This window comes from Haemaphysalis longicornis, unplaced genomic scaffold (genome assembly GCF_048455015.1).
Source record: "Haemaphysalis longicornis isolate Haplotype H1 unplaced genomic scaffold, Haemaphysalis longicornis Haplotype H1 scaffold_10, whole genome shotgun sequence".
NCBI lineage: Eukaryota > Metazoa > Arthropoda > Arachnida > Ixodida > Ixodidae > Haemaphysalis > Haemaphysalis longicornis.
The window spans coordinates 81,593,354-81,664,928 of NW_027526204.1; the positions used below are offsets into that span (position 1 = coordinate 81,593,354).

A 71,575-nucleotide genomic window follows, 5' to 3' on the forward strand; every position below is an offset into this window, starting at 1 on the left:
ATCCCGTCCCCTCCGCTGCGCAGCAGCGACGAACGGATTGACGTCCATTTTCTCTTCAGATGTCCTCGGAGTTTCCGACTTGTCGGGCTCCTTGGACTGTGGACCCTTTCTGGGGCCCTTTTCTGGGGCCACGACCGCCAGGGGTGCCAAGGGTGGCACAGGCGGTAGGGCGGAGGTGGAAGCACCTCCCGGTCCCTCCGCGTCCATTTCCTCCGTGCCATCAGGTGAACTGGGGACCAGAGGAGTGGAACCGGAAGGAGCGGCACCGCTCCCAACCGTGTTGGTTGCCACCGCAACCGCTGAAGGTTCCCCCTGCGGCACGGTGACGGATTGAGCTGCCAACAGCAACTCAGCGGGGGGCTCGGGCCGGGCAGTCTGCGCCGCAGTACTGTGTCCCATCCGAAGCAGAACGCCGCTCCGCCCCCCGGCGAGCTGCGTCTGCGTACCTCCCCAGGGGGAAAGAGGCGAACCTCTTTCGCGCCTCCGGGAAGGAAATGTTCTCGGTTACTTTTATATGATTTTCTTTTCTACTTGGAATTTTTCGCAGGTGCGGGAGTATGCTGGGTGGGGTCCCTGGCAGTTGGCACAGGTGAAGACCTGTGTGTTGCAATTATCATTGGGGTGATCGTTCTGGGCGCATTTGGTGCAGGTTAGTCTTCCGCGACAAGCGTTAGTGCTGTGACCGAACCGCTGGCACTTGAAGCAGCGGCGCGGGTTCGGAATGTATGGACGGACTGGGCAACGGATGAATCCTGCATTTATGTGTTCTGGAAGTGTGGATCGGTGGAATGTTAGGATGATGTGCTTCGTGGCTATTTCTTTGTTGTCTCTCCGGATTGTGATCCGCCTCACTGCCGTCACACCTTGATCTTTGAGGCCCTCGAGGTGGTCGATGTCTGTCTCGTTTAGGAGATCCGTCTCAGAGATCACACCCTGCGAGCTGTTGAGGCTGCGGTGGGGTGTGATCCTGACATCTAGATCGGCCATGCGGGTTTGGTTGAGAAGACTTGTTGCCTGTTGCTGATTATTGAGTTCTACTAGGAGTTCACGAGTTCTTTGTTTTTTAGCCTTATAAGATTTGCCCACAATGTTTTCAAGGAATTTCGAGATCAGAAATACAGACTTGGAAGTGATGGGGTTTTCTTTTTCTGTTGATTCGATTATTAGGAAGGGGGGGTAGTTGTCCGGTTTAGGGGCAGCGATTGCAGGGAGTAGTGGGAAGGAAACTTCGGTGCGGCCCCTTTTCAGGGACCGATCGTGTTTGCAGGGGGGTTTTGAAGAAGCCATGAATTAATAAATTCTATTCGGCCGTGGTGCATCCACCCACCCCGGGGCCCAACAAGGGGACGCGACAGGTACTTGCAAGCAAGGCCTGCCTGCGCCAGATTTACACCACAGCTATAACCACATATGGCGTAACACAGGGTTGTTAGCCACACCAGGTTAAACCTAGCCGCCAAGAAAAGGAGAAGAACCAAGAAGAGAGAAGGTGACAGGAAAGTTGTTAGAAAGAGGATAGGAAAGTAAAAGATGTAGAGGAGGACAGGAAGAGGCGACTGCCGATTCCCTCCGGTCGGGTCAGGCCGGAGGTGCCGTCTACGTGAAGCGTGGGCCAAAGTGGTGTGTTGCCTTTGCCGAGGGGCCTTAAAGGTCCAAACACTCGGCATTGGCTCAACCACCAGGTTCCCCTTTTCCCCGGACACGGCTCTGCCACGCACGACTAGATGTGGGTGCTCGGGGTCCGTGGTGTCGCACATACACCAAACATCTGCTTGCGCAGATGCCCTAAATGAAGAGGGAATGGTAGGGGCCGTTTATGACAATTAGTGCTCTCTTAAACGCAATTTGATACAACTTGTGTTCCACCTCCTTTGTCTTTGTTTAAGGTCGCGCTGTTTTCATCCAACAATACAGTGGAATCTCGATTTAACGAAGTCACCGGGACCTACAAATTATGTCGTCAAATCGGGAACTTCGTAAAATCGAGCGAACGACAAATTGTGTTTCAGAGAACGACAGATTTATGTCCGGGAGAAAAAGCTTGTGATTTTTGCCTGCGCGCCCTTTGTGAGCAGCGTAAGCGCACACACTTTTCGCAGCTGGCCAGTGAAGTCAAAGTGTCCTCAATACCCGCGTGTGCCCCAGCAAACCGCCTCAGAAGGTCGACGGCGTCCATCACCTGACTGCGTGTGGGCAAGGGAGCTTCGACAGTATCCGGATCGTTCACATCTTAAGATTCCTCTTGCGCACCGGAAACAAGGTCCACGAATTCCTCGCCGTCGAGACCTTCTGTTGTGTCAGTGAGCGCGTCTGCGTCGGCGTTCACGAAGTCGTCAATGTTCTGATCTGCGGCCAGCTCATCACGCCGTCGATGCTCTTCCCAACAACTGGGCGATGCCTCTTCCTGCTCGTGTTGCGGGCTTGCGGAGCCCACAGAACGAGCTCACAGTACACTGAAAACCATTCTAGACGCGATGAATTGGGAAAAAACTCTTTTTCTATGCATATTTTTTCCCAGTATATTTCGTTAAATCGGGTTTGGCGGCGAAGTTTGTTTCGTTCTTTCGATTTAGTAAAACCATTAGGCCTGTGGGCAACTGCTGGGGGAAACCGAAGTTGTTTTTTAAATCGAGATATTCAAGAAATCGGGTTTCATAAAATCGAGTTGCAAATGTATGTTTTTCCACCTAGCTTAGCTTGCAACCCTTCCGCCGAGAGATCGGCGAGCAGGGAACGGAGACGGGAGCGGGACCCGTGTCACCACTTGGCGGAACGCCCGGCACAGAGCAGCGGCCCGATGTAGGGGAGAGAGAGGCGAAACGAAGACGTAAGGCGACGTCGAAGACGAAGCGAGGACGAAACGAAGACGTGCGTGGCATAGTTTCTTAGTAAGTATACTAAAGAGGAAACTGCACATGATAATCCATGTCGTCGTGGGGGTTATGGGAAGACACCCATTGTGTCTTGGGCTTGGCATGACAAGTGGATTCTTAAGCGGTTTTTGGGATTTGCTTTCTTCACTATGCCTTAACCATAGCCTCCTTTATACTTTCTGTGCCTGCGACGTCGCCGGGAGAACAATAGGAGGGCTCCGTCGCTCGAGGTGCGGAGAGCGGCCGCTCACTTTGGTGGGGGCGCCACTTACGTAGAGTGCCGGAGCCGTCGGCGCTCCGATGGCGAGCGCGCAAAAGTGCCGGCGTGCACCCGTTAACGCACCGTTATAGAGCTCTCTTGCTTGCAGGTTGCGTGCTTTCTAACAAAATCTCTACTGGTGGAAATACAGGAAGAGGTACAGCCCTTATTCAAAGAGTTCAAGTGGTGCCAAACGTAAGAGTAATATTTAATGAACACTTGCGTACACATGAACACTTAATGAACACCAGCATTATGCGTAGCAGCACGAAGCCTTCACAGACTGCGGTGGGCACTGTGCGGAGTTGGCTTACGATTACCACGATCCAAAAAAGTGCTATAAAAGAAGGAAAATAAAATGCTTAAGTGCATATAAACGTGCTGTTACAAACAGCATCGCATTTTTTTGTTGGAGAAGCCCGTGATGGATGTCGTGACGCACGTCTCTTTTTTTTCTCGAGCGTGCGGCATGCTAAGTGAAACAAATGAAACAGGCAGGAAAGCATGTTAAGTTGAAAAGGGGTGCAACCCAGTAGGCAGAAAACAAGACCAGGCAACTGATTGTAGGGTTGAACGCGCCGACGTTAACGCAGGCAATGAGACACGATGAGGCGCGCTGTAGTGGAGGGCTCCGGATTAATTTTGACCACCTGGGGATCTTTAACGAGCGCCGAAACCTCGTACACACGGGCGTTTTTTGCTTTTCGCCTCCATCAGAAAAGCGGCCGGGAATCGAACCCGCGACATCGTGCTAAGCAGCGCGAAAGACCAGGCAATTAACTCATTCAGTGTAAACCAAAAAGCACTGAAACATTTTATTCTCAAGAACAAGAGACGACAAATAAAGGCTGCTTTTTAAAGCTTTACATACTTATTTTCTGCAAAAAGGCTTTTTTGAAAATGATTTATACACGTCATTTCTCTCGGTGGCTGCACAGGTATAGTTCACAAGTAGTGGCCTGATAAATTTCAGGCAGATCAGCTGTGCCAGCTCCTTGTGGTGCAGCTGTTCACTGTGGGGGCAGCTGAGGAGGCCAGAATCAACAATGGCAAGTATAGCCGCTTCCTGAAGTGTCCTCAATGGCTTCTTCAGCTTCGGCTCCTCCTTCAGGGCAGTTTCTATGAATAGGCGAAGGACATGTCCAAGACATAGACGAGCTTATCAGACGGGTACAGCAGTCCGCCTCTGTCTTGGTTCCGTGTTAATTGCTGGAGTGGCTGATCGGACATGCAGTGGCTCCGTAGTCAGCAAACAGCAGCTGTCGCACATCACATGTGCGACAGCTGCTGTTCGCTGACAGCTGCCTAACGAACATCTAACTGGTCATTGGAACGCAGTGATCTCCGCAAAGTGCCGAACAGAGATTCTATGGGATCACTACTGGACTTCCTGGTGATGACAGGACTTCTTCCACATCCATCCGGCGTCGGAAACGAAAGAACCATGCACTAAAGGGTGCAGGTACTCAACATTGCACGTGGAGGAGAAGCAACGTGCGATTCTCCAAGAAAACAACTCGTTGCGGGAGCAGCACGCCAGCCCGCTCGGAGTGGCAATTGCGGGAACAGATATCGGCGGCGGCAGCGGGGCAGCGGCGGCGCGGCGCCAGCCCTACGTGACTAGCGCCGCCACTCGGCGGCCGGTGGCAGTCGGCGAGCGGACCGCCGACGGTCGCTGGCGGCGCACGTCGCAGGCACAGAAAGTATAAAGGAGGCTATGCCTTAACACATCTACAAGCTACGAGAAAGCCGAAATCCTCCCTGTTATGTGGTAGTCGTGTTCGGTGAAAAAGCAGGCAGTGCGTGATCGTGCCAGACTTTGGTCCTGCCGCAGCCGAAAGATGTATGACTGAGCGGCTCCTATGCCGCCGTGCAAGTTGTAGCTGACAAACAAAAGAAACAAAACTCACTTCGACGAAGACAAGATGCGACACAAACGGGCACCTGTATCTGTCGCATTTTTGTTCGTCCGCGACCTTTTAACGCCACATTTCTTTTTTTCTTCAAGTATGAACCAACTTGCTCAGCAACCAGTTTTGTTAAACTGTGGCTTACGGTCTGGGCCCCGCTTAACCACGAAGTCGACGCTTTCATATTCACGCTGGAAAAGCTTTCCAATCTTTTCAAACAAATCATCTGAAATAATGTAAAATTGTAATGTAATGTAATGTAAAATTGTAATTGTAATGTAATGTAAAGAGTCTCTAATAATTTCCCCCCCAAATATTGACATTTTTGTTAGCTACCACCTTGGCCTGCAGTGTAGTAGGCACAACAGTTCCTGCGAAAATACACTTCACTTCTTTTTTTCCTTAGCTTTAAAACAGGGTGTTTTATTTCCCACTTATATCATAACACACCATTTTTCGTATTTGTTGTGGCACTATGTTGGAATATGCGGCACTAAAGTGTTTCAATCCAAGCCAATGAAGAAACGAAGGTGAGCGCATGATATAACTCCGGTACATGGCTACACAGATGGCCTCGATGTTAGCTGCAAAGACGCTAGCGCCAGATTCCTCTCTAGTGTATATTGGGAGAAACTCAATGGTTGTTGTTGTTGTTGTAGAACTTTTATTGTGAGAAGAAAGGGGATGGGGGCGCGTGGAACCTGTGTCGCCACCTGACGGAGGAAATCAAGGAGGCCGCCACCGCAGCGATAAGCGTGCTCCACAAAGGAAGGTCAGTAGGCCACGTGCGGCGGAGAGCCGTGCTCGATGGTGGAAGGCCAACTTCCAGCTGTGGTCGCTCGTACCGCGGCGATGCCTACAAGACACCGTGAGGCTAAAAAACATGATGAATGAGATGTGTATTCATTGCAACCATATCTGCATATCATATTGCGAAACCACACGTCGGCCACACCTCGACAATGGGCCAAGCCAGGGCAGTGAAGCTTTCACTATCAACTAAGTTTAACCAAAGCTAAACCACAGCAATTTTTTTTAAGTGCGAATGCACTTCTTAAGCGAGCCTGAATCGTCCGCCGCCGTAGTCAGCATAGCAACAGCTGCGGGTGCGCGCGCTCCTCGTCTTCCCTAGCAACGGGGGGAGATGGGCGCGCGCTGCCTGGCCGCGTCCCCATGGCTCATTCTTGTTGTTGTTCCTGCTGACATGGCACATACCCACGTGGGGGATTGGCCAGGAATCGGGCGTGAGAAGGGCTAATGCACCCGCTTAAAGGAGTACTGACACGTAATTTCAAAGCTGAGATCCGCTATAGCAATCAAGTACAACGACAACACAAATAGGTGTCTGTGAATAAATGCATCTTTCTTTCTTTGTAGTTGTGTGTGTGTGTGTGATCTCTCTTTCGCGAACATTACCGAACCGTGCAAATTCAACTCGTGCATTCGCACTTTCACATTCTTTCCCTCGGGGAAATGCGGGGAATTTTTCTCACCTTCGTGATACCTGTCTTTCGGTTTGTTCGATATCAGCATTGTAAGCTATGTCCCATTCTGGTGAATTTCAATGATTTGAAATGAATATGTGGTAAATTTATAATAGTGTTTCAATAATATGCAAAGGAAATAGTTTTATTCACATGTATTACCTAAACATTGCAGACTTTCATTACTTCTATGTGTTGATAACACTGCCACACATAACATTAGTCCTCAAGCCACATTTTAAAATTTAACGCATTCAACCGGCACTCACTCGAAAAAATATTCCCAGGACGCTCACACTAACGCCTAAGACTTGAAGGTAGCAAGGCTGTACGCAACCTTCGCGACAATCCCGCCTTTTTAAGTCCACGATTGCAGCCCATTAGCTTCTTCGCGGCCGCAACAACCTTTACTCTATCATTGTTGGTATAAGTGTGAGCTTCGTCTATTTTTTTGCAAGTTGTAATCATTTAACATCACCTTGGAGGGGTGATGTTTAACTTCTTTTCTGATGACGTGTCTTTGTCGTTCCTAGCAATTGTTGCCACGATTACGGTGAACGCTGGAGTTCATTTTGTTCACCGTCTTGTCAATCTCCCTAAGTGGGCATGCTTGGCTTGACAATCGTGCCCCTAGGTCGCTGGGCGGTCCCCACGAGGCACGCACATACGACAGCTCGGCATTTTCTGTATGTTTCTAACTACCGGGCAGTCGTTGCGAGGCAGGCGCTCATGCCCGCTCGGCATTTTTTTTTGCTTTCTTTAACTGCAGACACGAAAAATACTGATTAGCGAAACAGCTTAGCTAATAACAGTACCCACTGCACGCAAAACAGCAGGAGCCGATTCACGCCGTAGACCCCAAACAGAAACGTTAGGCCCCAGGAACGCAGTCCTGGTATTTGCTGCGGTTATTCTAGAAAAGTGGTGCATAGCGCCAGATTACAACATACTGGTAGTTTTAGATATGCCACCCAAATCTCACGATGAACCACCGTCTGCGTCACACCGAGGGGAGCGATATTTATTTCTTGTTGGCTTAATAACGGATGGTGCGAGGCCAAATGACCCCTTGTAGATATACAAATTAACGCAAACATTTTCTTGACATAGTAACGCAGCGGGGAATACACGAAGTCCTAAACGTCGGCTCAACAAAGAGGCAGCACATAGCGACAATGATACGAAGAAGCCGAGAACAAAATAGGGCTCTTCTCTTTGCACGTTTTGCTACAACGTTGCTTTGCGTTACAAATTAGCAATTACTGCCACCGAAGCCTCATAGCTGGTCTCACCATAGGTTTACAAACCTTTCGGAGCGTAGTGAGCGCACTTGCTAGTGCTCCGGCCGATGACGAGGTGAAAGAAGTGTGGCAACGGCCCCGCCCGACTCAAAGAACCGGACCAGAGGAAGAGGCACCCACTAGTTCAGGAGGCGAAACATTGGTTTATTCCAGTGGGCAAGCCACCTGGCCAAGGATACCCCAAGTATTCCTTATCGGGAAAACACCCGTTGCTACAGTACGACTCCTTCTCCTTCGCAGCCATGAGAGCCAGACGCCCTACCTTCTTCCTTGTGCTAGCCGGAGCAATTGTGATCCTGGAATTCGACGGCACAGCCGCAGACAGATGCCTGCCGGAGTACAAGACCTCCGGCAACGTGGTGCACACGGCATGCAAGAAACCTAATAGCAGTTGCGTCGTTGTGAAGTCTGGTCTGAGCACGGCAGACAAGCAGATACTGCTCGACACGCACAACAAGTACCGGTCGCAGATCGCCAAGGGGCAGCTGGGACAATTAGCTAAAGCAAAAGACATGCTGCGTTTGGTAAGCTAGTATGCCATGATTTTGCAACCGTTAGTCTGGCAAGGGAGCAGGAAATATAGGCAGACTGCCGCCGTAGCGGCTTCAAAGATCAGCTCTACTGTCTTTTGCAGACACTGTGACTGGATAAATAGTCTTCGTGACGCGTTAAAACTGACTGCAATCGGAAATCCAATGCTGCGACCTAACAAGCTAAGCTAATCCGGACGTTGACCTCTCGTAGCGGGATAGCGAACTATCTCCAAAAGTAGATATATACAGGTTCCCCTAAAATTCCTTGGCAAGCCTCCTTTTTAGAGTCGGCGTGTCTAATAGAAACTTCACCGAAATTGGGAGTCCTCGATCTTTCGCGAAGCCGAAGCCGAACGAGAAGTTAGCGGTGAAAAAGATTACGTGTACCGCTTTATGAACAGCAAATTTTGAGGACAGCCACTCCGTACATATTGTTGCGTTGATTTTTCGCGGACTATTGACAGAGTGGCTGAAAACGTAACTAGATGGTAGCCTTTATGAAACCTTTGTGCGAACTGATTACCTGAAAACTAGACTACATTTTTCAGCCCAAGCTACATTTCATGTGTGCGCAAGAAACAATGATCAACACAAAGGCAGGATAATGCTCATTCCAACCGTGCGAGACCCGTGTAACAGCAGCATTGTCCAAGCGCGTATGAGAACACCGGTGGAATAAGGGACATTTAGGGGTTCAGGAAGCCGATGGTCACCTTACCAGTGTGAGGAGACCTCTGTTTGGTGCAGGTCTTGAGTGGTCGCCTAGCTCCGAGTACCACCTTCCTCCTTAGGCACCTTCAAACTGTTATCTAGCAAACGGGAAGCTATCATCAGCTTATTGATGGATCGACACATTACTTGCCCAATTGTTACAACTCTACGGTACGCATCAAAATAGTGATATTTCTGTCATACCTCACACGTCGGGTACGTGCATTCGTTACAGCACAGTCGTTGCACTTAAGTTAAAAACTTCCGTGTTTCTGTCGGTTATGTCAAGCACACATCAGGCGCTATAAAACGTACCCGTACAACAGATTGCAAGTAGCGCTGCGATGAAGTTTTGTCGCTATTGCGTGTCTATGTAGCAAGTTGTCAGGACAGCTGCTACCATAATTTGATTTCAGGGTGTAGTGTGGTAAGGAAAAGTTGAACGAGACATGAAGAGGTGTACGATCGTAGAGTGGTTGAGCTGCGTTGGAGCGTGCCGGCAGTGGTATTAAGCCCCTACACGGGGAGTGCATGTTTGCCTGCAGCGCAAGACTGATTTGTATCGACTACATCGTTCATTGTTCCTATCGAAGTGTGTAAGACTTTGTTGTATAGCGATTATGTAGTAGGTACGTTTACACAATGAACGGGAGGCTGTGTTCGTGTGGGCCTTTTCAATGGGGAGGCTTCAGAACACCTTCCCATTTACCCGCTCTGCATTATAAACGCCCTTCTCTTTCTAGTACATCGCTAGTAACCGGTTATATTGCGTAAACTGTAGCTATAAGGGCTTTTCCGATTCGAACAAAATCTTAATTCTTTATTGTTACCAAGGCAATTATTTTAACAGCGGGTTCAATCAAGAGTGTAAATTAGGAAATAATTCATTGTAGTTAATCAAATAATCGCCAAATCATTACTTCGTGTGACGTTCCAATAAATTATTGTTTAATTGGGTTTGCAATAATTTGCGCACACTTCTTGGTGCGTAGTTCAAAAACACATATCAATAAAGTAATAGTTGCAACTATTGAATAGTGTCTTCGATGTACGAAGCCATTGTACCGAACAGCCTCACCGAAGTAACTGCGCAAGCAAACGGCTGCTCGGAAATATTGCCGCGCTCCCGTTTTTATTGGGTGTTGTCCAGCGAACTTACAGCAGCGACTTCATTTATGAAAAAAAAAATATGTTGATCGATTTGTGCACCTGTTTCCGATTTCGAGCTAAAAAGAAGGCATTGCGGTCAGCCGCGGGTGTAACCATTTATTAGTAGATGTAGCTCGCTGTTCAGTTTTTTTCTAGGGCATCGAATGGTTGCATCATTGTCGCAGCCTCAGAATCATGTCTTTTCATTTCATGGTGCGTTCGTAAGAGGTGGGATGAAGAGATGGCCAACAACGCCCAAGCGCTCGCTGAACTGTGCCAGAGTAACCACGATCAGCTGCAGGAGCGATTTACGAGTAAGTATCGAATCCTTGACCGATAATTATGAATCTCCTAAAGAACTGTGATACAATAAAATCACAGCGTAGGCAAATGGTAGTGTCGCATACGTTGGGAATGTAAATTTTTCACGCGAAGTGTCTACCTAGACCATCTGCCTAGACCATCGTAACAGTCTTGGTGCTTACCATTACCTCCACAGTTTCACAGGCGGTGTAATAGCAGTGCCTCACTATAACAGGCCATTGAATTTTACTGGTGCGTGGTTCTGTAATTTGTAATAGCAGGATTTTATGCACGCACAGCAAACGGTAGATTCCAGATTTGCTTTCAGTGCTGCTCTTCAAAATCAGGTTGTCTCAGGAGGCACCCTTCGATGAGAAAACGCCAATTCATCCTGGTTGCCATTGATTCCCTTCAACGCCGTCGCCTTCCACTGTTCATCTTATTTACAGATTCAGCGCCTTGATTGCTGCACCGTCAGTCAGGGACAGAGCTGTCAATAATCATGGCGAGTGTAACCACTCTAACCACTGTCACCTGGTATTTTGGCGCTTTCCCACACGAGCATCTTTTTGCGCTCCATTTAACAAAGAACTTGCATCAATTTGAAAACTTAGATCAAGGCGGAAGACACTATCATAAATTGGGAACATGATGGAAATAATAAGGGGTTATGAAGATCAACTTAATTGGCGGCGCTTTCCTAGCGTAAAAAATGTCTGCATTATACATATTTCTACACACACAAACATGCATGTATAGATGCTTACGTAAATACATGCATGCATACGTACATACATACATACATACATACATACATACATACATACATACATACGTACGTACGTACGTATGTATGTATGTACGTACGTACGTACGTACATACATACATACATACATACATACATACATACATACATACATACATACATACATACCTACATACATAACAACGCACTAACCTCTTAGATATAAGGCCAAACGTGGTCATTTCTTTTTCATCTCAGACGACTTCGCCGCTCCGACCCCGAGAGAACAACCCCAATGAGATGGTGTCCAACTGCTGCTGACGGTTTCCTGTCCCGGAAGAAACGTTCTTGTGCTGAATTTAGTGAAATGTATTTTATTTCACTAAGACTTTGCTTTGTTTCTTGCTCGCTGGTTCTTTAAAGCAAAGTTCCCCGAAACGGGTCAGAACATCGCCTGGAGTGACGACGCCGCGGAGCGCACAGACGTCCAAGCTGCAACCTGGGTGGACAGCTGGGTGGATGAGTACAAGCAGTATGCGGGCATCGTTTCTTCCTTTGACACTGCCGGCTCCTCAGGCGTAGTCAACCACTTCGCGCAGGTACGGTGTGGTTAGGTGTGGATTTCTGACCTAACAGAGCAGTCCTTTCACTCATCAAGAACTGCCCACCATAGGGCATTCTGCAAAAAGATTCTCTTAATTTACACAAGCTTGATACAGAGTCTCAGAGATATTCTCGAGCGGTTTATGCAAGGGTCCTCAGATAATCCAGTGTTATCGTTTAACAAATGCATTGAAATCCCTGGACGGGGCTTCCTGACCAACCTATGTGGGCTTCAGAGGAAACGCTGAGGGGCATAGAGTTCTTTCACCTAAGTACCGTATTAACACAAACGTACGGGCATCTTTAGTCGCTAAAAGTAGGCCTCTTATTTGTGTGCACGCAATGGCATGCGTGAAAGCAGTGGCACGCAACAGCGTAATCTGCTTCACTGCGGCCAGCAATACCGCCATAGGCACTAACTTCTCCCGAAATCAAACTTGATTCTATCAAAAGCAATGCTCCAACATCACGTGACTAGATTTTAGTGTGCACATGGAAGCAAGAAAACCTTTATCGATTGGTATTAAAGGGACACTGAAGTGAATTTGTCAAGCTCCCGTTTTTGCTTGCACTGTGTAGACTGGCTCAGATTAGCACACTTTTCATCGTTAATCCGGTTGACAAATCGGTAATTATTTTACAAAGCTCGAAAGAAGAAAAACTACCATGCGTGGTTTGCGGCGGCCGCACAAACTAAGCTGTGACGTTGGGAGGAGGGGGCGCCGTGATTGGACGATGCCCAAGGTTAGCAATCAAACAAGTTTCGGTTTCGGTCTGTAAAACAACAAGTTTGACATTCGATGGCGTCGTTGGATGGGCATTCTCAATATCCCAGTTATCGTAGTACTGCGCTTCTGCCATGTTGTCGGCTGTAAAATGCATGAGATAAGCCTCCCAGGACGGCTTGGAATCGTAGCATTCACTATCTGAGGCCTACGCAGTGCATGAACGCCCTCCGCGTCCCCGCAGACGCTCAAATGCATGCGCTTTTCCCCCATATTTGGAGCTTGCCTCGCTCATGCCTGTATCGTAAAAAGCGTGTTCGCACCAGGCCAAGGGACTGTTGATTCTGGCCTGTACCCACTGCTCACAAGCAGTCGGTGCTTATGGCAATAGCATGCCAACGAGAACTCGCTAGCGTGGCAGTGCCAGCCTGCGCGAGTTCTGTGGACTAGTTCGTGGAGCAATGAAAGTTGCGGCGCAAAAAAAGGTGAACTCAGTATAGAAAACATCGGCGAAAAACAAAAAAATTAACTAATAAAAAAAAAGCATGTACCCCCGGCGATTCGAACTTGTGACTGGCAAAACACTAGCGATGACATACCTAGCACCCCAAACGACTAGGCCACAGGGGGCCGCTGGCGGCGACGGAAAAAATAAGGTATATAATGTATAACCAGTTTACACTTTTATTTAGTTTTGGTATTTCAAGCAGCTTAGGTGACTATTTGTTGTATTGCGCTCGTGCAGTAAGCGTCCCCCGAGTTTCCACAATAGCTCACGTCTAGCAATTGCATTTCGTAGACGGGAAAGCGTTCGCAGATGCGTACTACGTCGTGCTGCTGACCGCTCTGCTTGTTCGCCCAGCGCAAAAAAGTGCTTCCCGCACCCTAGTTTTACGCTGTACGGTAAAAATATCAGTTGATTTTATTTCCTTAGTACCTATATTGACTTCGCTCACTCTTCTCCTCCTTCAAGAGGCCTTATATTTTCCTAGTGGCGTACCAGTCAGCGAAGCGTCGCATGTGCGCTTGTGCAGCGCTTGTGTGAAGCGACCTTGACTTGGAGCTAGATGCAGTGTACAAACTAACGAAGTAAAGAAAGGCGCATTCTTCCATTCCCAAACGTGTTGTGGCTTAGTTTCAACTGATCGAGCAAATTGCGAAGAGCCGTCGGCGGCCGGCGGACTAAAAGGTGGGCCGACTGACTCGGTCGGCCCACCTTTAAATAGATGTTAAAAAATAGATGTACGATCGGCTTTACGGCGCAATAAAACCATGTTGAGTGTAAGCGAGATAACAAATACTTAAAAATTACCTTCAGGCTGTCTCAAGAAGAAGAGAGCTGATGGTGCAAGAGGCTTGCGAACGCCAGAAAATTCAATCAAATTTAGTAAACCTTAACTTCAAACGTCATGGGGAGAGAAAGAAGGGAAAAGTATAGCGTGAGGGTTGGAAGGGCAAAAGAAGAGGGCGCCCCCGGTCAGCACGGTGGAAGAGTGTCGCCTTTCGATGGCAAGGTACGCGGCATTTTTTGTCTTCTTGTGTCTGGAGCAATATTTTAGATGCGACGCATCTCTTTCTCTGAGGCATGTCCCTCCTGCGTCGGCGTCGGCGTCGGCGGCGTCCGCACGCCACCTGCGCATGTGCGCCTCTCCTCCGCTCCTCTCTCCGACAGCTGTGCACAAGACTCTCACTCCGTCTCATTATCATAAACAACAGCTGCGTGCGCGCGCATCGCTCCGCTCGCGTCTGTTCCGGCGCGCAAGTGCGCGCATGCGCGACTCTCCTCCGCTGTCTCCTCTCCTTCAGGCGCTGTGAATATAAAGCGGGTAGCGCACTGCGGCGGTTCAGTCAGCGCTCGCTCTCGTTCGACGCAGCGTGCCTTTGCTTGACGACTCCGTGCTTGACTTGAATCTTCTCATGAAGGCGTGATGGAAGCGACGGTCCCTTCAGCGAGTGTGCTGACACAATCCAATACCAGCGTCAGCGCAAACGCGCAAGGCAACGTTACGACCGATTGAACCCCCCGATGCGTCGCATCACATCAGGATTCCCTCGCGGGAAGATGGGCGTAATTTTTGTGTACGACCACTAGGAGGGTCCACAGCAAGGAATCTGTGCGCGCACCCTGAAGTCATCGCAAGTGTGAACGAAAGTTCATCGCCAGCGGCTAGCGGACAAAAACAAACGACAGCGCAGTGCGGAGGAAAGAAAAGCGGTGTGCCGTCTCTTCATATCTGGTTCGTAAGCGGTGCTTTAAGTTCCCTTCAGGAAAAAATATTTTTTTTTGTGCTGTGACTGCTTGGAACTGGAGAAGCGCAGCCAAGGTCTGATGAATGGCTCACAGCACGGGTTTTCGTGTGCAGCTTCTTTGTAAGTGCGGGCAGAACATCCGTGATCGGCAAGGTCCCCATTCAAAAAGAGCGCGCTTCTCCATTAGGACGAAATGCGAAAGGCACAAAACAATGAAGGTAAACCTACAGACGTTAAAGACATAATTATATATTTGGGAGGTTTTCACGCAGATGCACCAAACGAGCACTGCTTGCGCACCTAGAACTACTGTGTGTCTGATCGTACGATACATTCCTTGCAGTGTCCACTCCACCGAGTTTCAGACCGCAGGAACGTGGGAATACAATTCCCTCTTCTGACATATGCTCTAGAGAACGCAATGAAAATGTCTCCAAAGTGTAGCTTCACTATTCTAAACAACATTCTACATTAAGCATTGTCCTATGTTGTCGACTCGTCCGTAGGATTAAAAAATACCCCACAAGGAAACCTCCTCATGTAATCAACTAGTACAACTGCAAATTTTCTCTATAGATATCCATATACATGTTCATGTTACATTGCCACGGGAAGTATATTCAGGTCGTAGCACCCGCTTTCATGCTGGCATGCATTAGTGTGTGCTACCGTCGGTGTGTGTGCGCGTGTGTGTGCGTGTGTCTGTGTGCCTGTGTGCTTGTGTGTGTGCGCGTGCGGGCGGGCGTGCGTGTGTGTGTGCTTGCGTACATTTTGGGCGTATTCACTCCGTAATAAAAGTTGAAAGATGGATAACAATATATTCGTTCCGCCATTAATACCCTGGCCGTCTTTCTACACTGCAGGTAGCCTGGGCCAAGACAAGCACTGTTGGCTGCGGGTACGCACAGCACCAACCTCCCCAAGGCTCCCCTAAATATCAGACCATCATTGTATGCAACTACGGCGAACGGTAAGCCTCGCGCAGCGAACTTTTACTTACGGGAGAGCACTTTTTGAGTTGTTTCTTGAAGTACATGTCCTCCTACATCAAACCGAAAGGCAGCAAGAATTCGGTTTCCGTAGGCAATACCACTGGTTAAATTAAAACACATGATCGGACGCATGGTCACTTTACAACCCGACTAGGGCGAACCCCATAGCAACGCAATGATGTTGTGTACTGGAGACAAAATTCCCGTTTTTAGGTTCAGAAATTTCTATTACGGCGAAGCGCTAAAGTAGATGACCCTAATAACCTGGCGAATTACTGTCCCATAACAACTTTGTCCTGCATCAAAAATGTATTTGAGAAACTAATAGCGAGGCGTGTAATCAACTTTCTAGAAAGATTTAGCGTATTAACGGAACACCAACACGGTTTCAGGAATAAATACTCTGTACTGCTGTTAACGCAGTTACAGAAAAAGTAAATCAGGCCACTAACGGTAATAACACTCTAGTTATTATATTTCTGGATATCAGAAAGGCGTTTGACTCCATTAACCACACCATACTACTAAAAAACTAGAACGCTACGGATTTCGAGGTCGAGCTATTAACGTTTTCCGCAGTTATCTCTCTGACCGGAAACATTTGTCCAAATAGCATTCAGTAATTGTTCACTCAAAGATGTCATAATGGGCGTACCTTAATGCTCTGTATTAGGCCCCGTTTGTTTTTCTCTTTAGATTATTGACTTTGCGCGCTCGGTAAAACACTCCAATGCGGTTTTGTACGCGGACGATAGAGCCCTAATGATCTCTAGTCAATCGTAAGCAGAGGCGCTTGCTAATCAGGAGCAGAGGCGCTTGCTAATCAGGAACTCCTAAAGAGCTTAAGCTGGTTTAAAGCTAATAAGCTCGAATGAAACACTAAAAAAAACAGGTTTATAGGATTTGCATCGAATCGAAAAATACAGCTTGGCCTATGCAGCTTGAACCTCGGAGAAACAACAATAGAACAGGTTACAACCCGTAAATACTTAGGTATACCTTTGGATTCGTCTTTGCACTGGGCCCTTCATATAGAACAACTAACAAAGAAATTAGCATTTGGATGTTCGACACTGGTAAGCTCGCGCAAACATTTTTCTCCGCACGTTTTACGCCTCATTTAGCTTGCCGTGTTTCACGGTAAGCTAAATTCGGTAAGCTAAGCTAAACAGTAAGCTAAAGTCATGGGGGTTGACTTACGCGTCTTACTGCAAATCATTCTGTGTAATCTAAAAGAGAGCCATTAGAATATTGGCCGGAGCGCCGAGGAACCAGCCTTCAGCTATGCTCTTCGCCGAATTCAACATATTGCAGTTTGATAGAATCAGGGACTTTAATACTACTGTTATTATCCACAAAATACTTACCAGAAACAATCCGTACCACTTGCCAACGGTAATTACACCCAAGCGAGAAACAACGCACGCTGATCTCAAAAATCTTAAATGCCAATAGTACATAATGTATATGGTCAGCACCTCTTGTCCTTCATGGGAGCAAAAATGGAATAACATAGGAAACTCTATCAAAACAGTACCAATTATGTTGCGGTCCCAAAAAACATTACTTCAGTATTCAAGTACAAAAAAACCAGAATCGTTACTCCAGTTGCCCGCAGTTGGGCGTTCGGCGCTTGCCGCGGAGACATGGATGTCCAGCCTCACGTCACCCGCCAGAGCACGAGCCGGGCCACCAGGTCCCGTATCCACGGGGGCCAGGATCCCTTTGTAGAGTGCGAGCATGCGCCCCATGCGCGAGCGGTAGTCGCCTCTCAGTCTCTTCAGCAGCGGGCCGCCTTCGCCCCGCCCCCCACGCACGTCGCAGACGGTCAATTTGGCCAAGCGCCCACTGGTGAGCCGTCATCTGAAGGGTTCACGCCCTCCGCCTGTCCAGCGTCTTTTACGTACGGAGAGCCCTGGGGCAGGCCGAGGCCAGCGCGGACCCCCTTGCGGTGATCCCTTTCTAGCTGCCGCCAGGTTGGTTTTCTCAGGCTCACCAGCAGCAGCGTATGCATGGGGAGACCCACAGCGGAGGCACTGTACAGCCGGAGAGCCGTTTGCTGTGAGCAACCACTTTCCCGGGCCACCATCTTTTGCACTGCCGTGGGGGCCAGCTCGCCCTGTCTTGGAGATCCGTGGCTGCCTGCCAGAAGTTCAGCCGATGTTCCAGGATGAACCCTAGGTAGCGCACCCTGGTCCTCGACTGGAGCTCCTCGCCATCGATGGTCAGGCGCCGGGTCCGTGCACGGGCGGGGGCGGCGTCCGGATGCACCAGCATGGCGTCTGTCTTTGTCGCCGACAGATGTAAGCCGACGACCACCAGCTTGGCCCGGACTGCATCCATGGCCGCCTGCAGTTGCCGTACAATGGCTCGCCCCTCACCCTTGGGCCCAGCACCCACAGGACAATGTCGTCGGCGTTAACCAAAATGTACGCTCGGTGGCCCTCTCCTCTGGGCGGGCAGTCTGGCAGGGCTCCCATCACCAGGTTGAATAGGAAGGGGCTGATGATGGAGCCCTGTGGGCCGCCCACGTCTACCGGCCGGGAGGACGACAGGGCGTCCCAGGGCGTCCCCCACCTGCACCTGAGCCATGCAGCCAATCAGGAACGCCTCGACGAAGCCCCGCAGCTTGCCCACAATGCCATCCTCCTCCATAGCCAGGGAGATGGCATGACGCTGCAGGTTGTCGAAGGCACCCTTCACGTCTAGCAGCACCAGGGCCGGAACCTGCTTGGAGGCCCTGGCGTGTTCAAGGGCCACCGCGACGTCGGCGATGGAGTCCGTGGCTGCTCGGTGCCTCCGGAAGCCCGTTACCTACTCGGGGATGGCCTCTTCCTCCACGGCGATGGCCTCCGTCCTCCGCAGTGCCACCCGCTCGAGTAGCTCGCAGCCGCAGGATGTGAGGGCTACGGGCCAGTGCGCTGTGACTACCACAAGGCCCTTGCCTGGATTTGGGATAGGACGAAATATGGCTAGCGGCCACTGAGGTGGCAGCTGGCCCGTGTCCCATATTACGTTGTAGTCGGTCAGGAGCCGTCCGAACCCCACCTCATCCAGATTGCGCATTATCTGGTAGGTGAGGCCATCCCCTCCTGGCACCGACTTACGCTTGCAGTTGCGGAGGGCACTGCGGAGCTAAGCCTCCATGATGGGGGCGTTGTTGGGGAGGGGATGCACCTCCCCCGTCCCAACAACAGCAGTGGGCTCTGGTGCCGCCTGATGTGGCGGGGAGGCAGTGTGCAGCGAAGAGGTCGGTCGACTACGCAAAGCTAGCCTACTTGCGGATGGCCATGGCAGCCATAGGGGTGGCGATGTCTCTGCGGCTTCAGTATGGCGTTGAAGATGTCAGATGAGGCGGCAGCGTGGGCTGTCCTCGGATCTGATGCATAGCTCGGCCCAGCGTCGACGGCTCAGGCAGTTGGCGTGACGGCGGCAAGCCGCTACCACTCGCCGGTACGCTGTCCTGTCGGCCCGCTCTCCTGAGCGCTGGGCCTTCCTCTCTGCATGGTTGCGCACCGCCCGCAGCTGCAACAGTTTGAGGTCCCGCATGGTGGGCCCCTCGTCTACTGTGCAACTCTGAACTGTGCGTGGCTTGCCTGGCGCAGCAAACCAGGCTCTGGAACCGTTCGGCTTCTTCCTCCAGGTCCTCCTCGGCAAGGCAGTGCCGGAACCGGTTCCAGTGGGTGAGGTGGTACAGAGCCTTGGCTTGACTTGACAGCGAAGCAGTGGCTTGGCTGTTCTGTCAGGTGGTGCGATGTGCAGCGGGTAGTGGTCGGAGCCCCACGTGCTGGGATCACTCCTCGAGGGGGCCCCAACCCCGACTGACACTAGGGTGAGATAAATGGCGGTGGCTGCGCAATTGCCACGCCGGGAGGTGCTCTCACCAGTGTACAACGCAGACAGGTTAAGGCGTAACATGGTGCACCACAGATGCTCTCCGCGAGCGTCCATCCGGCCATCTCCCCATGCAGTGTGGTGTGTGCTGAAGTCACCACAGCGGAGATGGTGGGCTGCGCACACGGACACCAGCCGATCCAGGAGGTACGCGTCCCAGGCATGTCCGGGGCGTTTGTACACGCTGCACACTGTAACATGTGCACCACCCCTACTGAGCCACAACGTCACTGCCGCGCACTCCTGCACCACTGTCTTCACCGCACTGGTATCCAGCTCTGCGTGCTGCACGTCGTTCGGCAGAAACAGTGATGCACGCGAGCTTCCTGGGGTGTGGGACGTGTCGCAACACACCGTCACCGAGAAAGGGCAGTCACATGCCGTGGTGCTGTGATAGCCGGTGTAGCCCGGCAGGCGAATCCCCCCGAACTGTCTCCTCCCAGTCGCACATAGCTCTCCTGTAGAGCCACGACACGGGGCTGGTGCTGCAGAAGAAGCGCACTCCACTCCACATGAACGGCCCCAGTGAGTTGACGTTCCACTGCATCACTGTAGGCACGAGGGGCTGTGTGCGGTGGCTCCTAGCCATGGAGGGTCTCTGCGTGTGGCTGTACTTCCGATCCCGGCTGTTTGCGGAAGCTCTTCCGACCTCGCTTCGACTGCACAGGGGCTGCCTGGGTGCTGGGCTGTCGCTGTGCTGTCTGCGGCTGCTGCTGCTGCGTACCGGTGGCATCACTGATGCATTGTAGAGGGTGCGACAGGCTGCGACTGGGGCTGCGTGGCAGCTCGCAGGGCTATATGGGCAATCATGCGAGAGACAGGCGCGGGGGTTGTACCAGTTTTGCAAGCCCAGGGCGCTCCTCTTGCCAGCGCGGGCACCGGAGTTGGTGCATTAAGGCTTAGCGGTCTTGCACACTGTCTTAAGATGGGAACCCCCGCACGGCCACCACTTCCTTTCGCGATTACAGCTCGCTTCGGCGTGGTCCAGCCTGCTACACCTGCCGCACTGCAGTTGTCGCAGTCGGGAGACTCTCCGGTCGTTGCAGCTTGTGCGGCGCAACCTCCGCAGAGGGGATGGACGCCGAAAACCGCAGGTACACTGCAGTCCCCCTGCGAACAGCTGACTGCACTGCTGACATGTAATGCAGTCACTGACATAACGTTGCGCGCAACTCACCAGATGGAGAATTAAGCACATAAAAATAATCGCATACAAAGACACCAATTGCCTCAAACGGTGTATCGCAAAAGTGCACTATGAACATCATACTCACATTATTCACAGGAACAGTACGAGCAGAAAAGAGGGGCCCGAGTTGTGAATGTTAAAAATCCCCACAAAGGTGAGCAGTACTTCCAAGGAAAGCTGAAGTCACTTCTGAGGCGGCATTATTCACATATCACAGATACCAGGTCATTTGTTGTAGCACTGGGACCTTGGGCAAACATTAATTGCAGAGATGCAGTGGACGGATGACACGTAACTAGGTGTTCTCGATTTTAAAGCGGGCTGCGACAAGCGGGGTTGAACATACAACATTTAAATGCTGTGAAAACGCCCTCCACAATGCCGACAATACGTAGAACTGCAGGGTAGGGGCTTTCACGGCGTGCACTGCAGGGCTCAGATGCGAACCGATGAGGACACATAGGCACCACATCTCAAGCATAGATAGAGAAATGAAATCGACAAGCTTCACGAGGACCTTCATGGCTGATGAATTGTCAAAAAAGTGCCGAAGCTGGGGCAGCTCTAACAGTAATCTCGAATGTCGACGAAGTCTCTGAATGTCGCTGTCCGTTTCCGGGCATTCCATTAAATAGAGCGAAATCGAAGCGCCAGGCACACCACACAAGCACTGACAGTTCGGTGTGACTTATAGATGGTGAAAGCAATGAGGTAACCGGCCGTGTCCGGTTGTCAGGTGAATAAGCTACTTGGAAGGCAAAAAATAGGAAGGAAGCTCAAGGATACTGAGGGTCCATCGATATAGTTCGGCGTCGTAGTTTTTGGTACTCGAGGTTACCTGCCATACCAAGTGACAGAAGCTCATCAGCAAAGAGAGCACCCTGGTTTTTGACAACCTTCCACGAACCTCCTCGGCTTTTCTGGCAGCATTTGGGTTGGCAGTATCAGCAAGCTCATTCCCCTACACACCGGAGTGAGCTGATACGTTGTATACACACGCAGGAAATAAACTTGAAAGTAGGTAAATGTTCTGTTTTAAGGGATGAACGGCGGCGAACTGATTTAATGGGTTATATACAGCCAATGAAAGAGAAATCCTTTCTGAGTAGATACTGACAATTGAGAAAGTTTGGTCGTCCAAGATAAGCTGTACCACTTGTTTCAGAGCAATCACCTCGGCATCCAACGGCGTAGTTGGGCACACCAGACAGAACTGCCGCACATGCAGCATGGTCTGCATGTCTGCACATGAATGGTCTGCACCACTCAAGAAGACAGTTTGCTCATAATCCAATCAACGCGTGTGATTCGGCTGTAAAGAGTGCAGAATGGAAAAGTGCTTTCTGTGGGTGTCTGAATTGCTGAGACAGTCGTAATGAACACGAAGTCGCCGCGCAGGATGTGTGTCGACCTTGATTGGCAGGACCACGTAGGAAGGATTGAACGGAGGTGTGTAAACTATCAATGGTGATGAAACACCAAAAAGGTACTCATTGTGATGGCGGGATAGATGTGACTTATTTTATTTTTCATTGATTGATGGCGGGGTCTAACGCGCCGACGCTACACAGGCGATGAGGCGCGCCGTAGTGAAGGGCTCCGGATTAATTTTTACTATTTGGGGATCTTTAGCGTGCGCCGAAATTTTTTAACGGCTGTTGGCGGCTTCACGAGAAAAGGAGCCGCCGCTGCAGGGAACCGAAACCGCGTCCTTTGCTCAGCAGCCCAACGCCTTAGCCACTCAGCCACCGCGGCGGGACTATATGGATGTGAAGCGGACGCGCGTTCCAAGGGGTTTGAGTGCGGCGGTTTGCGCCGTAGTATAGGCCCCGTTGACGGCGAATAATGAGGTTCTGAGTAACGAGAGTGCCCGGGTTTTCAGAAGATGTTGTAGGTCGATACGTATAAGACTGCGGGAGGGACCACAATATGACGTAACTGACGACAATGAGGTCGACTGACTTTTGTATGCATGCGGGGAACTCGTATAAGCCCAACTGCCATCTTCTCAACTCTGAAGTTTAAGGGATATGTGCGCACAACAAATGTGAGGTGGCTGTCGAAAATCACTACGAGCAGTTTTATTTTCGTCACCTGCTTGATTTCCCCGCGATCAGCCCTGGAGACGAGGAGGCCGGAATATTTAGCGGGTTGAAATAATTTTGTAACTCTAGACCGGACTGTTGTCTTGTAGAGGGCTACGTCAGCAGTCCCCTGCAATTGCTGACACGTACCAGCGTGCATAATGAGCACGGTGTCATCGCATACGCTTGATAGTATGCTTCTTGAGGCATAGTCAGGCAAAGCATGTCATCCATATATGCGTTCAAAAAAGTGAGCTAATAGGAGATCCCTGAGGAGTCCCTTTTGAAGTGGCGTGGGTAGTTCTTCATGAAAATCTGTCAAAGCAGGTGGTGCGACCCTGCAGTAGTGATTTCAGAAGCTGGAATATGTTGCGGGGGCAATGATGAGATTGTAAAGATTGTATATAATAATCGAGGATCCCATATGATATAAATTCCGCCTGCAAGTCTAGGGATATTACGAGTCAAATTCCCCGCTGTCTTTACGTTGCTATAGGAGGTTGCGTAAAGCGAATAAAGCAGGCGTTCTGCCTTGGGCAGTAGTGACACCAAATTGCTGAGGTGGAGGTAGGCCAGGTCGTTGCAGGATAGAATATAGGCGGCCATTCAACGTTATTTTCAAAAGCTTTCTCATCATGGATGTCAAGCACACTGTCCAGTACAAAAGGTGCACTGGGGACGCGGCGTGGAAGGGGGACGTGGAAGGCAGAAGAGACGGTGACACGACAAGACCATCGACTATTCCACGCAGGACTGGGCTAGACCGGAGCTTCGGATTCCGCCGTCCTAATGGCGTCGGCAACGTGGGCATTGGCAGATGCATCCAGTGTACATGCTCCGTCAACTTGTGCTTTTATGGTCCCGTCGTGAAAGGTAGAAAAGAAGCCGATGTACCGGCCATGTCGTCATCGCGTAACACTACCTCATTGAGGAACTGTAGAATTCTTTGCCAAGATGATAACTGAGATGGTGAGAAGACGATGAAAAGAGGAGCTGCAAGCGCATAGAGAAAAGAAAATGAGCATATGACGGAAAACGAATTTACCAAATGCTCTGAGCCACAACTTGGAGCTAACCACGGCTCCCGAGCAGCTAAAAAGGCAACGTATATGCGTCTAACAATAGTGCAGGAGACTGGCAGCATGTTTATTACTTCGCTTCCATTCGAAAGAAGGATCACTCTCGTCGGAGTTAAGTGAGTATATGATACTCCGTTTTCTATACCGTACGCAAAGCTTCCTCCCGATTTTTGGTTTCGTAAAAGCTTCACATTGGAGCACGCACGAGCACACAGTTTTCACATTTAAATTGTTACCCACTAAAATAAATATCACAATGGACTTTAGAAGAACTTCCTGCAAGAGCTCCAAAAACTGCAACTTCGGCTAGCTCCTGGTAACCAGGAACAATAGAATACCAAATGAGGTCCTGTATGCATTGAATTCCCAAGAGCTCGCATCATTTCTCAAGTGAACCTGTGCGGAAACTTACCCAACTCGGTTTCATCGCGCCAGACTTTCTTAGGATTAAAAATACTTAAACATTCAGTGTGTCAGTGAAGGTTAGACCTATCGCTCTGTACAAGGAAGGGGGCACAGTGAGGCTGTTATTTGGGATCTTTGACTTTTCAGGGGAAATATGATCGGAAGCCCCATTTACGTCGAAGGCGAGACCTGTTCGCAGTGCCCATCCGGCTCTTCTTGTGACCAGGACAGTGGACTTTGTGTGAGTAAATTTAATATTCTGCATGTATATTCTATGCGACGCTTGAGGAAAGGCGCGAGTGCTTTAAAGACTAAAGAGGGATGTCATGAAGTAATGAGATGGTCAGTGAGGAGTGAGTGCAGAGTGAGAGAATGAGGAGAATAAAGAAAAGGCCTCGGGTGTTACCACCAATCAGTTTTATTGTGAGTCGAAGTGTATACTTCTACTCACATTCACTCTGCCTTATTATATGCAAGGAAGAAACCACATAAAAAAGTGGTGTTGCGGCCCAATATACACTATATCAAATAAATGGCCGATAGCTCTAAACGCAACATTCACCTAATGATTTTTACAAGAGTTGTGAGTTTTTACATTGCTTCAGGAAGTTCCCTGAGCTTATCATGAGTGTCGCCTGCACAAGATGGTATATGCCGGTTGGAAATGCTACGTCCACGCGCGCAGATTTCATCGGAGGACACTGGTGGCGTAGGCAGCGGAGGTCATCGCCGAACAGCGGACTCCGTCAGCACCATGATGACGCTGGTGACCACCGCCCTAACAACGAAGGCGCACAGCGCCTTGGCGGCAACAGTGGTCGCCTCGCTGATGATCGTGGCGGAGGCTACCCTGGTGGTGATGGCAGCCAACCAGGCAATGATCGTGGCTACCCTGACAGTTCCCCTGATCTTCAGCACACACCCAGTGGTGGTGGCCACGATGGCCACGGTGGTCTTCATGATGCACGAGAAGGCCATGATCCCTAATTCTGCAAAACAAACCACGGCTGCCGGTATTGGTTTGGACGAAAGCTTTTTGGCCCCGCTGTGGATTGTCTGTGGCACTGTCGTCGGCGCGTCTATTATCATGGCCATCTTCTGCTACCGCTCGCGACGGACTGGAAACAGAGTAGGAAGCGTCATGCACTAAGCAGTCAAGTTAACGGACCACGGCTTGTAGTCTATCTAACGCAAATACAATCGGTACGAAACTTTTTATCGCCAAAAAACAACACCGCCATTACCTGGGCGTCTGCAGTGCAACACTGCGGCAAGCCCTCCCCTGATCCTGTATAGTGTTTGATAAGAAGTCGGACATTGTAGTATTTTCTTTGTGAAGAAACAGACGTGGTAGTTTTTCTGCTCGTTGAGTTTTGTTTCGCGATTGTACTTGGAAACAAAATTTAGAATTATATGATTGAATATTTCTCCATGTGTGTTGCTCATAATCGCAATTTCATACTTGGGCAAAACAAACAGTATCGGAAGCACTTTTTTAGCAATTATTAATGCTGTAAATGCTAGGTTGGTTACATGTTGTGGTATTGGAACTCGCTTGGAACAAAAATCTCCAGCCATTTCCATTAACCTGCAACCTGGGGAAGGGCGAAAGATGCACTGTGTAAGTGTATTCGTGGCACCTTGGCGATACTTGCCCACGGCGATGAAACCATTGGGGTAGAGGTATACAGCTCTGCTGTAAATGTCTCGTGTCTTTGGTGCATGAAGTATTCGAGCGTGAATTGTTAGAACACGAGTACCCCAGTGTGTTCTTTTAGTACGCGTGTTTTACCATGGAGATGAAACATTATAGGGCGAGGCGTTGGAAAACGAGGGTCTTGGTGTTTTAGTACCGTGAATACATGAAACGACGACATGAGACGCCGTCAGGTCAAGCTTCAAAGGGACTTCTCCCCTAAAAAAGCTGTCTACAGAGTGCTGTCCGACGGTATGTAAGTACTCCACCGAAGCGGCGTCTACTGGCGTTTAGTAAAAAAAAAAGCCGCGTCTGACACTACATCGCTCTTTTTATGGTAACGTAGCGTAACGTAACCCAACATAGCTTTGCCTAGTGAACACAAATAAATCATTTAAAGCTCCAGACCATAAGCTTAGCCTTAAAAATTACAATTGAAACTGATGCGGCAAGTAAATTGGCAAAGGCCGTAGTCAAACTATCGCTCTTGGTATTACGAAAATTAGGCGGAACATATACACTACAACGGCAGACGCTCTTTACTATTAGAGGGTTGTGTATTCTTTGTAAAAAACAGGATGTTGATATCTGATCAACGATTTGTTAAGTGCAATAAATGTCTATCTCACTGGCAGGACTACAAAAAAAACACCATCTTCGGCAACAACATCAAATGGAGAGGTGGAATATTCCGAGAGAGAGAGAGAGAGAGAGATAAACTTTATTTTGAGGAAGTGTCTCGAGGAGAATCTAAGTCCGAATGGTGGTGGCAGGTAACGAGCTGAAGGCCCGCCCCGTCCTGGACGTCTTCTCCTTGGCTTAGGTTGGTGGTCCCGTGGTGGCCATAGGCTGGCGCCTCCTGGCGACCTCTTCCTCCTTCTTTCCCAGTTGGACCTGTAGGTCCGGGTCGGGGCTGCGAAGCGAGGCCTCTCACCTCTCCTCAGAGGGTATTTCGGGGAAAGGGTCCTGGGGAACGCTGAGGTTGGATAGAGGCTGGGGTGGACATGGGTCATCGTGGCCGGATAGGGAAAGACTCCCGTCTGTAGTTGGCGCCCGACGTGGCTTTGCTCTAACGTCAGGGATTTGTCCGCCCAAGGATAGATCCGGCGGGAGAGAATGTAGTAGGTGGTAATATAGTGAAAGCCGATCAGATGGTCCCGCGCGGACCGGGCTCCGTGGTAAGGATACGATTTGGGCCCTGCCGGGATAGTAAATCCTCGGGCTATGTCACGAGCCGCCTCGTTTCCCTCGAGCCCAGAATACGCGGGGGTCCAGATCAGTTGTACTAGGGATCGAACCCCGACTTTCGGATCTGACCACGGCGGAAGAAATGCACAGCCCACGGAACGCGACCAAGCCAGCACACACGCAGGAAACGCTATTCGCGACTTCCTCTGCTCCCGCTGCAGCTTCCGTACTTGGCCAGCGAATGTCACAACCGCAGTAATCAACCTTACCACAAGCAACAAAAGACCCAGCGCACGCCGTTCAATCATACAAGAACGTAGGAGCTCTCCGGAACCAGCTGCTTCAACCCGAGACCACCTAACGAACGGCATCCCATTTGTGCAGGTAAGTCCGTCAACGAGGAACGAGGCGGCCAGCTCGTGCGGCACATCCGAGCCGGAACGAACAAGATCTCCGGCACCCGCTACTCTGACAAGCACTATTTCGTACAGCACAACGCAACCGCGAAGAAGCGAACTCAGAACCGACGGGACGCTATCGAGCCTGCTTTTACGGGAGGGATACGTACCTCAGCATTTTCGAAACAACGGTGAAAAGAGCGGTGCTTGAGCGACGACACTGACACGGCGAAAACAACGAATGAAACCAATCCAGACGATTGCATCGAATGTCCTACCGATGACGATGCCAAGGAATGTGGGACCGAACGGATGAGACGAACTACGGCCGCTTCCCCACCTCAATGGCTTTACTTCCGTGTCGACCACGGTAAAAGCGAGCACAGAGCCGCAACGAGTTTGTCCGATCAGCCACGCCGCTCTAACAACGCCATGCCACCGCATGCTAAACGGAAAGACACATGGCTACAGCACCATGCGCCACGGACACCTCAATCGAAACAACGTCCTCAACGCGCCGAATTAGGCCATCCCTGCACACTGCAGGTCGCCGCCAGAAAAAACGGGCGTCTACGCTCTCGCATGCATCAAACACGCAGCAAGCTACACGAGCACAATCGCCGACGAGAGCGACACTACTGAAGCAAAGCCGTAGACGCTGTCAAGTTCAGGTCCAGGAAAATGAATTCCACAGTATCTAAAAACGTCAAGACGATTTTATATTTACCGAACCTCATCCAGACGAACGCCCTATTGACGAAGTTTCTAGTATCTACACGAAAGCATCGAGCAACTGTGAATAAGCGTACAGTGATCTGGATATGAACGGATGTCAATCTACGCGGATTCCTGATTGTGCCGGGGGGCAGGCACAATTCGGATTCAGAGCCCGGTTTGGAGAATATAAGTGCGCCGAGAAACGAAAACGGACGACAAAAGCTGCCGCCCGAAGACATGCAGAAAACCGCAATTTACGGACACGGCTGCGCCGAAAAGCCCCGAGAACCCCGAGAGCCCGCCGCGGCCCAGACTTAATTGTTTTATCCCTTGGAACAAAAGACGCCAGACGTAAGGCGAGTGCTTAAGTTCCACTTCGCTCTCTCACGTGTACGTGCCTTCGCGTAGTGAGTCGCCCTACGACAGTGCACAGCGTCAGTCGTTTTCTTCCCGTGTGCCGCTGTCCTGATCTCTATGTAACCTCAGTTTTAAATGCAGAGCACTTTATGTGTACAGTGTACAGACTGAGTACTCCTGAGTACTGTTATAGTACAACTTGAGTATGAGTACAAGTGAGTGCGGATTGAGTAAGAATTTAAGTGAGTACAGATTGAGCATGAGTACAAGCAAGTCCAGCAGAATTGAGTACTCATGAGTACAGACTCAGTACGAATACTTGTGAGGACAAATGAGTTAGAGTACAAGTGAGTACGATTACAAATGGGCTTGTGATGAGTGAGTACGAGTGATTGTCAGAAGAGACAAAATTTTTGAGTCTGAGTTTGAGTGAGTACAGCGTGAATGAAAAAAAATGGGATTGAGTCGGAGTAAATTATTTCTGATTTGCCGACCTATGGACAACGGGCGCTCGCTCCGTTTCTCTATTCGTTCCAGGTGCGATTCCTGGCAGTGCCAGTAAGTTTTATTTGCTGGCGTATGCTTTCTGTTGGCACCAACGGTCGCGACAGAACTCTTGGGGGTGTAGAAACGAAAAAGCTTCGCTCTAAAACTGCTCCTCGTGATTTGAATCAAACATAGGCCCGTCGTGCTACAAAACAGCTGTCTATCCGATTGCGCGAGAATCACATTCGGGACGCACAGCATTTTCTTTAAATTCGTAGGGTGGGCGTTGGCTTTGGACTTCGGCTAAGTTTTATGGACTTTGGTTAGGGACTTTGGAAGCTTGGATTTTCAACTTTATGAGAGTGGATTGTGAACTCTCATTTCACTCAGTATGCATGGTGAACGATTAGCCTTTTAGCTACATTTTCCTTATGAAAGTGGCATACCTAAGTAAAGTCGAAATCAAGCTACGGAAGACCAGATTCTCCGCTGTTTCCTCAGTCTTGAAATCTGAATTACAAAAGTGGCTGAATTTTTTTAAGAAGCAGCTGGGGCCGGATAAATAGGTCACTGATCGTGCGAATTTCTTTTCTGAATGGTATTGGAAGTCTCCAAGGCCAAGAGCGTAATATGCGCTAGGGGACACACCCGTTGTGCTTCCAGTACAGGCACGCCCCATAAAACGAAGTCATTTTCATCCAAGAATCCAGATGGGTGGTGACTTATTTTTGAACTCCCGTTAATTAAATGATGTGGGGCGCTTTTGCTTGGCAGCTGCGCAGACGTACATGGGCATGATTCGCAGCGCGAGGAACAAAGTAAATTAAAAACCCAAAGGTGTGCCTCAGACGGCGTAGACTGGAAATCAGGAAGTTAAAACAACCAATCAGGTCAGAATAAAAAAGAAAAGTGAGAAGACAACGCGTGCTCTTTTATGGTTTAGGAAGGAGGCCATTATTGCCTTGCTTTATTGCGAGGACCAGCTCAAAATTTCAAAACACCGGACGCACCCCCTGTTATTCTTCCATGGCGCCGCCTTACGGTTTCGGTGCACGTCGGCTGAGTATTGATCGCCGCATCCCTAACAGGTGGCGCTACAATGCCGATGCCGTGAAGAATTTTCAGCTGACTGGGGAAAAAAACTACTGAGGCGGCTGAGAACATTTTACGAATCTGCAAGCGAGAACCTTGTCACACCCTCATTTGAACTTTGCCGCCCCGCCCGTGGGAGAGATGCCGCGGAAGCACCAGTTCATGCGTGCATCTTGGTCTCGGCATTGTGAACTGGTGGCGTTTGAAGAACGAGCTAACCAGAAGGAGTACCTTCGCTGAGCAAGCTGTAAATTTCTACGTACCCATCAAACTGGACCACGTGATTACGACCTTCCCGCGTTACGTTTCTCACGACGAGAAACCTACGTTCACTGCATAAACATTCAGGTTGTGTTGTCAGTGTATACACACAAACCTAAAGCTCCGCTTTTCGTTGAGTTTCACCTACCGTATTTACCTGATTCTAACGCGCACTTTTTTTTCCGGAACAATAGGTCGAAAAATCGCATGCGCGTTAGAATCGGATACGAAACCGAAAATGCCGAAACAGCGGCAATTTCGTCCCACCCATTGCCATCACCATCTCAAGATGGCGGCAAAGCTTTATCAACAATTTTTCGTACGCAGGAATCATAGGCGCCTAGGCTTTTCTATCGGCGTTCACACAAATCGTCAAATCGTTCCACTTGCGCGCTTGGTAACAGCAATGGCAGCAGTGGCTCTCACGCGTTCAAAACGAGCGGTCGGCTGAAGCGTGCCCTTCTGGAGAAGCCCGTGGGATGGGCGTGCGACGCTTGGGCCAGGATCCCATTAACCATGGTTCAACGTTCAGAATCATGGCATCGCGAACGCGCTTGATGGCACCAAGGGCGAGATGTTGTGGTCAGCTGAGAGCGACGAAGAGTGAGATGAGTGAGATTACTTCGAGAAATATATTGCCGGTTTCTCTCGCATTCGTTTTTCTTGATAACAAAATTCCGTGACCGTTACAATCGGAGGTGCAAGTTTTTTTGTTTTTTTTTGCCAGAAAAATCGGGTGGGCTTTAGAATCAGGGGCGCGTTAGAATCGGGTAATTACGGTATGTGTTTTTTCGCCAGCATTTTGTTAAAGACGATAGTCTTTCTTGGGCTACTTGAATCCAGAAGTTTTGTCTTTCCACATGTCTGTTTGTCTGTCGGTCTATCTTTGAGTCGATTCAGCCACCCTGCCAAATTGGAAGAAAATATGCGCAATAGCTTTATGTAATCACAGCCAAATCTAAACGTCTAAGTCCGGTGTAACGTTCATACTTGTCAGTATTGTTGAACAAGAGCAGGGCATTACGCGAATATGACAGAAAATTAATGCATAAGTGATATTTACAGCATCCCTTAATCAAAACAATCATAGATGCTTGATTTTTGCGAAATGAAACATTACATCCACTACAGAAAAAACATTCACTCCGTCACCTGCTGTCGGCCGCGCCACTATAGCTTCTGGCGGCATTTTAAGAAATCAAGTGGCAACAGTTACAAGAGGTTCCACTAGATAGGTTCAACGTTCTGCTTAAAACGCACGTGTGCTAGGCCAATGCAGTTCTATAAACATTGAAGTAGGGCGTTTCAATTCACGCGCGTCTCCGCCGTACGGCAGCGCTGGCATCGAGGCACCCGGCCTGGAGGAGTGGAAGCTGGTAAATTTAAATTGATTTGAGCAAACCGTTGGCGTGTTTACCTTGGGAGGAGGGTCACGCGAGAGGGACAACATGAGAAGTAAGCGGGAAAGCGAAAGAAGCCATTTCTTGGCAAATGTCGACAAAAACGGTCGTAGTTTGTCGACATTTGCGACGAAAGGAGGAGATAAGCGGCCGATGTTCTCTTTTAGCGCCGTTCAAATTCCACGAATATCATTTTATTCGAAAAATCATCGTAACGGCATGGTTGTCCCGAACAGCTTCCATGACACGTTGCATGACTTTGGGGTCACATTTTGGAATTTTGCTTCTTTTCCTGCAGGGTAAGTGAGCACCAGTTCTGTCAATAAGAGGCGAGATGTCCTTGTATCGGTTTTAATCAGAAACACGGATGCCTAAACAGTGCATGTTTAAATGAGCAGTGTGAAATGTGGGGATAACGAATGCAAGCCGTGTCAGGCCTGCAAAGCAGTTTGTGAAAGATTTGTTGCGGTAAACTTTGCTTCAGGTAAACTTTGGCAGGGCTTCTTTTTTTCGTTAATTTTTCCTCTGGGCTGCCCGAGAAAGGAAGCAACCGAGAGTTTCAGAAAACAAAGAGAAGGTGAACAAAAATAGACCAAATCCGCCTAATGCAGTCGCGATGCGTGGATTAAATTAATCTCAGCGGTAAAGATGGGGATCGTGAACAGCAGACTCTCATCAGAAGAACTGCACCCAGAGCGGAAACAGGAGATAGCGGAATTTGCTGGGAACAGTTACACCTAGAAATGCATTTGCGCTTCGGCAGCGGTAATTTAAAACTAGGGTAGAGCAGATTGCGTGGGAATTAGGCTCTCTGCCTTGTGTGAATAGGTGTGATTGTTGAATAAACTTCATATTTAAACACTGAGACGGAAACTATAGTGTAGTAACAGTAGGTTTTGTGGTGTCAAATTATCTATTTAGTAAGGCGGTTCGGCAAACAGGCACGCGGAGGATCGCTTTTTAGTGCGTTTACTATAGATTGTATATTTCCTTCAGGTTGAGCTCCCTTCTTTTTCTTTATCTGCTCTGTGAGGGTCACGGAAAGTTTTTTGTCTTGCCTGACCATCATTTCTACCAACAACAGCAACAACAATAAATGACGGAGGCGTAAAGCGATAAAGCCCGCGTTTTCAAGATTTCGCCGCTCGTTAAAGACACCCATTAGTCAAAATTAATCCGGAGCCCTCGAATGCGGTGCGCCTCAAGGCCTATGTACTTTCGGCGCGTTAAACCCCATAATCAATCAAAATCAAACAACAACCCTCGTAAAATTGGCGGATCTGACACTGAAGTGACAGGTGACGTGAAGCAAAGCTTTGCCCTGTATGCTTGTACACTGACATGTTCACCTGCGGTTTTTACAGCAGACGCCTATGTCCTCGTTGTCGGAAACGTCGCGCACAAGGGTTGTAACCGTGGGCGCGCCATGACCGGCACGTTCACATTCGCGGTTCGCACATTGAAGACGCTTCTGCTTGGCATCGCCTCGGTTTGGATTACACCAGGTGGTGAACGTGATGCAGGCATGAACTGGTGCTTCCAGTCGTTTCCTGTACGCGAGGGTGAGATGCACGGAGGCCAGAGTCTGTGGCGTAACTCCTTCGGGCGACCGCCCCTCATTGGCTACACTGGCCTGCGGGAGCGGTAAGCTGAATACAGCGTTATTTGGTGCAAGATAAAACCCAGCGTCGTGCCCAGCCAGCAAGCAGCAAGCAGTAGCAGTCACCCGGAACACAGGGCGAAGAACAAAAAAAAACTTCGCTTTAAAAGGACTCTGCAGCTCTTCGCGTAAACGGTTTCACTCTGTTCTTCTTGTGTGGAAGCATTTGAGTAATAGCAGAATGGAGAAACGGTCATGGTATGGTACTCGGTAGACAGCCGGTGTTACTGCCCGTGCGGAGGGGTGAGAAAAGTGAATGTGCGGATGCGCAAGTGTACCGGCTACCGTACCAGGACCGGTTTTCCGCTCTTCTACAACCGTCTATTGTGCAAGCTATAGTTATAGTCAGCAAGGAGCGGCACCGGCTGATTTGCTCGTTGCAGGAGACCCGCCTTCCGTTTCTGCGTTGCTTTTGTGGCATTTGTTTTTGTGTGTGTGTGAAATGGATATTGAAAGCGCTATTGCTGGAAATGAAAGGAAGCCGGCCAATAGCTCCTGCGTTGCTTCAATGACGTAATTGGAGCGCCTGAAGAACTTCAGCAGCGGGAAAAAGAGAAAACTCTTTTGAGCAGGTTTCAAAGTTCTGTGATAAGCTTAAGGCAGTAATTTTTTCCTTAGGAACATTTTGACCCACTATTGTAAGTAGTTGATGTGTTTGGTGACTGCGTTGTAGAAGCATTTAGAATTTATATAAAAGTTATAAATATGTTACAAGGTCCCCTTAAAATCACCGCAACGGCTGATTTTGATGCGTCCAAAATAAACAAAGCGAAGGCTCCGATTTTTCCGCTTCATCTTCTTTTGTCTCCGTCTTTTCCGCAGATTTTTAGTGAGGCTATGTAGGAACTGAGCGAAGTTCCCGTTGTGCTGACATTTTCTCAGCTGGTTGTAAGGATTTCCGTACGCAAACTCTCCAAATATAACTTTTGTTTCCAAAATAAACAAGGAATCCGGAACTGTAAAATTGGCAGATTTACGCACAGTTAGAACTCAACGAAAATAAATCCAGGGCAAGTGAGTAGAGAAAAAAGATACATAAGGAGAAACAGTGAAAGTGTCATTTACCCTGCCGTACACGTCCCGTACATCAGAACGACCACCTTATCTGTGACTCCAATGCGGGAAGATGTATGTTCGAACAAAGATGTCAAGCGAAATCCCCCATCCACCACGTCCGCTAGTTTCCCGGCGGAAAGGAGTAGCGCCGCGGAGGAGGCGTGAGGATCTTGATGGAGGCAGTGCTAAGGATTGGTCGGGTGCGACACACCCAGGCGGCACAAAACTGTCACCACCGCAACTACGGATGTATGTGGTAAGCGAGAACGCACGTCGTCCTTCGCATCTTGATGTTTGGCGACGTCGGTGACAACACCACGATATGAGTCCAACCCTGCAGCATTGGTAATGAATGGGAGCCGCTCTCCAAAATTCGGGGAGAATGACATTGGCCTCGCAGGTGGAACGTCCCGCATAATGCGGATGACGGGAACAATACGAACATTTGCATACCTGGCGAAGATTCAATGCCGCCCTTACGACGAAGGCGGCTCCTGACGGTGTCTGGACATCATTGCATCGAAACGCTTACTCGTAGTTTGGAAACCACTCCACGCGCTTCTTGGACTGCCCAGACACAGGGCCCGTTGGCATGACGCCAAGTTACTTCTTAGTGCCGTAACACTTTTAAAGACGATAGCACTTCTGAGGCTTACTTGAACGCAGAAATTTTGGTCTGTCTGTCTGTCTCTCTGTCTGTTTCTCGATTCCGCCGCCTGGACGAAGTTAATGCAGAGGTAGAACGATGCGCTTATATGCCAGCTGCCATTTCTAAACGTCCGAGTACGGTGGCACTGTTCATACTTGTGAACATATTGTTGACCCGAAACAAAACGTTACGCATGCATGTCTGAAGCAAAACATCAATACATGAGTGATCTTCACAGTGTTCATTTATTAAAAATACAGGAGTGCTTGATTTATTTAAAAATACTGCAGAAAACAACAAATGCGGTCGCCCGCGTAACCCATGACGGCATTTTAAGCCCGCGAAAGGAAACTGTAACGAATGCTTTCCATAGATGGAGTGTCCAACGCGCGCGGAGTAAGCTGCCTTGATTCACGAGCGTCTCCGCCGTTCGGCGGCGCTGGCATGGAGGCTCCCAGCGTTGAGCAGTAGAACGCGGTAAATTTAAATTGACTTGACCCAACATCCGGCGTGTGTATCTTTGGGGGAGGGAGACGGGAGGAAAACAGCATGAGAGGAGAGCGGGAAAGAGGAGGGAGGCATTTACGTGGCAGGGGCACCAGGCTATTTATTTGATTGATTGTAGGGTTTAACGCGCCGACGCAACGCAGGCGATGAGGCGCGCCGTAGTGGAGGGCTCTGGATTAATTTTGACCACCTGGGGATCTTTATCGTGCGCCCAAATCTCGTACACACGGGCGTTTTTGCTTTTCGCCTCCATCAGAAAAGCGGCCGCCGTGGCCGGGAATCGAACCCGCGACCTCGTGCTCAGCAGCGCAACGCCTTAGCCACTGAGCCACCGCGGCGGGTCCAGGCTATTTATTTCCTACGGGAGACATTTGCAACTAAGTGACGAAATACCGGCCACTGTTTTATGAATGATATGGCGCATGGTATCAGCAAACAACTGAGGCAGCCACGTCCAGTGTAGCGACTGGGGTTACATTGAGAAGGCGCCCGAATTTCTCCATAATGCGCCGCATCTTCAAGGAGCCCACTTCATCTTAAAAAGACCCCGCAACGTTTTTTTTTCTACTATTGTGTAAACCTTCAATGCTTTCAGAACGTACTGAAGAAAAACTTCCAGTACTTCGAATACGCGGTTACTACCTATCTCACGAGAAAATTGCTGCTCTATTCCCATCAGATAACTTTGAAACGTGCTCAACATATTTCTTTCTTCCTCCGTTTTAGCGTCATTCGTGCCCTCGAATGACGAAATTAGAGCGCTGTAGCTCCGATTGTCCGACGTTTTTCCAGTTGCAGTGAAAAACACTTTCGGTAGCCACTTAAACAAATCGCTGTAAAAGCAAAGCAGCAACGGAAGGCGGATCGGCTGCGACTAGCAAATCACGCAGTGCCGCAAATCAAACATTGCTTCCACAATGCTTTTAGAGGCGAATGACAGGGTAAACGTTCTTGTAAGAAGTGTTTCAGAGTCGCTTTCACACATCCTTTAACTGACTTCGCCCACCACGCCTAAAGCCCGCCTTGCCTCCGATCAATGCTTCTCTCTCTCTGTCTCTCTCTCTCTCTCTCTCTCTCTCTCTCTCTCTCTCTCTCTCTCTCTCTCTCTCTCTCTCTCTCTCTCTCTCTCTCTCTCTCTCCTATTTGCCTGTCTGTCTGTTTTTTCCCTTCCTCAGTTCTGTAACACTCCTTCAATATAGGCAGATATGTTCAGAAGGGTCTGCTTATTCTTCTTTTTTTGGGATCATAGTAACCAAATTACTTCTTTATTTCGGTTGCAAACCATCCCCAACTCGGGAAGGCTTCTTCGTGTTTGTTAAACCAGAGCGGCCTCCCTTTAGCCTAAAAAAAGCAGCGTTGTCCATCTGGATAGTTCTGCCCCATTTGTTGTATCCGCTTTCTCGTTCGCAGTAACGAAGCCAATCATTGATGTCCTCAGCGGAGCACTCAGCATGAAGGGGGTCACCCGCAATAACAGAGTCATGGACTAAAGACCACGACCAGTCACATTTCTCTAAACATTTTATTTACCTTTTTTCTATATCCTCTCTCTCTCACTCACTCGCTCTCTCTCCTTCTCACTATGGGCTACTGTCGTTGCTGTTGGTCTCTTCTGGTGTTTTGTCAAGCAACATTAGTTGAAGAAAGCGACAAATAATATATTGTCTATTTAAGGGGCACTGCCGACAGTTAGTTGGGTTGGTAAAGAAGGACAGGATAAAATCAAATGAAAATGCCGGGAGGCTAACCAGGTGTGGAGCCCGGTTCGCTACCTAGCACAGCGGGGTATAAGGGATAACAGAGAGGGAAGGCGAAAAGGAGGAGAAAGGAATAGGAACGCCCGCAATAATAGTCCTTTTATTTGGCACGAAGTACGTTCGTACAATTGTGTATCGCTCGAAAAATGGTCAGAAAGCACTGTGAAAACATAATCGTGCGAGCGGAAATTAAACAAAATCGTTTAAACTTATTCAGACCCGGCGAAAAAAACTTAATGAAGTACAAATATAAGGGCCGAGAGCAAGCTCAGCCAGTTATTGTGAGAATCAGATAGTTTTCATATACAGCTCAGTATGTCATTGCAAACATCCCAGTTGCATAACCCCGTTTCGAAAGCCCACAATGGAAGTATGGTCTGCACTGTCGTAGCGTTCCCAAGAATGCGACAGTGCACCTTAAGCAGCTGATACCTGGGTCTTCAAAATCTTCTGCACAAAAATAGGTTACGGTCGGCAGACTCGTCTTCGTTAAAGTGGGTGCACAGTTCAGTTCACGCAAGTCGAGGCCTATTAATGTATCGGTTTGACTGAGGAACTCTACACCGAGTGGCGGTTAGAATAACCTCTAGGCTGCGTGAAGGGCGCGATTCAGATTTCCAGGGGACATCTCAAATGAAGCGGGAAAAACAACGACAACGGGGAGGATGGGACAATTACAACAGGACGGCGCGCTACTATCAACTAAGGTTTTTATTAAAAAAGACGAAAATATATAAACGGAAAAAAGAGATGTCTACAGGAAGGTATATGTGTCCATGGGATATTTTTACATTGGATATACGCATAAACTTTTTTTTCATTCCCGTGACCGTTGTTTATTTCGTGCTCTGTTTCACAACGCACCCTTACCGATTCGCCCAGCATTCCTTATGGTTCGGGGGAATTTCTGGAGGAAAGAAATATTCAACAGGGGATGAAATCGACTCCTGCTCTCCTTGAAGCTTTGACATCCAACAATATCTTGCCGCAGTGACATAAGATATTGAGTGAATGACCCCTACCAGGATCTGAGGAAGATCTATTTCTGATAGAGAGTCAGCGGCTTCGCTTAGCATGGCCGGAAACGCAAGCGAGGAGAACATTGCCAAAACGATGTGGCAGGAGGGATCTGAAAGTCTGTTCGAGAGGGCATTTTTGAGTATACCATGGGGTAAGCCCATTGAACGAAATATGATGACGATGATGACAGCAGTGGTGGTGGTTGTGATTATTATGATGCCCTCAATGCTTTTGGCACGTAACCAAAATGTGGCAACAGGGGGGATTGACCCGAAATAAATCACTTACAGTATTGGGTAGAATGTTAAAATACCAGTTTATTTCTAGCAAAAATGCGGCCGCCAAAATAAAAGCTCGCGGTCATTAGAACCCCAATTATCCCGCAATAATGTATTCTTTACCAGTTAAAGCGACCTACAGTCGAAAAATAAGCTTGAACACAGTTACATATATCTCTTTTTGCGCACCCAGCATTTGTTGCCCTAAACGTTGCGTGGAACCAATGGAATAAACAGCAAAGCTCAATTGGCTCCTTCAACAGCAGCTGCCGAGAACCAGCTGCAATTGAGAAAAAATACGGCTCGAGGCCGCAACGCGTTGCTACGATGAAGAGGTCCAAGCCCAGGGTGTTCAGCAGACCTCGGACGTCCTCGAAAGGCAACGACCGAGTGAAACCGGAGGGAGGCCACAGTTAGATTTCGCCTCTACATCTCCTTGGTGAATGATGACGACAAAATAATCAGGTTCTTTTAAGTGCGAATGCACTTCTTAAGCGACCCTGAACCTGCGTCCACCGGCGATGTCCGCATAGCATACCCACGTGGGGGATTGGCCAGGAATCTCCTCGTCTTCCTTGGCAACGGGGGGAGATGGGCGCGCGCTGCCTGGCCGCTGACATGGCACATACCCACGTGGGGGATTGGCCAGGAATCGGGCGTGAGAAGGGCTAATGCACCCGCTTAAAGGAGTACTGACACGAAATTTCAAAGCTGAGATCCGCTCTAGCAATCAAGTACAACGACAACACAAATAGGTGTCTGTGAATAAATGCATCTTTCTTTCTTTGTAGTTGTGTGTGTGTGTGTGATCTCTCTTTCGCGAACATTACCGAACCGCGCAAATTCAACTCGTGCATTCGCACTTTTACATTCTTCCCCTCGGGGAAATGCGGGGAATTTTTTATGCTCGAGCCGAGAGGACGATCTCGACTCCCTCCGATGACCGACGTCTGACGCTTGAAGCAGGTGAGGGATCAGGACTGCCTTTCTTGCTGGATATGAGGTTTATCTACACTATTTACATTACTTCAAGTATTTATATCAGGACAGAATGACGGTTACATTGTCACTCTGCCGGCAGTATCCTGTTCGGCCATGATCTATACTGAATTAGATCTCCTCTGGACCGACCGACCGACCGACCGACCGACCGACCGACCGACCGACCGACCGCGGACCAAACCCAACACTCCGGTTTCAATCCCGAGAACCACGTCTAAATGGGGCGTTCGAGAAAGAGCGAAAAACATTTCCAACTCGATTCATGTGGGCCACGGATTAGACTAGACCTTAGAACCAACCAATCCCAAACATGTCCCCTCCCTCGGTCACAAGTCTCAACGCTCTCTCTCTCTCTCATGCAACTCCTAGTACGTTTCTAGGTACTTTATTGCAACCGACAAGCATAGACAAGACATCTGCTACCCAAAATCACTGACCACGCTAAGTGGTCACACCATCACGTTAAGCGGGCGGCACCTGCTCAAAGTCAAAGCCGACGCTTAGAGTGGTCTTCGCTTCTTCTGCAGTGTCTTCTTCTTCTAGTGTCCTCGCCTTGCCGCCTCGCATTTGTCCGCGCGCGCTCGCCGCGTGGCTAATCCCCTCCTCAGACTAAGGGACGCCGGTGCCCGCCGCGTGAGTGACGGGAAGAGCTGCTTTAAACGTAGGCGAGCATTCTCGAGTCGAATGACCCATAAACGAACAGCACCTACGCGCCTGCTTCGCAAATCCTCAAAGGCTACGCCGCGTGCGTCTGCGAAACCAAAGCCCCGTTAACATTGACCCGACGAGGGCCTGTTGAGTCGAAATAAAGAGGGTTTTCGGACTCAACATCCTCATGTATAAGCAGACGGCCGTCGCGGCGAGTCCAGTCGACCCGGAGGCAGGGGGTGGGTTGGCTCGTTCGTCGGGCAGAGTCGGCGGGCCGCGGGGAGCCGAATACGGTATGTGCGCGGTTATAAAGCACCCACAATCGTAACGCGCGGTGAAGTTCGCGCAGAAAAAAAAAATATTGACACTGGCGGTACGACACCACGTTTCTGGTACGAGATTTTATTAGGCGTGTGCAGCTGTGGAAGCCAACAATATTTGTGCTTCATAAGATTGGTTATTTTGCTCAGCTGGAAAGAAAGTTAAAGCGGAAAACACGGAAGCTCAAGTACCTCATCTTCATATTTCTAGGTGTTACAGGCTAATTGGAGCAGCACAAAAAATGTGCAACATCTAACCAAGGTATGCGGCATGCCAATAAAGAATTAGTGCGCCGAAATTCACTGACGTGGTGTTGACGGATAGTTTTTAGGCTGTCTCGTGCCACGTGCGTGGTACGACATGCGCCCCCCTCGTGGTGGCTGCTGCCACGCAGAAATGACGTCCAGCTAAAGAAATCACGGGACTTCCTGTGCCGTGGGTGGAGCCTAACTGCCCGTCCAAAGACATCTACTCAAGATACTGCTGAAACCATTCGCTGACTGGCTGGCTTCTTGTGCAGGAGGCTCAAGCTCAAACTGGGCAAGCATGGAAAAAGTGCGGCCGATAAGATCGCCGTGTGGGCCAAGTTTGGCACTTCTAAATATTCCTTTAAAGTCTGGTGTGCATAAAGTTAACAAGTTACAGTTCAGTAATTGTTCATCTATTCTCACATTTGTTGCTTCCAGTACCATTGTGCTTTCAACTTGGAAAGTCCTAAAGAAATAATAGGCAAGACTTAAAGTGAGCTGCAAATTTTAAGCAACCTTTAAGCAGCAATTATTGAAAACCCACGACGCAAATTTGTACCGTTTTGTTTGCCTGAAAATTATACACAGATGGTACGTGGAACTGCCAGCTAGCAAGTTTGATGAAAATTTCTTATCGGCTCAAATGAATGTAAAGAAGTGGCAAGGGACGGATAGGATAGCCCTTCACCCTCACCAGTTGATTTTCTGCTAGCACCACAGGATTTCGTTCACAATTACTGCTTGGCTTTTATTTCCTTTTCCTTTGCTCTAGTGCCTTTTGCCTCCTCTAACGTAGTTAGGCCACAAAACTAACCCTTCATGTGCTTTGAGGATGTATTGATAGGCTCGTTCCTTCTTTACTCTTGTGTTTGGCTTGGCTGGAATTGAACATAACCAGCCATAATACTTTGATTCACTGTCATCATGATGGGCTAATGATGATGAGAGCTTATCTCAGAGGTTTGCAGTCTATCTACAAATTCCAAGTAAATGTGACATCTATATGCTCATCCCAAGCACTCTGCGGAATTCAACTTGACACTAATTCTTGTATTCACAACTGGTGAACCGTGCTTAAGCGTCTGCTGTCCAAGCCTTTGGCGTAGTGAACAGGAAGAGTTTCCATTTGTGAGGGGATGTTTCACATTCTCTTGCTTTTTAACTCCGCACTGTGTGAACTATTTTGGAAAATTGCTCAAGTGAATTGGCTTAGTGCTAAGGGGCATAACAAAATGTCCCACATTTCGTTCACAATGGTGCAAGTCTCGTCAGAAGCCAGCTACTAGAGAACACATTCACGGATTGTGTGTTGTGTACGCAATAGCTGTTTTTTTTCTTCCACAAAACCTGCATTCAAACAATCCTTTAAGCCAGCAGGCTTAAAAAATAGTTTCTCAAGTACAACTACGAGGAAATTATTGGGGTCGAATATGACATAGCCCGCTCTCGAGAGTACTTCTTAATACCTTGTGCAAGAAATTGAGAAAGGGCCACATGTGTGGATGTGAATGTCTGTAAGTGTTTGTGAAAGTTGCAGTACAGCTGGAAGGTGTATGGATCATGGGTGGCTTTAACAATAAAATGACTGCTGAACGTACTTTGGCTTTGGTATCACCAGAGTCCTTCAATGCTTTACTGGTCACGAAACTTCGGCGCTCGCTTCATATAGGGACCGCGCGCGCCACTACAGGCGCCACCGCCGCACGAAGGTCATCCAGCCGCCGCGCGTGCGGCGTATTGGCCAGCTCTTGGCGTGCAAACGCTCGCTGCTTTTGGTGTCTGCGCGCTGATTAAGTGTTTTTTTTTTTCGTAGTAGTTAGCGATGAATAGTCCAGTTATTGTGTTTATCACCTGCCTTCAATGGGGTTTTATTTTTCGAAGTAAGTTGCCGTAAACTTCGGCTGCGAACGGCAACGGCTTCTGTGTGCTCTGGCACAAGCGCTGCGCCGTCGTGTTTACGGATTTTAAATCTATATTGCTTCTTTTCTTAAAGCAAAGTTGTAAATACCACACACACGGTAGCTGTGTAGTCACGGAATGCTGCGGGCCTATCAATAATACAATAAAAAACTGAAAGAAACCAAGTACGCGTCGTTCAGACTACGCTTAATGAATCCGCTGATTGCTCTGGAATGCACAGAACGCTAAAAGAAATATCCCAAGAGTATTGTCGTTTCGATGAGTGGGTACATACTTGAGAACATCTAAAAACGCTGCAGAAACGCGAAGGATCAAAACACGAAGGGATATATGTTGCACCATGTGTCTTTCTGCTTCCACGCTTTGCAATCCTTGCAAAAACAGGAAGCGAAAAAAGAAAAATGAAACTGATTTTATCACACGCAACAAAAAATGTCAATGTCACGAAGGGAGACAAAAGAGCGTGGTCAAGCGTACAAAAATTTATTTTTTTGCGCTGCGATGTGCAGCACACGGAGGAAACAGAATATTGCCACGTAGCCAAGAACGACGCAAAGCTTTTCTGAACGCAGCGAGCTAGCAATCTCCTGCACTACAAAAGACTAGAATGAAACACAAACGTCGAAGAAGCAGTCCGTAGTGTGACGTGAACAGGTGAACGTCGATAAAGGTAGTTGCGCGGCGTTTGCTATGCATGCATTATTCTTGGAACGTTATTAATTTCAGATCCATGGAAATAGGATCGAGAACATTGTCGAAGAAACAAAAAATCAAGTTAGCGACAAGGTGGCACCCTTTCCATATCAAACAATATTGACCGACGGGACGTACGACAAAAAGATCAAACGGGCGCTCCGGTTGAAACGCCAGATAAGAAACCGGAATCGGCCACGCGCGGTTACAAAACAAACAAAACGAACCCAAAGGAATAATTCGCGGAAATATGAAAAGTAAAAGCACAAGGGCGTCCCAAAGCTGTTTTACACGCGAGCCTGAGCGCAAGGTAATACAAGTTTGCAAACAGGTAATGAAGCACCGCTACAACCTGACTGATATGACACAAATCCGGCTTTAAGTTAGCCTTGTACAGTTCTAGGTCCAAGATGCTCTCAAAAGGGTACATTGCTGTTTCCATTCTCACACACAGTGCATTTCCACACACTGTCGCACACTTATAATCGAAGCTGAAATCTCCCGTTGCGTGCCTTGGAATGGCGCCCCTCCATTTCTCACACAGCTGCCCGTCGCTCGGTCAACAGAACAAGGAAACATTTTCTGTGGCATCGTTTTACAAGGAACGACATCCCGGGACGCAACTCCGCATCACAAGAGCGCGATATGCACGTTACATTTTTTTCCCGCACAAAACAAACACAACTCGCCGCGGCTCAGCCGTTCGAGCCAGCGCAACGCCGCCCGAGGAGTGACCTCAGTGAGAGGGTGGCGCCACCGCGCGGCGGCCAAACGCAGCATATGAAGCTCTCCCATTGAGTTACGGAGCAGTTTCGTGACCAGGAAAGCATTGAAGGACTCTGGTATCACTGAGCAGCATGTGAGCATTGATAAGTGCATCACTGTTGACATTTTTGTTCAACAAAAACGGCCATGTTAGGGCACCCTGGCAAATATTCATGAAAAACATTGGACAAAAAGCTGCCAACACATGGAAACCATGTTTATCACGGCACCTTTCCTAGTACTTCAGTACCGTTTATGAGCGCTGTGTTTTTCCCCTGAACTCGTAAACTATCCCAGCATTGCACCTCAAAACAGAAATGAAACACTTGCTTGTCAATGACAAGTGGTCTGCCAAACTTCCGTGGCTATGCAAAAAGTGAGTAGTTCTACATTCTGTGCACTGTCTTTGGTGTGAAGCTCCATTTCCAATCCAAAATGCCAGGGTTATTCTGGAAGATGCACACCATTAAACAACAACAAAAATGGAATAGGCAAGCGATACTTTCTTGCACTACACTGCAGTCCTGCGGGAAAGTCAAACCAGCAGGTGATCTTATTGCTTTACTACAAAGTCCTGCAGAGGAGCCAAGAAAAAGATTCATTTCTGCTGACACCAAAGCTACGCTGGAAAGCCAAAACGTGGGGTTTCTGTCACTGCAGATTTGCTGCAAGACGGGCATGTGAATGTATGGCAATAAGGCATTTATGTTCACGCCAAGATTTATGAACCAGGCTGGCGGGGTAACAAAATCATTGAGTGAGGTTACAACAAATTGTGTTATGAAAAATGATAGAATACTGTTTGCTTTAAATAGCAATAAAGGTATAAAATGGTTTTGACACTAGTTAAGTGGCCTGTTGAAAATCATTCGCAAAACCTTGGGGGAACGGCGCGCAGAAAAGGAGGAGAAAGAGGTAGTTCGCGGCACGCGCAGCGTGTGCGCTCCTGGAACGAGACGAGGGACTGGGGCAGGGCGTGCCTGGGCTTCGAGGAGATCAGACGTTTGAGGACAGGTTCGGTTCTGACCTGACTAAAGGTGTTGTTTCCTGGGACTCGGTGTCTTGGGACCCGCGGCCGGTCGCTAAGACCCCGGTACCACTACCTAAACAGCAATATTTGAGACACCTGCAATAATGTAATAGCAAAGCATGGTTGGGGCCTGAGTTCCGCAGGCATGCTCCAGCTGAGAATGTATAACTGCAGAGCAAAACAATATTAAAAGCCTGTGGAAAAGGTGAGCTTAGTTGAGTCACCACCAAGGTATTTGGTAGAGAGAATAGTTACAAAAATAAAGAAGCAATATGGGAAGCTTTAGTTTCCCTGATTAAAGTTTATCAGCACTGAGATTCATGTTCCGCATGTCGTATTGAAGAATGTTACACCTGCATGCACTTGAAACACAAGATTTTACGGTATAGCGCAGTTTACTTCGAACCTAGGTAAATATTAGAATATTGCTAATCAGTTCATTTATACGTAAAAAAGAAACAGCAGGGTTTTTAAAACGAAGCTCATAAGCGTGCTGAATGAAAGTGACAAATGATAAATTTATGTTGTCACTAATAACAAACTTCAACCACCTTTTCAGAAACAAACTCCTTTAATGGAAGGACTGTGTGTAATCATAAGATGTTTTAGATAAAAGTTTGTAAATGCGCTGTACATGTATGTCAAAAAGTATTGTAACGCCCCAGCCGTGGACTGTGAGTCATCAACGCTCTTTCGTACTGTTTAAATTATCAAGGGCTGTATTACAGGATCTACCTTCTCTTTTCACTTTGGTCACCATCTTTCTTAGTCATTGCATTCATGTGCTTGCTCACGGTGCTAGCAAGCGAGGACGACAGTCGGCACCAACTCTGAGCCGAGTTCCTTCGGGCTTGGAGAATTGCTGGAGAGGCTAAACAATGTTTTTAAGATCCCTAACTGAGAGCTTTCACTTTGTTTTTGTCAATGAACACCTGATTAGCAAACTTCCGCAATAAAAAAAAACCCTTCGAGAACTGTCTGAAATATTAAAAACTACCAATGTGGCCCCTAAATAGTTAATCCACGCACAGTGAAGGTTTTGCATAAACATCTATCATTGCAAACGTGCCCTTTGAACCTGCCTAATATTTAGCAGAGACTCACTCCATTGGCTGTTTTATGGGTCTGTGTGGGTGGGCTACTGGTTTTCAGTTATGGAGCCTGTGGGCCGCGCTAGTCTCCAGTAGCGTCAAATGTTTTTGGAGACAAGCACTACCCTGCAGTGTACGAGCCATGGATTCCTTGTGTTAGCCATGGGAAATTTTAGTGAATCATTCAAGCCACCAAAGCAAGTGAGCATTTGTTTTTCGACTACTGTTTTGTGGCCACAAAAAGTTTCGTTCATTAAAAAAAACTAACAAATGGCATCTTTTTTATTGCAAACTTCAAACAAATAATTGGTATTACAGAAAATTTGTAAAACAGTCGGAGCTCCATGGCCACTTTCCAGCTATTTCTCTATGCCATCACAGAATCTTGTTTGTGCGACTAACAGATACCGTCCTATTCCACTGCAAAGAAACATAACTGGGCGATTGCAGTGGGGCCTTTAGTTCCGTTTGATAATATCACTTGAGTGTTTACGTACAGTTAACATACTGATGACTGTGTTTATAGTGCTTGTCTATATGACGTCACTCCTGCCAATATCACATCAATGTAGTTTAACTTGGGATGTTTTTAACCATTTCACAATGGGGCCTGTGAACTCGCCCCATGACAGCCTTGACGTTTGCCTGTAAATTATATTTGAAGCCTGCTCGCTGCTTATACCTGTGTACACAAACAATCCGTTAATGCTTTCACGTTTCCGAGACATCTTAAGATTTTCTTTGAAGCTGCTTATTGAGCCTGTGAAGAACCCATTGGTTTTCATATGCTGGAGTGCATGTATGTCCACTGACATGATGGTCGGCCAAGAGTACACCCTTCCTATTACCGTCTGTACAGCCTCTTCCCTGACCTCATCGTCTGGCTGTCCTGACTAACTTCCTTTGCATGAAGGGACTCAGTCAAGTCGGGCCCACATAGCGTATACCACAGAATATACAGTGAGAGGTGAAAGTTATACCAATGCAGTAGCTATGAGATGAAGCAGCGCATATCTAGTCTATCTTTTAAAGGACCGAGGTCCTAAATTGTCGAAGAATCATGTATTCTACTAGGAACTCTTTGGTTTCTACTAGGAAACCTTTTTAAGCGCTGAATATCTTGCAATTATGATGCTCTTGGCGCATGCTCAGAAGACGTTTCTACTCATAAAACGTATCCTGGGTGTAAAACAAATTTTAAGCCACAATTTCGTCTAAAATAGGAACTTCCCGATTTTCCGAAGTTTTCTTTGCTAATATTTCCGAAGACGAGATATAATGTAGTAGTACGTACGCGGTACATGTGCGGGGACAACAATGATTACCTTTCCTATTCTTGGCGCAATTGTTTGTTATTGTAATGCACACATGCGCCTAGTAAAAACAGTTGCCGCCACTACCTTTCGTCCTCAGCACTGTACATTCTTATGATCTTTTGGCGCTACTAAGTTGTCTCCATTTCGCGAACACACACGGCGATTTCAGGCCGCCCCATTTAAGCATTCCGAGCTTGCCGTGGTGTAAAGGGTTGATAGCAGACGCCGCCGCACCGACATGCGTTGGAAGGTTCACAAAATTACGCTCGGACGGTGTCTTTTCTTGTGTGGAACGTAGCTCGTTCAAACGGGGCCAGTCGGCTGTGCGATGTCTCACGTACGCTGAAAGAGTACGCAGGTACCATCGGCGTACACCAAGCATAACCAAGCGGTCACAGGAAAAGATTACTCGAGAGCGGCTATTTTGCTGCCGTCTGGAAAGGCTGGCTGGGTTCCCACGCAATGCCGAATCACAAGCAACTTTCCCACGTTTTCAAGTAGTGCTTCTAACAATATGAACACGTGTTTATCTACGTTGTCGGCCCGAGAAAATCGGAGCTTTGTCCCGCTTTCGGATACGCGACTCCATGTACGCAATACGGCAGCTGGCACCAGCAGCATCATCGCCGGCTGCTCCCGCAAGAACAAAAATTTGTTTAGAACAGTTCCAGCGAATAGTGCGTTAATTTGTACTACAAATAAAATGTGTATTTCGTACTACACAACAGAAAATAATGACAATTAATGTTGTTATGACGTCATCACGACGTCACGTGTGGCAGCAGCCACCGCAAGGGGGGCGTGTGTCTTGCCACGAGCGTTGCACGAGATGCCGCCTTGTTTTTGTTGGATTGAGTTTGATTTTGCGGAAACTTCGTGTCCGTTCTGCATAGCAATGGTGCTGCTTGGTTTAAAGCCTATGTCGGTTTTGAGCCCACTTGTAATGCTCACACAAATATTAACGCGACCTTTTAGCAAAAGAGGGTGCACGTTAGGATATTGAAATTACGGTAGCTCCTTTTCCGTTAACCCCGCCGCTCAACTCACCTCGATTCTTTGGACGGCGTTCATATAAAACACGGGAGGGGTTGAGGTAGCTGAACCTTCCAGTCGATTGGACCCTTTGTCGTCGAGTCCATGTATCCGTGGCTCAACAGACGGCATCCTTTCGCTTCCCGTCAGTTCGTCAACCTTGAATGATTGATCCACTTCCCAATGTCGGCAACCACCATTAGCGGCGTGCGTGCTGTCCGAGAGGTAACCCCGCGCCGGAACTGTTTTCACTGATGTGCACCCATCCGCCTTTATCTGAGACCACCCGGTAGAGCTGACTGCATACCAACACACCAGGGGTACTCGGGCTAAGCACCCGCGTCTTTTTCCATGCAAAAGGAAGGAATAAAAAGCATGCTCTGAGGGGCCCCCAACTTCGCGTCCCTCCGGTTGCATGAAAGGAACGCAGCTTGACAGCTACGAGCGGAGGCAACGCCGATACATGAGCCACCGGCGGCTTTCATTAAATAAATGAGGACCCCGAACTTAACACCTTCCCTAAGTAGGGTTTGCCATTTGAGCTTAGATTTTGGCAGTTGTAATTTTGGACTTTGGGATGTGCTTCGTCCACTTTGTTGTTGACTCAAGTTGGATGGTAGAAAGTCTCGCGTTTTAACCATCTTTCTATGAAGAAAGGGGCTGTGATATTTGTCAACTCATTTCGAATGAATGTATAATGCGTAGCCTGATGTAATGCACAACAGTGAAAACACGTCAGGTCTTTGAACTTACGTGGGTGAGCACACGAGAGTTCACAGTGTATTAAGGATCTAGAGCAAACCAGTCTAGGTACGTAGAAATCCTTTATGTCAATATAAATCCTCGTTGTTGAACTGTCACTTTCGCCGGCCCAGGTCTTGCAAACTAAGGTGAAAGATATCACAAGTGAAGCATTCCTTTTTTGTTTCTTGTGGCGTGAGTCTTCTTGCCGCCTCTGTTTTCTCTAAGGTAATACGGGTGCGACACCGCTGTGCCCAGCCTGCACCTCGCGTTCCTGTAGGGTAGGTACTCTTCCAGTAGGCTGGCTCTTCCAGTGGAGGTACGCCTTCCTGTACAACCTGCATAGGCGAGAATATGTCCGTTGACTTAGTTTTCAGTCATAATTCTTGGATATGCGTTGCCTTGGGTTCTCTGAACCAGTTCTCACCAAACAGGTTTGAACTGTCATGTTTGTGACGTGATAACCGAAGCTTAATTCAACCTAGTTAAACTACTCTCGTACTTCTAAGTAGGAATATTTAAAACTTCTAAGTAGGAATATTTAAAACTTTATTTGCTCGGCTTGTAGTGGTCAATATACACGGAAACAAATCTCAGGCAGTCATAGCGCCATAGGCAAAAATGTATGTAAAATAAGACATGATGACACGCAGATCGATGTGAAGAGTTACGGAGGCACGGGCAGCCACCTCCTGTTAGGTGCGCTATTAGATGATTAAAGGCATCTACCACCGAAGGGTTACCGCTGGCCCCAACTTGTACCCATATAACGTGTAATAACGGCGCTGGAAGGCATAGAATGTAAACTGTAATATAGAACGTATACTTTGTGACGATGGCTTTTCACTGGCTGTGGGAAGCAGACCCGTAGACCTCAAACCCAACCATTATAGAAGGATCTGGCATATTTCTGCATGAACACGGCTGCTCGGGCGAACTCAGCGCGACCGCTGGGTTCAATTGGTTGATTCAAATTTGGTTCAGTCAAAAGATTGTCCCGTTGAATCATACTGACACGCCTTTTAACGCAAACTTCCCTCAAATGACCTGCATAATTAGGAAAAAGGGAATGGCCATGCGACCCACTGAGCATTTTACAAAACGATTGTTTTCTCCACGAACAAAAACAAGCCAGGTTTAAATATGGCCACAAACAAACCAAAGGCAGAAAACGGCTTCCCACGGTATGGTGGCGGCATCTAGGTTCACTAAGGGAAAACAAGGCTTCCCAATTGGCTGCAGAGTGGTGGGTTCCTGTAATGTCATTGCAGACAACGAAAACGCACGATTTAGCTGGAAAATCACACTTGTATTGTAAATTCATTAACTTCTCAGTGAATAAAACACCGTTTGCATTCGGACAAGCGCTGCGGGCACTATAAATAACAAAATCTGTCGAAGAAAACAAACTTGTATGTTGTCTTCATGCCTCCCTTAAACTCCTTTCACGCTACGTAGCACGATTTACCTTCATTTTGTAGTGAAAGGTGCCTTGATTGCCAGAAGGACGTGTGCTAGTGAACTACATTGGCAGTTCTAGCTTTGAACTTTCGTGCCTTTTTTTGGTACATCTTAAGGTGAAGGAAGGGCTTGATATACATCGACCCGTTCTTCAGAGCAATCTGAAAGAAAAAAGGTGGCGGCATTTCCTCTTGCTTCATTGCAAGAGCAGAGACAGACAATACCATTTTGCCTGCCATTTCTGGAATTTCAGGAACACATCCCTAGGTCGAATAATTTTTTTCGGGAAACTTGGAAAATAGCGGTGCCGTAGGGTGCACCAGGGGGCATCTTTCGAAGGGTCGCTGGTTTGTACCAAGAAAGAGGTCTCGTTTCCCGTTGGACTTTTTGTGGCCACAGTGCTAAATGAGGACTGCTGAGATGCAGTCTGATGTAACATGATGTCCCTTAGGCCTTAGCTTTACGCAAATCCACCTTAGCCAACGACGCCTACTATGGCTACTGCCATGTCATGCTTCAACTCTTTTCCATCTTATTGCCGCTCTAACACTTCCCCTCCCCTCTTCATCCCCTCCCCACTTACCTCCTTCCCCCCAAGGGCTTCGTGCCTCCTTTAAATAAAGCACATTCATTCATTCATTCTTCCCCTCCCCTCCGGCGATTGTCCTCTATTCTGGGCCTCTTCCATCCTGCCTTCACTACCACTGTCTCAATCCTACTTTTTTGACCCCCTCGTTAAACTGCTCTCCCTTACCAACGTGCGCATTCTCCTTCCCACCCGTACTACAGTTCCGGACATCCCAAGCCGTGTACTTCTATTCCCCCGCAAAACCACGCCGTCTCTGGCCGCTACCCCTTTTAACGATAGTTTCTTACTTCTCTCTTTATTTTCCCTCCCCTCTCATTACCTTTACATCATTTCTTTCCGCTCCCCTCCCGTCCTCATTTTCGTTGCAAACTGTTACTGTTATTATTCTATTTCTGGGACCATGCACTACGCCTATACCTCTTCCCATTATTTTGCCAATCTCCGTCATTCTCTCTCACACGCCATCCGTCCCAGCCCTCCTCCTATTCGAAGCACTTTTAAGTTCCTGTTGTCCGTCTCCTCATCCCTTCTCTCACGGTTATACTCTTAAGCCTCCTCATTCCCCTTTTCGATTCACTCGTCTTACCACTCCCCTTTTATTACTATAATCAACACTACCGCCAACAAAGTGCCATCAGCATCATCATACATACCCGAATCGTGCAGACTTCCGGTCAAATTCCTCTCCCAGACAATTCTAAGCACTCCTATGTTCGGCCTTCCGAGGACATTAGATTATGAAATTTTTATGCTTAATAAAGATATAGGGTTTTATGCCACGGTATAACTTATTGGCCGTTCCTTGGTAGCCACTCCGTTTTAAGCAACGTCCACCGATTATCGGCCATTTGCATCGTAGGTGCCCGCCGAATGACACTTTTTGCGCTCAATAGGCCGAAATGTATTCAACACGACCTTCTTGCTAATCGATAACGCAATTACGCCATGTTATTATGCATACGTGTCAACCCACTGACCTTCCTTTCATTACGTCTTGGCCGATGTAAGGCTTCCTCCAAGACATCTTGTAACAACCTATATTTCCGCCCCATATATATTCAACAAAAGCGCGCATGGCGTGTATACCAATCTCCTAAGAGTCAGAGATTGCTGCTTCTGAACACTTCCCAAACGCAGTCGAGCCCACACCTATACCGGTAGTAATTTCTTATGGTCATTTTTAATAGTACTGCAAACTTGACCGACAACTTGTTCAAGAATTTTGTGGCCTACTTTAGGGGTGTATTTTTTTCACCCTTAGTGATATAAATGTATCTGTTGATTTCTAGCCCAACCGTAAAAGTTCTCCGACCAAACTCCACAAAGCAGTTTCTGCAATCCCGGGTTGCCAGATTAAAAAAGACGATGACATCCGCAGATCCTAAGTGCCTTACGAATTCCCACTTTGTTCGTACTGCTGGTTTTAACAGCGGATCTGTTTTAGGTCGCGCACTCTCGTAAGTCGCCAGCAGGTCGTGCGTTTCGCGTGGGTAAGAGCAGGTGGCCAGACCCTCAGGCAGCCTCGCAGAAAGTGGTTCCCAGGCCAATTACTTTCCGAGACGTGCAGTGTGGTCTAACAGGGCGGTTTTTTCTCGATCCTGCTGGGGAGGAAAAGGATAGACGCTTCGTAGCGTTCAACGCACCAGAGGTTGTAAGCCGCGAAAGATAACCAGGTGCCGGTCTGTAGCGTCAGCAGAACAGCGACCGGTAAATTCAGCATCCAGGAAGAGTGTGCCATGGTCTGGGTGGCCTGCATCCAGGCTAACGCGAGCACTAGAAGCAGGCTGAGCGTGAAGAGGATGCCGAATATGAACATGAGGTGGTCGTAGATATGGTTCCGGTCCTTGAGCCATTCCAGGAAGGTCTTAGTGCATGCGAATTGGTCAGATAAGAAAAGGGTCGTCTCAAATTAGAAAGCTTACAGCACGAGTGACAAAGAAAAGTTTCCAGGAGGGCGAACGCGTTGGTGTTAAAACACAGCTAGATATGAAAATTGTTTTTGCATTTTGAATCTTGGCAGGAAGGTAGATCCAGGAAGCGTCTTTTCCACTTCTAAAAAAGATGTGAGGGCACCCGGTTTACTTAGGATTATCCTAGTAAAACGAAACTGAAAATATGCAATGTCATACTTGGACAATACATTTCCGAACATTAATTTGGGCCAACTGAAGGCGGTTGATTAACATGGTTTCTGAGTTGAAAGATGCGCGAAAGATGTCCAAAATCAACACAATGCACAGATGGGGTAGTTGGTATCCGTCCATCTGAGACAGCGCTTAACAACACAAAGACGAGGAAGAGGGGACACAAGACAGCGCTGACTCTCAACTACATCTTTAATAAAAAGAAAACACACATATATGCAATCACACACCACGCGTGTGTCTAAACGCCATTACTACACAGCCTTGCGCCAACCATCTTACATTAGCCCACTTCCCCGTCTCCCCCCCCCCCCGAAAAAAAACACAACCTAAGGCATTCTATTTGACAGGAAAGCAAATTCCTTATCGTACAGTGTCACAGAAGCACGGATAATGCAATTCCCTCTACTTTTTTATATGAAACGCTTCCCCAAACTCTCTTGTGAACTCGTTATTGTGGCGCCAAAAAATACACGTGTCCTTGTACACTGGGTTGCATTTTTCTTGACTGTTTTCCTTATGGGCCTTAGAGTACCAAGTGGTATATGCAAATGAATAATTCTTGAGTGAACCACGTTGCTCCATGAGCCGCACATTGACGCACCCATCTGATTAGCCAATGTACACATTACCACATGAAAACGGCAAGGAGTCGACGATGCCCGTCGAACAAGGAACAAAAGGTGACACGTTTCACACTGCAACGGCCGTCCGGTTAAAAGAAACTGGATCGCTGTTATCCCCTACATGCATCGTATCTCACATGCTCAGAAAAATGTAGCCGGTCGTTACGGGGTACGGGTTGTTTTTTCGGCCCCGAATATACTTTTGAGAATATGTAAAATGGTGCAAAATAAGTTGCCAGGACAAAAGCTAGCAGTGTGTGCAGTGAGAAACATGTGTCACCTTTTGTTCCCTGCTAGACAGGCATCGTATACTTCTTGCCATTTTGATGTGGTAATGTGTACATTGGCTAATCAGGCAGGTGTGTCAATGTACGGCTCATGGAGCGCCGTGGTTCACTCAAGAATAATCCATTTGGACACATCACTCGGCACTGTAAGGCCCACGAGGAAAACAGTCGAGAAAAATGCAACCCAGTGTACAAGTACACGTGTATTCTTTGGAGCCACATTGACGAGTTGACAAAAGAGTTGGTGGAAGGGTTTCGTATAAAAAAATCCAAGGGAAGTGCATTCGCCATGTTTCTGTGACACTGTACGGTAAGGAATCTGCCGTCCTGTCAAAGACGATGCTCTAGGATGTGTTTTTTTGAAAGGGGGGTGGCAAGTGGGATACTTTAAGATTGTTGGCGCACCGCTGTGTGGTGATGACGTTTAGACAGACGTGTGATGGGTAATCGTATATATGCGTGTTTTCTTCCGCGTAAAGATTTAGCTCAGTGGCATCGCCGTCTTGTGCCCTCTCTTCGTCGTCGTTGTGTTGTGAAGCGCGGTTCAGGATGCCCAAAATTAAAAGTGGGTCATAGTGCATTAAAACCTTCGCTAAAAGTGCGTCCACCCTTCACCGAAAATGCGTGAAATCGATTTTCCAACCTTCCAAGACCCGCATGGCAGACGAAGAGCGAACCCAAAGGACAATTTGTCCCGCAATATGTAAACGCATCTACGAAGGATCGCAATGTATATCGATACCTGGTTTATGAACAAAGGTCTACTGATTGATTGATTGATTGTAGGGTTTATCGCGCCGACGCAATGCAGGCGATGAGGCGTGCCGTAGTGGAGGGCTCCGGATTAATTTTGACCACCTGGGGATCTTTAACGTGCGCCGAAATCTCGTACACACGGGCGTTTTTGCTTTTCGCCTCCATCAGAAAAGTAACCGCCGCGGCCGGGAATCGAACCCGCGACCTCGTGCTCAGCAGCGCAACGCCTTAGCCACTAAGCCACCGCGGCGGGTACAAAGGTCTACTACTGTACTACTTCTTTGTCATAGATGGATGTATTCTCTTATTTAGAACCGTTCCTGTTTTGAGACTTTCAAGTAACCGTTATGACATACTGGAAGACCTCGACCACGCGCCATGTGTCGAGAGATTTTGTGAGAGCTTTTCGGTCGAGATCTTAAAGCGTTTAGGTAAGAGCATTACTTTTTGACAGGACTCCATCGGCCCCACTAAAAAAGCTTTCACATTAAACATTTTCATGCTGCTACGTGTAATTATATTGCCATGAATGAGCTTTGAGGTGGGCGCGCTCCCCGTTATCTGCTGCAGCTCTAGTAATGCCAGCTGTGCCGCTATAAGCGGCTGCTGTCCAGCCAGGTAACCTGGTTTCCCTTCCCAGAAACACAATATATCTGACACAATATAGACGTTACCAGGAACACAATATAACTGAAATTATTTCGGTCTCACCAAGTATTAAGTAAAATTAAGCGCTGTCTTACCTTCTCCGTGTCCCAGCGGATGGTGAAGCTGTAATGGCAGTTGGGACAGGTGTGCCGCTTGTTCTGGCATGACTGCATAACGACGCAGTTCGCGTGGGCCCGGCTGCGGTCGTCTGCACACGAAGAGGGGGGGGTAGTGATGAAGTTTTTCTGTGTAAACAGTGACAAAGTTTTTCCAATTGCATTTCTTGTTTCACAATTTCACCCAGTGCGGCCACTCAACTGGTAGCCCATTACGTGTTTCCTGACAGTTGGGACAATAAAGCTAATCAGCAAATTTTAGTAGAACGCGGACCAAACGGCATATTTAACTACATCTCGAGTGCCATATGGTCACACGCTATCTAGCTCCACCACAAGGCGAGACCTCAATTCAACAAAAATATTACCCTAAAATGGGAACCCGCCCATAAACCACACCGGCAATACTGGAACACATGAGCAGGCCCGAGCAGCAGTCACTATAGTGGTCAACATGGATTCCCAATCACATGAGGCTCCCTCCCTCGTGTACACCCCTAGCTATTCGGACACCATTGTCATTGTCCATCACAGATATACAAGAAAATATTTTCCCCAACCACATGCCTCACTCACACAGGAGCGGGCCACCGCATCATACACCGGACTACCACTCACTCTCTAGTTACTCAGGGACTGGCGAGAATCATACGCACCAAACCTTTTGGTAATGTTTGTCCATTTCACAGAATTTCTTCTCTCTTACTTGAACGTATTCGATTGGCAGTATACATCTCTTCGGAAGGCACGCACCTACACGCCCATCAACTCCTGCATCACCTGGTACATTGTCTCGGGAGGATGCCCTCAGTGACTCATAACTGCGCCGGGCTTATCTGCAACGCCTTCCATGCAGGTATAAAACGTAAAAAAACGTACTTTGCAACTCTATGCCTCTGTCGCAGTCCTCTCGTCATATTATCGATAACATCTGATATGAAGTCCACACAAGCCATAGAGCACATTGACTACATTTGATGATTCTAGAAGTCCACACCCTGCATGCATCCTTCAAGGAGCGAGAGTTGGAACAGTCAGATGTCTTTGCTCAAGCCTAATTATTACTCTTATAGTCATGTCAACTTAGGTAGTACTTTATGAACTTCTTTCGCCAACTAGTGCATATACACGCCTTTAAGAATTTTCGTATACCTGTAGCATACTTTGGAGGGAAACTGAAGCCCTTCCTAACTTGCACTTTTACAAACGTCGGGCGGCTTACCAGGTGTATCTTGCGTAGTTTTGAAGTCGGCTTCTTGTACAGGTTTGCTTGTGTTTGATATATGAAGCCGGTAGTGTATTTGCGGTCGCTGGCGGTTATTACGCACGCAAGCCAGTAGTTCCTTTCATGACTACAGATGGCGTCGACCCATTTGGAGCCGGCTACTCTTTATAGAGCCTCTTTGCTATTAGCCAAAGCTATAAGCGGCTTTATCTGTGTATAATGGCTGTAGGAATAAAAGGGACACATATTTCTGGACTAAACAATTTATAAATTTAGAAGCAATATTTTGCTGGAATATCTGCGGAGAGCCATAAAATCAAAATTAGTCTACCGTAGAGAAAACGAAGCGCGGGAGATAGCGAGTTAGTAAGTATTTCAGTGTGGTATATTGATTTGCATTCAGATGCTATCCTAATACGACAAATCCGGAGCACGGGTAAGTGCCACGTGCACATACATGGTTAGCTGTCTATGGCCCTACTTTTGATTCCAGATCACCCGTGGTGGCTAGTTATAAAGAGAGTCACGTCAGAAAAAAAGCCGTGTATCAAACAAGCAATACCTTACGGCTTTTGACTGGCATACCAAAGAGGGCATTTTGCGTCATTGTAGTAAGAAAGCGCTTGAGTTACCCCTTGACATGTATATATAGTAAAAGTTCGATAATTCAAACTCGAAGGGTACCATAAGATTGTTCGTATTAGCATAGTTCCATTACCACGCGGGTGCTAAAATGAATGGAAATTGCGCCACAATGCTCGCCTAGAACACAAAGAAGCCACCTCTGGACTAGTTGTCGCGAATTAGGCTCTACTCCACATTTGTGGCAGTTGATATCGTAAATAATGTTTCATAAATCATAATGAAATGCGGTGGAGCCATCGCGCCGGCGGCGCGGAGCTCTCTGTATAAGCGAAATAAGCTGTTTCCAGAGCGTTGTGCTGTTGTGCGCCACGCTGTTGTTTTTCTGATTCGTTGTTTTGCATCTCTAGTAAATTTGGTTGGTTTGGATTTGAATCACACTGTAATCACTCTAGGCAGACTTCTGCGAGGAGCGATGGAAACAAGGGAATCCCATTTCGAATTAACCGTTCGGGATACCGACGCGTTCGAATTAACGGTAGTTTTCCCCAATTGAAATACAGAGGGCTGTGCCGGGACAAGGGCGTGAGTTTGAATTAACCGAATGCGCGAATTAACAGACTTCGAATTGACGAGCTTTGACTGTATTTAGTTTTAGTATTTAAAGTGACAAGGCAGACAAAGTATAAAATACAAATTTATATTATACAAAATATTTCGTGTTTTAATCTGCCTAAAGTGCTTATCCGGCAGAAAATGACGCAGTACTCTGAGAAATTATTCAATTTTGGTTAAATTTTGGATCTCCTACCAAATCTTGTGTTTTTGTGACGTCTGCCATGAAGTCACAGGGGCGGGTATTGAAAAAAATTTCCACTGCGTCATTAGGCTCTTCAGCCCTGCTTACCGCCAGTCTATCCAGATGGCGCTGCCATACTGACTGGGACCGTTGTCCACTGTCGCTTTGCATTTGATCTTATTTGCACCCAGCTTGTTTTTGTTACGGTAGAAAGTAATGGTTTCCTAAAGCATGAGGTATGCCCGACCAACAAGGGTCACGTAAGGCAACGTCGCTTACGCCAATCGGCCAGTGTTGTGTAAGACAACTGCGAAGCGGTGGGCTGATTGATTGATTAATTGATTGATTGATTGATTGATTGATTGATTGATTGACTGACTGACTGTAGGGTTTAACGCACCGACACAACACAGGCAACGAGGCCCACTATAGTAGTGGGCTCCGGATTAATTTTGAACACCTAGGAATCCTTAACGTGCGCCGAAATCTCGTACACACAGGCGTTTTTGCTTTTCGCCTCCATCAGAAAAGCGGCCGCCGTGGCCGGGAATCGAACCCGCGACCTCATGCCCAGCAGCGCAGCGCTTTAGCCACTGAGCCACCGCGGCGGGTCAAAGCGGCGGGCAGCTGTGCAGCGAAAATGCATAGTGAACCCAGTACCAACAACCGTGCGTATCGGTACTTCAATGTTCACTTGTATTTTCATAAATCTCATTGTTCACCCCACCATTCTTACAGCTGTAAAATACTTATGCATAGCCCTTAAGCGAAAATAGCTGGTTAAGCAAGCTTATAAGCCCTGCCTAATTTTTGTTTGCTTTTGCCGGCCTCAGCCTATCGAGCAGATGGGCACATATGACGTCATAGGTTCTGTTGCGGGGAATGAGCCAGTGGGTCGCATGGCCATTACCTTTTTTCTTAATTGTAGAGCTTATTTGAGCGACGTGTGCATTAAATGAGACGCCAGCATGATTATAAGGAAGCACTCTTTCGAATGAACCAAACTTGTGTTTTGTCTGCACGGGCCGTTTAAGTGGAGCTTCAGTACCGACTTCACCTAAAATACTTGCATGTGTCGCTGGTTTTTGGTGCTGTCATGAACAGGTTACATCCACGGAAAGTATGTGCTATTTTACTACGAATCATGCATGATATTTGCCCTTCTAAAAAAACTCAGTCGGAATTTGCCCCTGATTAGAAATATAAACACGGGGGTTCCTGGCATTACGTTGCATGTCAAAGGTATGGTCCCCACCTAACTTTTTTTTCCGAAGTATTTTCATACCATGGTATAGTCTTTAATGTGCGTGGCAGGTAAGATATTGGTTCCCTAAAAAACGTCCCTCCTTTTCTTCCATCCTTACTTCTACTATCCTTTTAGTAATTTTACACTGCGATAAAAAGACATTTAGAATACTATGTAAACAACACGCCGCCTGCCGAGCGCACCTTTGCAGTTGCAAGGTAAAACCATGCTCAGTTGATTGTCGCAGCCTTGGCAGAAGCGGCAGATAAACACTGTTTGCTGAGCGGGCAATTCCAGTGGTATCCGGGCTGCGTCCCTCCCCGAACGGCTTGTATCCACGTCCGCAGTTATACCGCTGGTATTCAGTGCCGCCGCTGGGACCGGGACCGCTGGGACCGGGACCGGTGGGACCGAGACCGGTGGGACCGGGACCGCTTCGACCGGGACCGCTGGGGCTACCATTGGCACTGGGGTTAAGTATACATCAACTCCGGTGGCTTCTGGCTTCGGAGTTGACTCTCCGGTTGGCAGGTGTTCGCTCATCTGCAGTTATGGGGAGACATGCAAATTAGAAGAGAAAAAGCTAGTGCCGGATTTCACGAGCCCAAAAAAGCAAAGCAAAATTACCACTAGCTAATGCAGGACCTCTGAAATGCCGGATTAACCATACCACCCTGAATAAATATTTTTATGCAGGGACCAACTGTTAATTACAGTTAAAAGTTAACAGGGTGTAAACATGCTACAATACCAAAATTACTCGAGGAATTTCCTAGGTTGCGGCTTGAGCGCTGTAGCGCTTTATATTTTTGTGCTATATTAGCCGTGACATGCGGAACTTCGAGAGGTCGCGCACCAATTGACCACCATGATGTGTATATGCTAAAGTGAAAGATATGTACACCGACCCTGTGATGCTGCGTGTAGTGGCGGTCAACGGGTCGATTTATGGCTAAGGCTACGCGAACGACCATAGGTCGCCATGCCTACTCCCGAGTGCATTGACCATTCGCCATTCATGAGTGGTGAATGGTCACTCATGGTCACCCCTTTCACCATTCATGAGTGGTGAATGGCCACTATGGCCACCCCCCTCACCATCCTTGAGTGAGGGGTCAGTGAGCCTCGCTATCGTTTTGAACGGGCCAGTGGGAGTGCAAGTGAGCGCGAGCCCCACGCGCAGTGAGCTCCGCTCACCAATCGCGAGTGCAGTCACGTTACTCGCGCCATGTCCGGGGTTTACCGCGGTGAGCGCCACTATTGCGCTTGTAATCGCTGTTGGCTATTCGTCGAGGAGTCGCTCGCTGGGGTGCATGTAAACTGCGGAATCGCTTTTAGGTTCAGAAATATGTCTTCACTGAGCTCCTACTATGGGACACCCAAGAATTCTCTCGTCATGTGTTAATTTAGGAATACGATTTCGGTGGATTTCTGACACCGTAATGCACTAATACTACTCAGTTTCATGAGTCATGGAAGATCTGCTGCGCAGACTCGCGTGCAAGGGGAGACGGCGAGTGGCGAGCGCTAGTGGGAGTGACTGCGAGTGATAACGGCCAATGTTGAGCGCGAGTGCGTGCGAGTGGTGGAGGGCGCGTAGTAAGCGTGAGTGCTAGTGAGTGTGAGTGGTGAGGTCGACTGGTGAGTGTGTGTGTGAGTGAATCCGAGAGGAAAAAAAAATTTTTCTGTGTGAGTGTGAGTCAGTGGCGCCCAGTTTTGCCTAGGTATGTGCACGACATACCTCGGCATGTCTGCGGGCAATGGCTATCCGCAGAGTCCTATGTGCTCTTGGATATTGCTTACGAAGTTAGTTTTCGCCTTCCTTAAGGTGTACAGATAACACCTTCGACATCTGTACAGAAGCTCTGGATTCAAATTCCACCTGCGCTAGATTTAAATCTTTTTCTTTTTTACAATGACGAAGTTTGTCTTCATCAATCATTAATTTTCTATATCTCTAAGGTGTAGCGGTAAGGATAAGGACGCATTTGGCCCGGGGCGCCAAGAACACTGCTCTGCATTCCGGGAAATGCCCTTTTCAAGCAATCACCCAATTTGTTACACTTATAAGCAGTATTTTTGAGAGACTGGAGTGGCTTGTCACCATTTAGAAAACGTTTGACGCAGCGTGCAGAAAAATGCTGCTTATAATATGGAAAATAACGAGGTTGCTCATGGCCATTCAAGTAAGATTACAAGACGTATATGCCTATCCGCCGTGGTGGCTCTGTGGTTAAGGAGTTCGGTTCAAGTCCCGGCCGCGGCGGCGACCGCTTTTCTGATGAAAGAGAAAAGCAAAAACGGCCGTCTGTCCCAGATTTTGCGCACGTTAAAGATCTTCAGGTGGTCAAAATTAACCCGGAGTCCTCCACTACGGCACGCCTCATCGCCTGCGTTGCGTCGGCTGGTGAAACCTTACAATCAGAATCAAAAGTCATCAGGCCACCTCGATACATTTAACATGTGGCGAAATCGCGTCAAAAGAAAATAATTTTCTGTTATGTCTCCACCACAAAAACGCGTCCTTGGGCTAGCAGCAAAACGCCTTAGCCTGTGAGCCATTGGGGCGTATTCATGTCCCATTCAGGGTCTTCAATATTGTGCTTATACTAGTACATAAAACACCGTAGCTAAAGGTCGATTTCGGCCGGCGAGCATGTTCTGAAGAGACCCAGGGGAAATTTTATGGATCGCGGGGGAATATTGGCATCACGTTTTTGAGTTTTAGGTTCAGATTTCCGGGGTTTCACATACCGAACCTCTACACAAGGGCTATGGGGCGCACCGTATGAAAGGCTCGGGGATAATTTTGACCACCTGCCGATCTTTAACGTGGGCCGAAATCTTGAAACGCGAGCTTATGTGCGTTTCGCCATTCCCTCAAAAGCGGCAGCAGCGGCCAGAATGGAACTGGCGACCTCTGGCTGAGCAGCAGAACGCATTTGCCAATGAGTCCCCGCGGCGGGTGCTTTTGAGGTTTCAGCAGCGAATAATAACGTCGTGATGTACGGCAAAATGTGTCCACGGACAGTTATTAGAATGAAAAAGAGCTTGAGCGACTATTACAAGCTTTCCTTAGACCTCTTGTATATTCGTGTTTACGTTCATTCGCTAAATAAACCTCATTTACAGTGAAACGATACCAGAGAGCAACGTACCGCGAGGTTCACCCGCTGTGGCCTTTTCTTCTTCCGTCTGCTCTTGGCGCGATGTGGAGCTGGTGTTCTGTGGTTCTAGAGAATTGCCGCCGCTGGCAGTACTAATCCGAGAAGCGTTCTTCAGAAAGTGTCCCTTAGAATTAATGGAATGCCATTGGGGCGACCCCTTAAATCTACAATGCCTTGTGGATTCTGGCCAAAATATTGCACGGCTCCGTCCCACCTCGCACTATTTTCCACTACAGACCTGTGCACGCATAAACCGGCAGCCGGTCTGCGAACCTGCTTAGAAGTGATAGACGCGGCAGAAAATGTTCCACTGAAACACGTGATATCGGCTCACGCCGGCGTTCCCAGCGGGCAGGTTTCTGTTCATATGGGAGGGATTTGCCGATGCTCCACGAGCAGGAGGTGGTAACTGTGGCGGAAGCACCTTTATTTGCACCCATTCAAGCTTCTGTTCGGGCTCTCGCTTCCTCAATTCTAGCTCTGCTTCGTCCAAACGAACGACATGCGTCAATCCCATAAAGACCCGGAAACCTGTGAAATCTCTTTTGCACGTACCAACATGTCACTGTCTGTTTCCCTTCCCCTTCGTAGGCACCTTACTGTCTGTGAACACACCAACCCAGACGGGAACCACTCGATTAAGGAGTACAGCCGACAAAGCCGACTGAGCCGTTTAGGCGCTTAAATCTCCAACCAGCACAATCAGCATTTCATCGGTAGCGGCATGAAACCTAGCTGTGCGTACATGCCCCTTCCTTCCACCCTAAAACCATGCACGCATAAACAGGCAAGTGGGGATGGCCCATACTTAGGCATTAATGACACCGGCGAAAATGTTGCTCGCAAGACCTTTGAACCCCGAAGAAGAGTTATGGGCTCACGACGCCGCTCCAACTGCGTGAGTTGCTCTTCAACCAAAATGATTCGCAGCTACTGGGCGAGTTATAATTTGAGCGGAAATGGCAGCGGCTACATGCTTATCGGCGGTGGCGGGTTTTGGTCGTTTTAGCCCTTTGCCAGCCGTTAGCTGGGTTTCTCATGGGGCGGGTAGGTCAGCCTGCAAAGGACAAAGGCTCAAAAACTACCACTGGCACTCATATTCTCCAGAGGTTACGAATCTCACCTTTGGAATCCCCAGAAGAAAAATCCACACTCCCTCACGACATCCATTCTAATTTAATTATCAAGCCTATACCCAGAAACATGCACCCACAATTCAACATCAAAAGGCGTTCGCAACGCGCACAAGCATTACACAAAAAATACAGCGACAAAGATGACGTCCATTACGTCGACGCAGCCGAATATCCGTGGCATGGCGTCTTCTCAATCGTCTCCCATTGCCCTTCCAATCAGGTACAGCGCAACTTCCTGACCATCCGCACCACCAACCCAGCCACAGCAGAAGAAGCGGCGGTAGCATTAGCGCTAACTCAAAAAGCAGACCCCCTCCACAATCATCACCGATTCTAAAACGGCAGTTCAAAATTTCGCCTCCGGCTTTATTTCGCCTCAGGCACTCAAAATTCTCTAACAAGCACCCCCGGTGTACCTCGTAGAAATCATCTGGGCTCCGGAGCATGCGGGCCTGGAGGGGAATGAAGTTGCCCACAGTATGGCTCGAGAACTCACCATACGAGCCAGGCCCAGCTCGTTCCCCTACCATGGCGCCAGATCCGCTAGAGACCGGATGATCACCTACAACAAAATTGCCACCCATTACCACCCCTCCCACCGTGTATATTTCCCGGCACACACACAATTCACCATCCAGCAGGAACCCGCGTCTTTTACAGACGAACACATTTCCCAATCCCGCTAAATTACACTTAATTCAGCCAGCCCTGTACCTTTCCCCTTACTGTACTGCCTGCCAGTCCCTCGGCACACTTCAGCACCGTATGTGGGGATGCCCGAGAGATCCCTATCCAAAAATAACCACATGTGAGCAGTGGGAGGAGGCGTTGCGCTGCCCAGACCAGGAGGCTCAAGCTTCAATGGTCGTCCGGGCAGCCGCGGTCACCGCCAAAATGGCGGCCACCATCGTCAAAAGGGTTGAGAGTTGGGCGAGTTGGTAATGGCGCATCTCGAAAAACAAACTGCGCGCAAATTAACGGGGACAAGAAGAAGACGGGAAGGCGGCACTGCGTTTGTGCCATTTTCATTTGTTCCTGTCCCCGTTAATTTGCGCGCAGTTTGTTTTTCGAGATGCACCATCGTCAGCTGACTGTGCTCCTAAATAAATGTGTTTCTTCTTCTTCTCATGGGGCGGCGTCTATGTCCGCGCAACCGAGTGAGCTAAAGCAGGAGCGACGAAAGAAAGAAAACGGAGACGAGCATCTGGCGAAGGGTGACGTGGAGGGTAGCAAGAGTGGCTATGGCATCATCTCTCTGACTGCCTCGACGTCACACTTCATGCGTCGCCACCAAGGAGCGCCGTACCCCTGATACTTTCCCCCAGTTAATCAAAACCACGTGGCATTTGCGCGGGAGGTTCATACACGATTTTGAACACCATGCTCACTGCTCTCACAAGCCTGGCTAATCCGAACCACGTGACATCTGTGCGGGAGTTTCAAACACGATTTGCAACAACACGCTGGCCGGCAGCGGCGGCGCGCTGCGCGACAACAGCTGAGTAGCGCGCGCAGGCGTGCGTTCGCTGATCACGGGATAACTCCCAGAGGCGCAGGAGATATACGCCGTGACCGAAAAGACTACTGGTCGCACTGCGCAAGAACTTCGCATTAGGGAGTACAGTGCATCAGCGCATTTTTTTACGCCCCTGCGTGCTTCTATTTATTTTTCGGAATCCTCTGATAACGGCAGTACCGCCGTTAGCAGCCGACTGCGCAACTTATCAAAGACGCACCCGTGGTGGCGAGGGGAAAAAATTAGTGCCCTTCCACTCTGTGAAGAAGGATGACCTGCGAAGCTGGATGCAGTCTACGGTGTGCACAAAACAAAACAAATTTGTTTGTAATTTACGGTTGAGCATATACTTTCTTGCCAATTATCTGAAATAAACATGCAATAACCCAAGCTCTATTGCAGCGGACAAACATGGAGCTGTCCGTTTCACTCCCGCGTCGTTAGCGTAACACACCAAGACAAAGTGCTCGACTTGTGAGAATACAGGAGCGGTCACATTGGCCCGTTTCACGTCTGCGTTCAAATTTTCCGCCAGCAAAAGATACATCTCATCAGAAGGGGCATAAAACCAATAGCTGCTTGTGGTCAGGCAAAACTAACTGGTCAGGCAAAACAAAGTCACAAGCACGACCTTAATCTAGGGTACACTACTTCCTAGTGGCAGAGCCTACGTGGCAGAGCCTACTCGTGGTAGAGCCTACGTACCGTACCGCGGGGCAGTAAGGTTCGTACGAAGTTAGTTAATACGGCCGTTATTACTCTTTTACGACCTTTTTGAATAAGGGTGTAGCAGACGACGGTTGCATTGGCGGAACAGTTCTGCACGTGTGACCCATTCGTGCTTCTTTCGCTGCTTTCTACCGTGATAAGGTACTGACCACAACCGGCTTGGCACTGACCCGCCCGCCGTTCGCCGCTTCTGCGATATCGTTAGGTGAAGGAAAATTCGACTTCCGTAGGCATATACTAACTACAGGTAAAGGATTTTTATTAGGCTTAGGCGCTACCGTGCTCGTGTTGTTCTCGCAAGCGCCGTCATGAACAGGACTAGCATGAAACAACATGAAACAACTAGCATGAAACAACACCCGCGCTTGTACTGTAAACCATGTGCGGAAACCCGACTTGGCGTCCGTTTAGAGAAATGATGTAGAACATGGCTGCGGTTAGAGTAGAGGCGGCACGGCGAAGCTACTGCTTTGCGCATCCATTTCTTTCCAGACGAGCAACATTTGCTCATTGCAGCCACTGTAATCAGGCGCAACCAGCAATTCTGCATCGGAATGAGCCGAAACAGATGGCGCAGAAAAACCGGAAGACAAGTACACATAATAGCCGTCAAGCCTCAAGTTAAGCCAAGTTCTATAACTCCACGGTGGTTGAACGATGGCACCGCCAGTGGCTCCTCCAGATTTTAGTAAGAAACTGTATGGCTGTAGCAACTAGATTACGGAACGGTGGGGTGGTAGACGGGCTTGTAGAAGCAATTGTATCTGTTTTCTTCGCCGGCAGTGTGCGTCGTGTGTTTGCTTCTGTGAAAATAAAAGCATCGCGTGAGTAAGATTGTCGGTGATTATTTTCTTGAAAATTACGCAGAAAGTGTAGAGCCATACCCCAGTTCCGACTACTTTGCTTGCTTCGCCACGCGCGCTAAAACTTCGCGGTGCTGGCAATGAACGTCTGTGCTAAATAACCACGCCCAAGGCGAGATAATCATTTCCACGGTTGAGCGCCCAGCATATTTAAAAAAATAGGCGTTGGCCACTGTCGCGGTAACGTATGTTTATGTCAAACCCGTCCCCCCAAAACACGGAAGCGTCCCCAATATCAATGGGATGTATAGCTGCCACAACGCCGTCCGCTAATCTTGGCGAACACGCCGGTGGCTATCAGCTGTCTGCGCTGCATGTATCGATGGCCACGCGTCCGCGTATTGTTAACCCGTTGATGCCCAAAGCGTTAATTTTGTTGCTGAACAACGTGTAAACATCTGCATGATTTAAATGCACTGCAGAAATCACAGAGATGAAGCCAGAAAAATTAGGTTTGCTGGGACGAACGCAATGGGTTATTACACCTGGGTGGCAAAGGACACTTGCTGCTCCATATATGAGTTCATTGTCAATAATACATTGATCAGGCCGGTTTATGGTTCACTGAAGACCGCAAAGGTAAAGTTGGTCTCGCTATGATCTGTAATAACAAGGAAATTGCATAATTTCGCTTACCGGTATCGACGCCATCGAACCACAGGACTCGATGCCTGTAAACACACCTTAACCAGTCTGGTTTGAAAGAAGGAAGTCTTTCTTGGGACACTTGAACGGAAACAATTTGGTCTGTCTCTATGTCTGTCTGTCTGTCTGTGTGTCTGTGACTCGATTTTGCCATGCGGCCAAAGGGAAACAGAAACCGCGCTTTAGTGTTATATACCCTCAGCCAAAACTAAACGTCTAAGTCCGGTGTTATTGTTCATACTTGTGAGCATTGTTCAACAAGAGCAAGATATTACCAAATATGAGGCAGAAAATAAATGCATGAGTGATATTTGCAGTGTTGCTTTATTAAAAAATTCACCGATGCTTGGTTTTTGCGGCAGCAAATAAGATACTACATCAACTGCAGAAAACCGTCACCTGCTGTTTCCCGCGCTACCTGGCGGAATTTAAAAAACTTAAACGTCAAAAGTAACAAAAGGTTCCACTATAGGCTCCACCTTCCGTTTGGGACGCTCGTGGAATAGGGCAATGTGGTTCTATCAACGTTGTTGTATGGTACCCCGATTCACGCGTGACTCCGCCGTATACGGCAGAGCTGTCATCAAGGCGTCCGTCTTGGAGCAGTGTGAAGCGGTAATTTTAAATTGACTTTAAACCTCTAGCCTGTTATCTTGAAAGGAAAGAGACGGGAGAAGAACAGCATGAGAAGTGAGCGAGAAAAAGAAGTGAGGCATTTACTTGGCAAGCGCGCCAGTCGACGATCGTCTTTCGTCGACACTTGCAACGAAAGGAGCCGATACGCGTGAATTTTTATCGGGCAAAACTACGTGCGGCTCTGTCTTCTACACTTTTCGAAGGTCCGGCTACCTTCGACTGTGAACATATGAGGCAAAATTTCCAAAACCCCACAAACCGAGAATAAAAAAATTCGTTCCAATCCACGCGGCGAAGTTGGTAGGACTGCGAAGCTTAATGACATCCACGACGAATCCATGCGCCGTCACCTGAATACACATAAATGGCACTGCAATGTGTCAACACAGGGACTACCAAAACGCAGCACCTACGGAAGAAAGAAAATGGAAAGCAGCTTCTTCGAATGGTGACGAGGAGGGCGGCGTGCGCGGCTGTGGCTCTCTCACTGCCCCACCCGCGCTCTTGTTTCGTCAGTCGCCGCCAAGCCCCTGACACTTTCGCAGGCGCTGTTGAGTCTGCATCTAATGCAAACCACGTGATCACCGTTATCATACATTAGGCGGTGTGCACTTCACACGAGGGCTATAAAAGCGTGCAGGTGGTAGACCCGCCGCTGTGTGCTCGATCGTTGAGTACGCCGTCTCCACGTCTCCTCGTGTGGGCGTAGCTTATCGCTAAGACGACAGGCTCTGGCTCCACTTCCCTACGCAGGTCCGGGTTCGATTTGTGGTTGTGCCAGCACTGTGTTTTATTTACCCTAAGACTTTTATGCTGACGCAGACACGAATATTTCCTTGGCTGATTCGAGGTCTACTGTTTCGCAGTAAAAAATGTTTTTTGGGAAAGTTGTTGCTCCCTAGCAATGCTGGGTACCAAAGCATTAACGGTTTGGACCTCCGTACATACGAGTTTCAAACTTGCATGCAGCGTAGTTTTCGTGAATGTTGCTTGGCATTGTATCGGCATTCGCACACAACAAAAAAGCGTAAGCCCAGATTTGCGCTGCCAGAACCCAATCAAGCGTGACTTTGTTCGCGCTTTTCTAGATTTGTAAGGAGATGGTGACCAATACTTACGCACTTATGAACATTTACCGCTCAGAAACGTCAATAAAACAACAATTCTTTAAGGCTCTTTATTTGAAGTGAACGCAGAAAAAATCAGTGGGACACTTCCATTTACATTTTTGTTCTGTTACAATGAAAACCTAGCCCGCGTGCCAGCAATAGCAGAACGATTGGTACTTTGGTAAAGAGCAGACCGTAAATTTACGCACTCGGCGCTACGCCAAAGCAACGATAACACAGTACCTTTGTCACGGCAGAATTAAAGTGTTACACAACTTCCACATAGTGGTGAAATAAAACAATTATTCCTAATTGCTGGCAACCATGTTACGAAAGTATAAAGGACATATCGGCTACACTTGCTAAGAACTACTTAATAGCGCAAGGCCTTCAGTAGTGTAAAAACCCAATGACGTACTTCTGAAAGTAAGATCAATTTAGAAATTCAATATAGCAATTCAACAGTGTCATGTACATGCAATGTACTGACCACAGCTCTCTAATGCTTCCCAGTTGTCAATGCGGCGATAAAAGTATGTACATGATGTTGAAACAAAAAAGACTTTTCAGAATGTTCGGCGAAAATTATCTACAAGCAGTTCTTGCGGTGATGGCGGGGCTTGACCAGACCAATAAACGTGGCCATTGAACAACCAATGCATGGCCTGTCTGCCAGCAGGGCTCCAGCAAGATGTTGAGCTTCTTCACTTGTTTCCCGGTACCAGACTGGTGGCCGCAACCAAGTCAGTGTCCGCACAAAGTTATCGCCACTGACGTAGTGCAAGTGAAGTGTCTCTAACACTGGAAGTCGAGCAGTCATGTGGTTAAAAAACAACCGCACTTCATCGATCTCGGATGGCGCCCTCACATCGAGGCTGAGGTGATTTAGGTGGTTGAGGGCGTCAAGGTTTTGCTGGTAGAACTCAAGTCCCAGGAACAGTGAGTGGTCTTTCAGAACGAGGGACTGCAAATTGTCGTTGCATCTCAGCAGATGGCCAATGCTACGTGACTCGCCTATTGTGTGCCTAGGCATGAAGAAAAGACGGATCTCAGTAGGGCGAAGATTGGCGATGAAGTCGAGGGAATGCACTTTCAGAACCCTGCAAAGGGTAAAGCGTCTGAGCGCACTGCCCTGTTGAAGAATAGCGGCATCATATTCAAGCACTATGAAAGGCTGGCTACAGGAGGCGCACTGTGAGCTAACATTGTCAGAGTTCATTCTGACGTCTAGTTCCTCGAGCTTTGATGACACCTTTGCCAAGTTTATGAAAGAATTCGATTGGTTAATGCCGCACGGCGCGAGTGACAGCGCTCGAAGCCTCATGGGGACCATAGCAACGATGTTGCAGAGGTCCACGCTACCGCTGAAGTGAAACGAGTTCAGGTTAAGCTCTGTGAGAAAGTGGAAGGAACAAATGAATGTTATAAGTGGTATCCAGAAGTTGGGGCCCGCGCAGGTAGGGGTGTCAGACTCAG

The 71,575-nt window shown here is 48.2% G+C and overlaps 3 protein-coding genes across 3 annotated transcripts in view; 1 reads left to right on the forward strand and 2 right to left on the reverse strand.

Moving 5' to 3' along the window:
• Window positions 1–8,069: 8,069 nt before the first annotated feature.
• On the forward strand, window positions 8,070–25,769 carry LOC144159921 (venom allergen 5-like). Its single transcript, XM_077691575.1, has 6 exons — window positions 8,070–8,351; window positions 10,447–10,534; window positions 11,693–11,868; window positions 15,711–15,817; window positions 24,638–24,731; window positions 25,176–25,769. The coding sequence occupies exons 1-6, from the start codon at window positions 8,070–8,072 to the stop codon at window positions 25,638–25,640; spliced, it is 1,212 nt and encodes a 403-aa protein (XP_077547701.1). The 3' UTR covers window positions 25,641–25,769.
• Window positions 25,770–49,932: 24,163 nt separating this feature from the next.
• On the reverse strand, window positions 49,933–56,534 carry LOC144157825 (uncharacterized). Its single transcript, XM_077688563.1, has 3 exons — window positions 56,426–56,534; window positions 53,513–53,733; window positions 49,933–50,157 (listed from the first exon to the last, which is right to left on the reverse strand). Exons 1-3 carry the CDS (start codon window positions 56,501–56,503, stop codon window positions 50,043–50,045), a joined length of 414 nt encoding a protein of 137 aa, XP_077544689.1. The 5' UTR covers window positions 56,504–56,534; the 3' UTR covers window positions 49,933–50,042.
• Window positions 56,535–70,152: 13,618 nt separating this feature from the next.
• The window catches only part of LOC144158854 (uncharacterized), a 2,483-nt gene continuing 1,060 nt past the window's right edge, over window positions 70,153–71,575 (reverse strand). The window contains exon 1 of the mRNA XM_077690023.1: window positions 70,153–71,575. This exon is cut by the window's right edge and continues 1,060 nt beyond it. Coding sequence (XP_077546149.1) covers window positions 70,689–71,575 — 887 coding nt within the window. The 3' untranslated portion in view covers window positions 70,153–70,688.

Bases quoted from the DNA above. Each gene is read 5' to 3' on its own strand.
- LOC144159921 (XM_077691575.1), top strand. From the start codon at position 8,070: ATGAGAGCCAGACGCCCTACCTTCTTCCTTGTGCTAGCCGGAGCAATT. The intron at 10,535-11,692 runs GTAAGTATCGAA...GGTTCTTTAAAG, and splicing joins GCTGCAGGAGCGATTTACGA to CAAAGTTCCCCGAAACGGGT. The intron at 15,818-24,637 runs GTAAGCCTCGCG...TTGACTTTTCAG, and splicing joins GTATGCAACTACGGCGAACG to GGGAAATATGATCGGAAGCC.
- LOC144157825 (XM_077688563.1), bottom strand. From the start codon at position 56,503: ATGCAGTCATGCCAGAACAAGCGGCACACCTGTCCCAACTGCCATTAC. The intron at 53,734-56,425 runs GTAAGACAGCGC...GCATGCACTAAG, and splicing joins TCCGCTGGGACACGGAGAAG to ACCTTCCTGGAATGGCTCAA. The intron at 50,158-53,512 runs GTGCGTTGAACG...TCGCCTATGCAG, and splicing joins TTCGCGGCTTACAACCTCTG to GTTGTACAGGAAGGCGTACC.